At 38.4% G+C, this 72089-nt stretch overlaps 1 protein-coding gene across 1 annotated transcript; it reads left to right on the forward strand.

The window, feature by feature from the left end:
- Nucleotides 1-14104: 14104 nt before the first annotated feature.
- Nucleotides 14105-51026, forward strand: IYD (iodotyrosine deiodinase). Its single transcript, XM_072643692.1, has 5 exons — nucleotides 14105-14458; nucleotides 38465-38656; nucleotides 41746-41905; nucleotides 44922-45078; nucleotides 47541-51026. Exons 1-5 carry the CDS (start codon nucleotides 14284-14286, stop codon nucleotides 47721-47723), a joined length of 867 nt encoding a protein of 288 aa, XP_072499793.1. The 5' UTR covers nucleotides 14105-14283; the 3' UTR covers nucleotides 47724-51026.
- Nucleotides 51027-72089: the final 21063 nt, after the last annotated feature.

The raw sequence follows: 72089 nt of genomic DNA on the forward strand, positions 1-72089 counted from the left end.
CACATCCTGCATGATATCCTAGTTGCAGCCCTGAAATTGCTTTGTACACATTTGAATTTCTCTTTACATGTTCTCATCTCTCCCTTATCCCAGTAGAATATAAGCTCCTTGAGTGCAGGCATTGTTTTGTTTCAGTGTTTGTGACCTTTGTGTCTTGCCCAGTGCCTGGTGATAGTAAACATTTGATAAATACTTATTGAGAATTGGATTGAAGGTAGTTCAGAACACCAACTGAGAAGTTAGAGAAGGTATAGGGAAAGAAGTTTGTCAATGCAGAAAGGATAGGAAATAGGACCATCTTTTCCCTTGTCTTATGGAAGTATTTTCCAGTATCTAAGCAAATATAGGTTGATAATTTCCAAAATCATCACTTTTACCTATACAGGCTGGCCATGATGGTAATTTTAAAAAACCAACCCTGGGGTAGTTAGTGCAATCCTGTAAGATGGCAATGATGATGATGATGCTGACAGCTTATGTTACATACAATGCTTTCTAGCTAACAAAATATTTTACTCACAACAGTCCTATAAGGTAGGAGAGATAAATAATTATCCTTTCTTTTTGATTGATGAGAAAACTGAGGCTCAGAATTTAAGTGAATTGCCAAGTGCCACGCAACTACTAAATGCTAGGACTAGACTGATTCCCAGTCCAGTACCCCTAAACCTGTCTGCTTAATCAGATTAATCCTTGGATAGGTTTTCTTGATGTATTTTCACCTTTAAAGTGGAAAATCAGGATGAACTTAATTATATTCTTAAACTGCCCAAAAGGCAAAAGTAAACTTCTCCCTTTGACATGAAGAGAAAAGTTTCTGGCAGTCTGCCTATTAAATTACAAAATGGTAAAAACTCTCTGTCTTTTCTTGCAGAAATAACAATTAATCTTTGCTACAGTCCTCTCTGAGAAACTGTATTATTGTGTGAGCTGAGAAAAGCAGTGGAACATGAAACCTTGACACTGCAACTATAAGTAGCACCTCCTCTTCTAAGTAGTCTCCCTGTCCATGATTCTGCTTTTGAAAATTGATCTTTTCCTCATCTGTAATGGGATCCCATCTTTCCCCACATTTGCATGATTTCTGTGGTAAGGAAAGAGAGCCCCAAAGAAATATAAGCTAAATATCATATGCACTGTCAGAAAATAGATTGATTTAAGTAAGCTATGCCTTCCAGTCACTGGGGCCTCCGTGTCTCCTTGGGTGTTGAGTAACACTCTTCTTCTATCTTGGGACTGACCTGACTTCTACTTCATGTTGTTTCTTCTTTTAGCACAGCATAAGGGTAACAGGAGTCAATGTCCTTTTTAGACAGAGGGAAGAGTTTGGAGTGACTTCATTAAAACCTTGAATCTCTGAAGCTTATTAGTGAATGTTGTCCTATGTTACAATTTTAATCCCCATGACCATGAGGGTGAACCCTCATAGATTTTTCAGATCTAGACTTCTTGAGGTTACTCTCTTGAAAAGAGACAAATATTTTCCCTACTTTGAGTAGATATAAGTTTAAGGCATGTACAGTACTAGCAGAGTATAACCTTCCTATCCTTCTCCTGCTGTTTTCCCCAGTTTTTAACAATTTTCACATCCACTTTAAATGGGGTATGGTGGACAGAGCTCTGGTTTTGGGTCCAAAGGACCTTCCTAAATTCGAATCCTGACTCCAACACTTGTTCTGTGTGACCTTTAGCTAGTCACTTAACCTCAAAATGAAGAGTTTGGACTAAAGGGCTTCTGAGGTCCTTTTCTGCTCTATGTCTTTGATCCCATCTACCTCAGAATAAGTTGGAAACTTGATATGATGCAACAACTCTGAACATTTCTGATTTATAAAATTTCCCCTCAAATAAACAAAGCATGCTTTACCCCTTTCTAGTGAAAAATCAGAATAAAGATGAACTTAATTCATTTGGAACTATCTCAAGTAGATGAGATAAGCCAGTTCACCAGAGTCCAAAATGAAGGCCCCAGTTAGAGTAGAGATCTTCAAATTTTTTTATTTCTTTACCTCATTGGTAAAAAATATTTTTGAACATACTCACATGTGTACATTTATTTATTAATAAATTATATAAGGTAATACTGTACTAATCATTATGTTCATTATAAAACAAAAACATTAATTTTTAAAAGTTGAGATCACGAGGCAAGAAGATTTGATCTAGAGTTAATATACATTCATTGGAGTTTATTGGGCAGAGAAGTGACTTGATAACATTAGCACTTTAGAAAAATTGCTTTGTCAGCTCTGTGGAGAAAGGATTAGGGAGGGAAGAGACTTGAATGAGGACCTGATTTAGGGTGGTGGTTATGTGAAAAGGGAGGATGGAAAAAGTGGGAGAGATACTATGGAGATAGGAATGACAAGACTTGGCAAGTTATTGGATATGTGAGGCGAGGGAGAATGAGAAAGAGAGAAGATGGCAAGCTGAGTTCATGAATCAGATAACGGGTAGGGGGTGGCACCCTTGACAATAATGGAGTTTGGAAAATGGATAGGTTTGAGGGGAAAGGGGGGAAAGGAAAAGAATGTAATGAGGTCCTTGATGAAGATCACAACTCATACATTCCTACCCATCCTTAGTTACTCACTCTCCTAATAATGATGATGATGATGGTACGTAGATAGCATTTATACATCATTCTAAGGTTTGCAAAAATCTTTGCTAATATCTCATTTTATCCTCACAACAACTCTGTAAGATGTTTGCTATTATTAATCATCTCCATTTACAGATGAGGAAACTAAGGCTCGCGTAGATAAAGGGACTGCTTCAAGGTCACACAATTAGTGTCCAAGGCTAGATTTGAACTCAGGTCTTCCTGCCTCCCAAGTCCAACACTGCGCTACCTCGCTGCCAAAAATGAAAAGAGATGGGTGGAACCCTTACTTGTGAGTGACTGCCTCCTAATGCAGAGCCAGTCCTCTGAGAGACAAAGAGCAAGCATGCTGGTAGGCAGGCGAGGCATTTTCCATTGGTATCTGTGTAGTTTCTGGTATTAGGATTCCAGTAGGGTCAATGTTATAATTGTCCTGAGAGACCTACCTAAGGCTCAGGAAGAGAAAGGTTAGGTAGTTTCAGAGTGAGAGAGAGGAATGAGCAACCACTGGAGGAATAAGGGTAGCTATTGTGTTGGAGACTAACACCAGGATTGACTACTGCTAGATGAGTCACTGGTTGTGACTCATCTTCCTATCTTCCAATTAGCTGATTATAAAGCCTTTGGGGATAAGGTCACCATCTCTGAGGGCCCTGGCCCCACTTTGGAAACTATTCCTCTAAAGCATATTATTTATATTTCTTTCCAAACAGATGGATCATTGGCTCATCCAGTGGAGATCTGAGCCTCTTACTCTCTCAGAAATTTGGTGGCTCCATGGGATTCCTCCTGAAATAAAACACCCAAGACTTTCTGCAGTTGGGGCCAAGGATTGTGATTGTATTTTTTTCCCTTAGAAGAATTCCTAGTAAGTATTAGGTGCCCTTTAGAACGTGTGCCCATATTAGGATGGCTTTACTAGAAGAATGAATGGAATTGGTCTTGTTTGGGTGCAATTATGTCGTTAACTCTTCATTCTTGAAAAGGACCAATAATGTCATGTCTTGACTTGAATGTAATTGGACTTAAGTGAGGCTGGGCTGTGCCAAGTAGTCATCCTCACTCTCTCCCCCAGAGTCATCAAAGTCCAGTGGCAAGGCAAAAGTCAAGATGGCTGGCAATGGCCTGGGATGCAATGGATGACCTTGACCTTTAACTTGACTAGAGTCAGACTTGCATGACAGCATAGAGCAGAAGAAAGAGCATTGGATTTAGTCAGAGCATATGGGTCTTAATCTTGACTCTAATACTTACTAGCAGACTTTGGACAGTCACTTCTACCTCTTGAGTATCCTAATCTATATAATGAAAGGTTTGGACTAGGGCTCTCTATTGTCAGTTTTGTGTCTAAATTCTATGCTCCTATGATCTAGAACTGAGTCTCCCTCTAATTTTCTGTGTGACCTTGAGAAAATTACTTATCTCTGGGACTCTATTTTTTCATGTATAAAATAGAATGGTGATGGTAGTGATTTGGATTAAGAGGCTGTAGGTTGAATCTCAGCTCGGCCACTTATGACCTATGTAAGTTTAGTTTAGTCACTTCTTTCTTTTGGGCCTCAGTTTCATTAATTGCATAATGAAATTATTAGACTGGATGATCTTTGTGGTCCCTTCTAGCTGTCAAGCTGTTCCCATGAACAATTTTCTGTTCAAATCTTATTGCCAGCAGATGGCACTGTGAATCTTAAGGTAAAGGTATGACACAGAATATTTTCAAGGAAAGGCAATGAAAATAGGAATTTATTTCGTTGTTATCTTATTGCCAGTGAAATTATAAAAGGAGAATAGAGAAATGTCACTTTTAAATAGACACGAATGTAATTATGTGTGTGTTTGCTATCTCTAGTGTTTAGAACAGGTGTGGATATGAACCTATAGAAGGACACAGTGAATATCCCCTGGCTTCTTTCTTGGCAGAATCAATGGAACAGTAAAAGCCCATTTGTGGTGGATATATTTCTGCTTCCCTAAAGAAAATTGAGAAAGATATGAAAAAAACTGAAGATTGACAGAATTTTTCCCATTTTCTCTCTTATTTCAGATAACATATAATCATGCATTTTATATTGTAAGTGGATTGGTAAGCATGTATTTTCTAGCCCCACAGAAAGGAAAGTAGTGAGAACTAAGGAGCCAAAATGACTTCACTAAAAATAAATTATGCTAAATTTTCTATTTATCTTTTTTTTAAATCAGGTTACTAGATCTATAAACCAGGGAAACTGTGTAGGTACAACATGTCAGGATTTCAATAAGGTTTTTCACAGTCTTTCATGGCATTCTTAAGGACAAGATGGAGAAATGTGGGTTGGTTAATAGTATGATGAGATACGTTTAAAGATGATTGAATGATCATCATTTTTCTTATTTTACTACATTTATTCTTTAACTAAACTTAATATAACACTATTCAAAATTACATTTTATATTATTAATCTTCAAAGAATCATTACAATTTGATCCTTCCTCTTATATTGAAGTTTTACCCTGTAATTAACTTACCCTTGTCTGATCTCCTCGCCTTATTCTCTTATATTTTCTTTAGTCCGAATATCCTTTTTAGTTATATAGAGACAGAAACTTGATGTGATTTTAGTGTTATGGGGAGTTACCCAATAAAGAAATGCCTTCATCCAATGTAGGTCAGCATTTTCTCTAGAACTTAGTTTTAGATTGCCTAGAATGCTGATAAGTTAAGTGACTTTTCCAGAATCTCATGGCTAGTATGCATAAGAAGTGAGTTTTGGACTTAGGTCTTTCAGAGTTCTAAAGGTGACTATCCACTATTCCAAACTACCTCTCATTTTAGTTATATACCCCTTTTAATTCTTTTTCCACTCTTTCTTCTCTCTTTAAAAAGAGAGATGCAAATACACATAAAAGTCCTTACAAGAAACCATAAGCAGTGAAGAATGTACTTTAAGTACTTGTAGTAGGCCCTATATAATTGATGGCAACTAGGTGGCAAAGTGGATAGAGTGCCAGGCCTGGAGTCAGGCAGACCTGATTTCTAATCTGGTCGCAGACACCAGCTATGTGACCCTGGGCAAGTCACTTAACCCTATATGCCTCAGTTTCCTCATCTATAAAATGAGCTGCAGAAGGAAATGGCAAACCACTCCAGTATCTTTGCCATGAAAACCCCAAATGATGTCATGAAGAGAGTTGGATGTGGTTGATATGAATAAATAACGGCAACAAATATAATTGATATAATTCTTCACCATTAGTGAATCTTGCTTGCCATGGGACTGATGCAGTTTCTCCAGACTCATAATACCACCCTGTGGTCTGGATTATTCTTGGAAGAGACATTAACTTTGTATTGTTATCCAGACAACCCCCTGATATTCTGGTAACTTCTTTCTTCCATAGGAATACATCTGAATAAGTCACTCTCTTAATCAGTGACTTTAGTCCCTTGCTAGCGTTCCAGCTTTTGGGGCCTCACGTTTAATCCTCTTTCCCCAAGAACACAGGAATGTCCAAGGGCTCCCTTTTCTCTTGATAAAAAGCTGGATTCTAAAATGTTGAAACCTGGCGTTGCTAGTAAGACTGGCCCTGACTTGTAAGTCACTTTCATTCACTAGTCTATTGAATTCTAGGACTATGCTGCCTGGAAAACCTTCCTTTCCTTTGTTTGGAGACAAGGAATCTCTCTTCTTGGACCATAGGATTTGTCTCTCCATAAATGTCATGTCTAGGGATGAGGTGTTATGTTACTGTTTCTCTAAAGCTGGGATCAGGAGCTCCAGGTCACATAACTCTCCTCTTGAGTCATTAGCAGGAATCTAGCTGGTCTCCATTTGAAGGTCCACACAGACGCCCAACCACGTTTTACCACTATCTTCCTGAAATGTTGCACTGAAAATGTACCGTTCAAAGTGGCCTTCTAGGAGCCACATTAGGACTATACTGTCTTGACTGGTGAGCCCTTACTATGTCTGGTACCACCTGACCATGCTTTACTGCATTTTCCCTGCTACTTTGCCCGTTCCTGTTCTACCTTCTTTTCTGGGAACAGTAATCAAATCGACACTGTCATGGCTTCTGGGAAAAGGCACGTCAGTTGATTAGCCTATAGCTACATTCACCTTCCCTATGACTTCCAAGACCACACACCCTTCCCTGGCCCCATTCCCTTAAATGTATTGTCTTTATTAAAATGTAGGCTCTTTGAGATCTACTAGTGTCTTTCTTTTGTATTTGTATTCTTGTCCTGTTCCTCCCCCCATTCTTTATCCAGTGCTTGGTGTATGCTATGAACTTTAAAAAATAGTTTTTCATTCATTCATTCATTCATTCATTCATTCATTCATTCATTCATTTGGGTCTTTGGCCCTAGGTAACCATTAATGATTTCTATCTCTGTTGCTTTCTCATGATCTATTCAGACAAAATGGTAAAATATAAAAAGCCCAAATCCCCAGTGAAAACTTCCCTTTGCTAGGCCAGGTAAATGGTAGCCCATCCCACAATATCTGTTTCACATTAGTCTAACCAACCAAGTCATCCCAGTCAATGACCTTTAATCAGGAAATGTCCTTAGCACTCTCAATGAAATGCCAATGGGCATGTCCACACCATCCATTGAGAGATGTTTTCCAAGTCCCCTCATTACCCTATAAGCTCATCAGGTTCATCAGTGAGATCTGCAATTAATATCCTACATTTGGAGGACGGAAGTGAGCTGCAAAAAAGGTCTTGACAGAATAAAATAAAAACTAGAATTTAGCAAGTTGTAATTTAGTAGGGATAGCTATAAAATCCTGTCCCTGGGTTAAGTAATAGTTATATTGGAAATACAAGTTGAGGGAAAGAAGGAATAAGCATTTGCATAGTGCCTACTATGTGTCAAGTGCTATACTAAATGCTTTATAAATATTGTCACCTTTGATGAGAAAGTCAAACTCAATAATAGTTCATTGAAAAGAGATTTAGAAATTTTGGTTGACTATAAACACAATATGATTTAACAGTATGATGGCTTCTGAGAAGAAAGGTTATATCATCTTAGGCTACATTAAAAAAAATACGTTATAATGTAATGTTCAGAATGAGGGAGATAAGAATTCCCCTATAATTAGATCTTTGGTAATTAGATCACACTTAGAACAACGTGTTCAATCTTAGAAGGCAGAGTTTAGAAAGGCTATTAGCAAACTGAAAAGTCTTTAGAGGGGAAGAGAAGAGAACTGGCCTTTATATAGTGCCCATTATGTACCATGCACTGGGCTAACTTTAAAAAACCAAAAACAAATATTATCTCATTTGATCCTCACAACAATCCTGAGAGATATGTGCTATTATTATCCCCTTCTTATAGTTGAAGAAACTGAGGCAAACGGAGATTAAATGATCGGGATCACAGAGCTAAAAGCATCAGAAACCAGATTTTGACCTCAGGTCTTCTAGACTCTAGGCTTAGTGCTCTATCCATGGTGCCACCAGCTGCCTCAGTAGGTAGACTCTAGATACTGAAGAGCCTGTTTTCATTTTACGAGGAAAGGTTGAATGAAATAGGAATATTTGGTCCAAAGATGAGGTAACATGTTGGTTGTCTTGTGATATGGTGGTTCAAATGTCTGACTTGTTCATACTTGCTCAGGTGGCCAAAGTAGAGTAAGTGGATATAAGGTATAGGCAGGCAGCTTTAGCCTTAAGAAAGAAACTTTTAGTGATCTGATTTATCAACAGTGGAACAGGCAACTTTCATGATTACCAACCTCTGTTTCCTGGGAAGCATTTGAAGAAGGGCTGACTAACTTTTGCCGGGAATTTCAAAAAAGGGATTTCTGAATGATTAAGAAGCAAGCTTAAAGATCCTTTCCAAGTCCACAATTTGGTGACATCCAGATTCTCTGTTAATACTCCTCAATTTATTATATCAGTACTAAATTACAAAAATGCCTAAGAACTACTTCTGCTTTACTTTTCCTAGTCTCATCAATAGTTTGGTCTGATGACAATTCTTCAGAAAACATAACAATTATTCTTCATCATGGATTTTATTGTTTTAATTTTAAATTTAATTGTAATGAACAAAAATCTGTTTTCTTTCCATCCTATTTACTCCAATTGGGGAAAAAAGACAAAGAAACCCTTATAATAGACATTCATCATTAGGCAAAATGAGTTCCTACATTGTCAATTTTCTAAAAATATATGTACATATTCATAGATATATAAATATTTTATATGAAATATGTTTATATTACATTATGTATTTATAAATATTGATATAATGTATATTTATAAATATTTATATATGTATGTCCACACATTATATACAAGTATATACATATATTTTGTATGTTTATATGTGTAAGTGTATGCATATCTCATTCTTTTCTCTGAGCCATCACCTAGTCATTTGGGAAGTAGACAGCTAGTTTCTTCATTGCTTCTCTGAAATAATGGCTGGTCATAGCATTCATCAGAGTCTTAAGTCTTTCAAACTTAAAACAGAGACCTCATGAATGAAACATTTGTGCCCAGTTTTCTGACATTAATTCAAGTTCAGTTTTTAACCTGACAGAAAAATAAACATATATAAATGTATTCTGAGGAAAAATTTAATAAAAAAAAGATGTTGGTAAAGAAATACCAGGATTTGAAGGGCATTGGGATATTAATTTTAGATAACCCAGCCCTCAGGTAAGCCAGTTACCTGTGTTGAACATTTCACATTTTTATTCAGCAATATCTCATCTTCTGATCTAACTTAAACCCTTGGAGTTTTGCCTTTCTCCTAGAAGATGTCTATGTCTGCCAGTATTTGAAGAATCACATGCAGTCAGCTTGAGGTTTATTTGGTAAAATGACTAGATTAATTATTCATAAAAGAGGAGCATCATAATTCATTTAGCATATGAAGCAGGTGGAGTGATATCTACACGTACTCATCTGTAGCATGTATTATTAAAGAGAGCTTTAAAAAAAAGCCATTTTAGCAGGAAAATGCAGATCACTTTTCTTTGCCTCCAGAAATACTTTCTAACATTAATCCTTCCGAAGAAAGTATATAAAGGGTGAGTCAGTGCTCAATAGCAGGCCTGGTATAATAGTGCATATTTATAGTAGCACATGAGAATTAAAAGTATTAATAGTTGAGTGCTGAAAAAATAAAAACCTTTGACTGTTGGCCTATCAGATTTCCTGGCTACTAAGAGTCTCTATGAATAATTATGCCTTTGCTGCAGTGGGAATAAGGTTAGATTTGGAATCAGAAGATGAGTTTGGACCATACTTCTGCCACTTAGTATCTACATGACCTTGGGTAAGACTCTTTATCTCTCTCTCTCTCTCTCTCTCTCTCTCTCTCTCTCTCTCTCTCTCTCTCTCTCTCTTTCTCTTTTTCATCTGTAAAAAGGAGGGGATTTGATTAGGTGGTCTTTTAGATTTTCTTGTGCTCAATTCACTGACCCTTGACTTTGGATCACCTAATTAGTAATAGAAGTATCTATCTGTCAGTCTATCTATCTATGCAGAGAGGAGAGAGAGAGAGAGAGAGAGAGAGAGAGAGAGAGAGAGAGAGAGAGAGAGAGAGAGAGAGGTGGAAAGGACCTTAGGCGCTGTCTAACCCAGTCCTTTCATTTTATAGATGAGTGACTTGGTCAATTGCCATGAAGCACTAAATCTACCAGGAAAATTCCTTGCACACTGTGATTGTTGCTGTGTACAAAGTTCTCCTGGTTCTGCTCCTTTCACTCAACATCAGTTCATATAAGGTAGGATATATTCTTAAGAGGAAAAATAGCACTACAAAGTTACATGTGATAAGTATTAGCTATTTGTTGTTCAGTCATTTTTCAGTCATGTCCGACTTTTGATGACCCCATTTGGGGTTTTCATAGCAAAGATACTGGAGTGGTTTGCCATTTCCTTCTCCAGCTCATTTTACAGATGAGGAAACTAAGGCAGCCAGGGTTAAGTGGCTTACCCAGGGTCACATAGCTAGTAAGTGTCTGAGGCCAGATTTGAACTCAGGAATATGAGTCTTCCTGACTGAAGGTCCAGCAGTGTATCCATTGTGACACTTACCTGCCCAGTACTAAATATACAGACAAGAAAATTGGAAGGAGCATGAACTAGTTATGTAAAGGTAATTGTAAGGAATATAAGACATAAAAGGACAATGAACCACAATAAAAAATGCCTTCATATGTATGTATGTTTTACAAAGTTCTCTTCATAAGACTCCTGTAAGATAAATAGAGCAAGCATTGTCCCCATTTAAAAGATGAAAGCAGCCAAAGATCAGACAACTTAAATAACTTGCCCACACAGCTACTAAATGATTGACCTGTGCAATTTATTGGTAAATATCTGTAATCAGGGGCTCAAAAACCATTTAAATTAGACTCTCTCATTGGTGGAGACAGATTACTCAGTGTTCCCCAACCCTGGATAAGAGATTGGGAGAAGAGAGATCTTAGTCTTTTAACTGACAGCTTTAAGAAAGAACACACCAGATTCTACATTCTCTTCAGGTAAAGCTTCCTAGAGGGATGAAATGCCTCTGAAAAGACGGTAACATGTAGAGAAGCCAGCACCTCAGTCATGTTCTTAATGCCAGTTTACCATGCTAGATAGAGACTTTGGAAATTTTCCCTTGGGTGGAATCTGGGACTTACTCACTTGGTTGAGCTGGGATATCTAGCTCTTAGCAGGAGAGGTCATTCTATATATTGTCTGATATTTTCTCATCTGCATAATTTCCTTGATTTCTGTTTGCCATCAATTTGGATAAATGGGTTTATTTACTATTTATTGGGTGTGGTTTTTGTATAAATGGCATTTGGTGGAAACTGAGTCAAATCTTGGGACATTCCTTTTGCATGAGGAAAAACAATCAAGAATGCAGTTTGAATCTAAAAACTATTTCTTCTAGCCTAACAATATTTAGGGGAAGGCAGATATAATTCTATCCTAATAACACTCTCTGAGGAAGTAGAGTGGCCAGTCTAATGGCTCCAATCTCCTGCTCCCCTCCTAGAAGAAACTAAAATCTCCCTTGAAGAAGGGTGGGCAAAGGACACTGTAGGGATATCTATCCATGCCTCCCTTCTAGTCACATCTAGACAGACCCATGTGAACACACATAACTAGGGATGTGCTGGTAATTGTTTAATAACTGATTCTCTTTTTTTAAAAAGCAAGAAAAACATATTTTAAAGTTTAATCTGCATTATCATTTATCACTTTCTTTTATCTAGTCAATCATGCCTAACTTCCAAATTAAGAGGAACTTTGAATGGATTTGGCCTATAGCTCAACTTTTTCATAGTATTATGTTCCTTTTCAAAACATGACACATCAATTGAATAATCACTTTCTCTTTTTTTATGGTCACCAAACCACTGAATTAGATAGCATTTTGGGGGAGCTCCACAGTTAAAGGACAAGGTCAACCTAAAAAATTCCCATTTCTCATGGTTCAGTAGAGCGAAGTCAACCTCACTTAATGAATCACATCCAAACTCCAATGTACCTTATCCAAAAATTCCCCTCAAAGTTTGATTTAAGGGTTCTCTACTTAAGAGCTTCATGCTCCATGGGACATGTTGTCAGGAATGGAAAATCACACGTAATCAAAAACTTCATCCTCAGGCAAAAGATAATAAAATTAAAAACCTGTGTGTAGTCTAAATCCCTTACATGAGTAAGGACTCAGTTAGACTTTTATCGTTCAGATCTCTTCCCTTGCTTATAACATGTTATCTAGTGCCTCCCTCAAACTATGGCATTATTCTTAAGTGAGGGAAATGCTTGTCATCTTACACTAAAATTCTAGAATTGTAATAGGTTACAATATTTTATGTATTGAGATAAAACACTCAAATACATTATGTAGGAAGATTCACGAGAGTTGTTTTGGTCTTCCATTGTCAAATAAGAAATAAGACATATGACTGATTAAGTCAAAGTGAAGGAAATACTATTGAGATCTGGGAAAGTCAATGTGTTGGAATTCACGGAACCTCAGAATTAGGTGGGACATCTGAGGTCATCTAGTCCAAACTCCACCTCTAATAGGAATCTAATTTATAACATTTCCACAATAATTAACCATTAAGTCTTTACTTTGGAGTCTTACCTTCTTATCCTGAAAATGTCAAAAGATCCAGAATAGAACCCCTTAATGATGTTGTCAGGAGTGGCATAGAATGAGATGGATTTTAAGCTGCACTATTAAAGAAAGTACCTTCAGTGACAGTCCAGTCTAATCAAAATATTGGATGGACTTGGTAGAACCCTAAGGAAGAGAACTCCTCTTCCTATACAAGTCACTTACCATCTTTGAGCCTTAGTTTCCTTATCTGTATGAAGAGAGAACAAGACGATTTTATGGTTCTTTGATTTCTACAGCTGGCTCTGCTATTAACCAAGCTACTTGTCTCCAGTGGCAAATTCCAGACAAAGTGGACAACTCACTGTGTTGCTTTATACATCTCATGCTTTGCTACTTCCATAACTTTGCTCAAGCTGGTTTTTTAATGCTTAAATTATCTCCATTTTCCTCTACCTATTGATTTCCTAGCCTTCATTTAAATCCCCCCCTCCTAATATCACCTTCTTCAGGAAGCTTTCCCCATTCCCCTTCCACTGATGATCTTTCTCCACCTTAATCTATATAGCTCTTTACACTCTCTGATATATTCATCCCATATTATTTTGCATCATTATCATTTTTTGTATGTGTCATATATCTCTACAATAATATATGGGCAAAGAACCAACTCTTACGTAAGCTTTGGATTCTGGAGGACTGATAATGAAGCAGACTATCCCCCTTGACAGAAAGGTGCAAGGTGGAGAGTGAAACATACATTTTTAGTCCAAATCAATGAAGTAATTTCTTTTGCTTGACCATACATATTTGTTACAAGCATTTTGTTTTTGTTTTCATCTTTTTCTTTGTCAGTGAGGGGCTATGGGAGAGAGAGAAAATAAATTTTTGTTAATTAAAAAAGAAATTAAAAAAATAAATATTTGTTGAATTTATTGAATTTTCTATGACCTGCCCTTGCAGAAGTACTATTTAAAGGTGTTAGGCAACTAATTAATCTTACTATCTCGTTAACTTCTTTGCCGCACTGTGGTTTATCTGTGAAAACAAAATAAAAAAAATATCCTCTGGTGTCAATTACAGGAGGATGTATTTACTGTTTCCATGGGTTAGCTAAAGCTTTTTTTTTTTTTTATAAAAACAATTGAGCAAAACACAAAACCCCAGAGGGAAATGTATATGCTTATAAAGAAAATTAAATGTTTTCTTTTACTCCTGTCAAATTCCAATGCAGTAAAGTGCTTGCTCAGATCTTGGCAACGATATGCTGCCTGTTTGTGGCTGAGCTACAGCAAAGGTTTAAATATGACTAAGGATGTGTACACACACACACACACACACACACACATACACACACACACACACACACACACACACACACACATGCACACACACACTCACACCAGTGATCTTTGCCCTTAGGAGACAGACCTTGAAAGTGCTGAAACTTGTTACCCTCATTTGTGCATATTCTTGTCTGTGCTTTTTGCTTTTCTCCCTCTTTCTTCTCCCTCTTTTCCTCCCTCCCCTATTCTTAGCACTCCCATTTAAAGAGGGCATTGGAGGGAGGAGAATTGGTCATTGCTTTGTGGCAAGCTTCATAGTCATGTCTTTCTTCCTGACTTCAGTCTTGACAGCAGTTATCTTAGTCGTGATTGGCTGGATCTTTAAAAGTGAAGGCCCTAGCAAGAAAACAGACAAGGAATCTAAAACCAAGCCGGAGTACCAGCCATGGGTAGATGAAGACTTAAAAGACCACACAGAGGAGCACCAAACAGAAGGTAAAGAAAACAGGAATATAATTTAGCTTTACCATTTAGCAGCTTTAATCATTTTAATCTATGTTGATGATACAAATTAAGAGAAATTAATTAGTTTTACTGACTGTTCAAATGAATTTCAGGCAGTTGTGTGATTGGAGTCAGAGTACCTAGGTCTGAGTCCCGGCATTGTCATTTACTAATTGTTTGGCTATAACATGTTCAGTCATTTCAGTTGTGTCTGACTCTTTGTGACCCCATTTTTAGGATTTTCTTGGCAAAGACACTGGACTTGTTTGACGTTTCCTTGTGCAGCTTGTTTTACAAATGAAGAACTAAAGCAAACAGGGTTAAGTGAATTGCTTTGGATCACACAGCTAGCAAGTATCTGACACTAGATTTGAACTCAAGAAGATGAATATTCCTGACTGTAGGCCCAGCACTCTATCCACTGCACCACCCAGCTGCCCCCAACTTTGGGCAAGTCACCTGTAGAACAAGGAGGTTAGATTACATGATCTCTAAGGTTTCTTCCAGATCTACATCTAAATCTAAGATCATGTGTGGTCAGGATAGACCATGTGCATCAATAGGTTTGTTCTTCCTGTTAACAGATGGCTTTATTCCTGTTGGCTCTACTTCTCCTCTCCCTAATTGGCCTATAGTTGGGAAGGAGGTATAATTGAGAAGAAAGTATGATAAGTTCAAACTTGTTGAGTATGGAGTGGTAACCGTTCAATTTACAAACCTTTATTAAGCACCTGCTATGTGTCCAGCACTGTATAAGCATACAAATACATGTGTGAGACAGTCTTTTCACTCAAGGACCTTAAATTCTTCTAGATGGATGCAGTATGGCTTCAAGTGAGTTAAAAGAACATATTACAGAATTACTATAAAGTGGCTTTAGAAAGTAGAGAATATTAAGGACTAGAGAACGGGGGGGGGGGGGGGGGAGGGGGTCAGAAACAACTTCTTGAAGGAACTGAGCCTTAAAGGGGACTAGGTCTTTCAGGAAGGGGTGAAAAGAAACAGTGACAAGGTATGGAGGAAGGAAATGAGATATTGTGTACATGGAGCAGCAAATGGATAAGTTTAACCAAAAGGTAAAGTCCATTAGTGGGGCGGCTAGATAGTGTAGTGGATAGAGTGCTGGGCCTGGAGTCCAGAAAACTCATCTTCTTGAGTTCAAATCTGGCCTCAGACACTTACTAGATGTGTAATCCTGGGCAAGTTACTTAACCTTGTTTGCCTCAGTTTCTTCATCTGTAAAATGAATTGGATAAGGAATTGGCAAAATGCTCCAGTATCTTTGCCAAGAAAACCCCAAACGGAGTCATGAAGAGACAGAAGTGACTAAAACCAAACAGACTAAACAATCAAAGTAAGTAAGTAGGAGTAATGGCCTGGGAAGGTAGACAAGAGTCAGATTGAGAAGGACTTCAAATGCCAAACAGAAGAGTTTATATTTTATCCAGGAGACAATAGGAAAACATTGGAAAAGGGGAATGACATGATCTGCTCTGAGTTTTAGTAATGTCATTTTGTAGGGGATGGAGAGAGAAGAGACTAGCTGTAGGGTATACAATTAGGATGCATTGGAGAAAGATAATCAGGGTCTGAACTAGGGTGGTGTCTGTATAAATGGAGAGGATGTAGAGGCATGAGTGAGGATCAAGAGTAAAGCTGGGTAACTGGAAGTATCAGATATCTAAGTGTATACGCTATAAAAGTAGTCGAAACTTTGGATCAGGGAACCAGGTGAGAGAATGGGACCAGAGATGATGATGAGTTGAGAGCCATCTCCTTGGAGATGGCAGTTGAAACCATAAGAGTGGAAAAAGGGAGAGGATTAAAGATAAAGCTTTGGGAGCTACCCAAGTTAAGGGACCAGAAGAGGAAAATGAGTCAGTTTTCTCAAAAGTCCCTGTCCTTAGCTCTCCTTTCTCCTATCCGTGTGCTCTGGCAATCTGGTCCATGTCCATGATTTCATGGTCTTTTGCATTAAATCTATATATCTTCCTCCTTTGTTGTTCTTTTATTTCAGTTGTGCCCAACTCTTTGTAACCCCATTTGGATTTTCTTGGTAAAGATACTGAAGTAATTTGTCATTTCCTTTTTTAGCTCATTTTACAGATGAGAAAACTTGAGGCAAACAGGGTTATAGTAACCTGCCCAGAGTCACAGAGCTATTAAGTATGAGGCCAGATTTGAATTCACAGAGATGAATCTTCTTGACTCCAAACCAGGCACTCTATCCACTGATACCACCTAGCTGCCCTCTTCCTTTTATCTTTCTCTGAATTTCTGTCCCACATTCAAAAATGATCATTGGTTATTTGCATGTTGGTATCCTATTAGCATTTCAAACTCAGCACCTCTAAAACTGAACTCACTTTGTCCAACAAACCTCTGTCTCCTCCAAGCTCTCCAGTTTCTCTTGGAGGTCCAGATCACTTGGACTCAGAATCTCAGTCGTCTTTGACTCTTATCTCTCCATATACAACCAAGTGCCAAATCCTATTGTTCCTAACGCTACAATTTCTCCATATCTCTCCACCCCTTCCCACCCTTACTGTCAATCATCTTAATTTAAGTCTTTATCACTTCTTGCTTATTTATCAACACTCTTCTCTTCTCCTTCAGTCTCTTCCCTCCCCAATCCACTCTTAACACAGCTGCCAAACTTAGCTCTTACCTGGAGGCCTCTTTGAGGTATGTAGGTATTTGGCAGATCCTACCCAGCAGGAAAGACTTTGAATACAAGTTCAGTGAAGCACTCTGAATCTTTTTTCCAAAAATTACTCCAGCTAAGTTCAGAAAAGCTCATCACCAGATTGGCTGTAGGATGATGACTTTTTGATTGCAGCAACTCTCAATGACAGTCTATTAAATGGTAGAAGCATGGTGATATTGATTCTTGACAGGAGTACACAAATCAGTGCAATCACAGATTCTTTATGTAGTGAAGCCTAAATAGAGATCAGATCTGACCATGTCACTTATCTTTCCAAAAACCTTCAGTGGCTCCCTATTGTCTTGAGAACAAAATATAAACTATTTTTTCCTTGCGTTTATGATGTCATACACTTTGACTCAACAACACTGTGTACGTTTCAGTTTGTTCCAGTAAATTGGACTAGTTCCCTGTTCTCTTCCTTAATTATCCTTCTACAATCTGGCTCCAATCTACTTTTCCAGTCTGATTTCACACCACTCATCTTCATGCACTTTATGGTGCAGATAAGCTTGTGTTCTCACTCTTCCTTATCCATTACACTCCATCTTCTGTCTTTGTGCCTTTGCACAAGCTCTCCTTCACGCCTGGGATTCATTGCCTCCTCATCACTGCCTCTTGGAATACCTAGCTTCCTTCCCAGTGCAGTCTAAATAGCACCTCGTAAATGAAGTCTTTTTCCTCCTAAAAAAATGTATGTTGTATCTTATACCACATGAACTCAATACTATCTTCACCATACTAGTCATCCTCCTTTGAATACTTTCCAGCTTATGAAGTTCCTTCCTAAGATTTGGCACCAAGGGCTGAGCCCAATACTTCAGATGTGGCCCAAGGTATAGGGCAGCAGGATCACCAGCTCTCTTACGCTGGGCATTATGATTCTCTTAACAGAGCCCAAAATTACGTCTGTTTCTTTGGTTGAAATCTTACAAAACTGGTCAATTGTATCAAAAACTGAAAAGTGGTTAAAGGTAACAAAAGATAAGAAAAGCTCATTGAATTTACAAACATTTCTTTTGTGGGATGGCAGAAGAAACAGTAAAGTAGGAGTGCCAGAGAGGTAGAGAGATTTACTTTGGGGATTAAGAATGAAACGGCAGGAAAAATTAGTGCTTCCTTCAGTGTCTATTAGTTTTCTTCTTGACACTTTTTTTCTGGCTCTTTACACTTTCAACTATTTTTGTAGAACATCTTTGTCTCCCCTCTCTGACTATCTCTGTCATTGACTCTTTCTGTCTCTTTCTCTGACTTTGTCAGTGTCTGTCTCCTCTTGTCTTTGTCTCTGTCATTCTGTTTCTATCTCTTTCTAATTCTGTCTTTCTTTGTCTCTGTCTGATTCTGTCCCTGTTTCTATGTTTCTGTCTCTGTGTCTGTCTTTTTCTGTCTGTCTGTCTGTCTCTCTCTCCCACCTTCCCTCTCTCCCACCCTCCCTCTTTTTCTCCCGCTCTCCACATGCCCCACCTCTCTCATCACCTGACAGTCTAAACTGAATAGTTTCAACAGCCAAAGGCATGTTTGTTTTGAAAGTCAGAAGTTTCACAATTCCCCTTCACAGAGTTCTCATTGTTTACATGGGAGTGAATAATTTCTACCTCCCACCCCCCACCCCCATAACTATTCCAGTCTTTACTGAAGTGATCATTAGGCTTTCAAGCCCACTCCTCCACCATTCAACTCCCTTTTATGTTGTTTACAGGAGATCTTTTGACAGTTGAAAACTGAGTTAGGAACCAGAAAATTTTCCATGAGGACCAAATAATCATAAAGTTAATTTAAAAATTACTTTTTTTGAGTTACCAAATAGCTGGTGGGGTGGGAAAACTATCATTTGACCATTTAGGATAGCTAGCTTACATGGGTATAATTTTTACGAAGTACTTTCATACACATTATCTCATTTGATCCTTACTACTCAAGGACAAATATTATCATTCTTATTTTACAGAAAAGGAATTTCAGGTTTTGAGAGATTTAGTGATTTGCCCAGGGTCATGTATGTGATAAGTGGGAGAACCAGAACTTGAAATCAATGTCTTTGTAATCTTAGTTCATTGATCTTTCCACTAAGTCACACTGCCTCTCATTTATAGCTTCCCAATGCTTGTAATTACATCCTTCTAATAAGGATGTAATGAAGTGGAAACCTCTAGTCCTCAGGGCCATGAATGATCAGATAGTCACTGATTCCTATATAACTAACCTTTGTTTAAGAGAAGGTAGTTAGAACAGGGTTTGAGAGCAGAGTTACTATAGCTCACCTGAATATTCTCTGGCACCTTTATGCCCTGGACATAAAGGCAATATTGGATAACCTAGAGTTCACGGGCAACTTTACATTTACAGGACATATCAATACTAGATGATTTTCTACCCTATACCAATGCTGATTTTATCATGATGAAGACTGACTTAGAATAAATAGATAGATGGGTGTGTTTCCAAAGTCCAGTGCTACACATAAAGACAAATATCTCTGTGGGTTGATTCAGGATAAAGGAGGCAGCTTTAAGGACTTCCTGTCACAAAAAATATTTTTACCATTGGTCTAGAAAACTCAATATCCTTCCCCCCAAATCCTCCGCACCTCCTAACTTTCTATTACTATCGAGAGCACTACCATCTTCCCAGTCACCCAGGATCATAATGTAGGTGCCATCTGCAGCTCCTCACTTTTTGTAATACCACATATACTGTTGGTTGCCAAGTCTTTTTGATTTTACCTTTGCAAAATCTCTCTAATATGTCTCCTCCTCTTCTCTGATACTGCCACCACCCTGGTTCAGGCCCTGATCACTCCCAGCTGGACTGTTGCATGACCTTGCAGTGGGTCTCTCCGCTTCAAGTCACTCCTCAGTGCAGTCAGCCTTCCTTTCAGCCAACAAAGTGATTTACCTAATGTATAAGTATGACTGTATTACCCCCCTTCCTCACTCCTCCACCATTCAACTCCCTTTTAGCTTAAAGATCTTGTATAAAATCCTCTGTTTGACTTTTAAAGCTCTTTATAATCTGGCTCCTTCCTACCTCTCTAGTATTCCTATACATTACTCTCTTTCATGTACTCTTTGATACAATGATATAGGTCTCCTTCTGTTCTTTAAATGCAACATCCCATCTCTAGATTGTGCATTTTCACTTGCTATTTCACATGCCTGGATTTGTTTTTCTTCTCATCTCTATCTCCTTGCTTCCTTCAAGTTCTAGCTGAGATCCTGTCTTCTGCCAGAAGACTGTTCCTCATCCCTCCGAGTGCTATGGTCTTCCCTCTAAGGTTATTTCTAATTTATCCTGTATATAGCTTGTTGGCACATGGTACTTTGCTTGTCTTCCCCCTTTAGACTGTGAGCTCCTTGAGAGCAGACACTGGCTTTTTTTTTTTTTTTTTGGTCTTTCTTTGTATCCCCACTGTTAGCATAGGGTCTGGCACATAGTAGGTGCTTAATAATTTTTTTTTTTACTTATTTGACTATATCTGTCAGTACATACACACACATATGCATTTATACATACATATCTATATGTATCTATATATCTCTATATATCTCTATATCTATATCTATATCTATATCAATATATATATATATATATATATATATATATATACATGGGGAAATATGAGATAGTGTATAGAAAGCAATTTAGGAATGCCTAGATTCAAGTCCCAACTCAGACATATCCTGGCTATGTGATCCTGAGTAAGTTACTTAACCTTTTAGTGTTCTGGAAAATTTTCTAAGATTAAAAGTTGTTAAGAAGGTGCCAACCTGCATTGATATAGGATGTTCCTTACTGGGAGCTGCTTATACCAATGAGATTATAAGTCTCAGAAAAAAAATTTCATATACCTGTACCTATACCTCTATCTATCTATCTACCTATCTATCTATCTGTCTGTCTGTCTGTCTGTCTGTCTATTTATCTGTTCCTGTATCAATGTATGTAAGTAGATAGATACATAGATATACATACATATACACACATATGTATATATACATACACATACAAACATATGTGTGTACATCTGTATGTGTGTGTATATATACACATACAAACATATGTGTGTACATCTGTATGTGTGTGTATATATACATATATATACATATATATATATATATATATATATCCTCAACATAATTCCATATTGACACATCATTATGTTTCATCATGGTATGGAGGTGATCTTGTGTAGATCTTACTCTAATCCAGCAGACTCTACCATGATAGAAAGTCTTGAATATAGTCCTACTCTCTAAAGCTAAGTAGTAACGCAAAACAGTACATACAAAGACACTCAGAAGCAATATGTTGGAGACTTGATTATCAATTCTTTGCTTATGGCAAGCTGTGAAACAAAGAAAAACACAACATGGCCCTGAGTCCTGTATATGCTCCTGCTCCCACAGTGATCCTGTCAGGGTGGTTAAAACTAGCAGTAACAAGGGTACTAAGATTCATGTAGTTTAAAGACATCTATAATTATTACCTTACATGTTGGCACTTAAAGTATGAGATCCTTGACCAGTGACCAACAAGTTAGCTTACAGTTGGAGGAACTGAATCTTATCTATATTGATATTCTTAAATCAAAACAGAAGGATATTGCAGCTAAATGGAAAGATGGTTCACAGGCTGTCTTTGGAAAAGCAAATAAAGGAGTTGTGAGTGTTAGTTTTCCTGTGCATACAAAGGGGATAAGAAATATCACATCATAGGGCTCTTAGTCATTTTATATTCATTGCTTACAAAGAACATCCACAATGAGACCACCATGAAATAACTGCAGCTTATGCACCAGCATCTGTTGTGGAAAATGGGGCAGGGATGTAGAAATTCTGGAATGACTAGAAGAGGCCTCTAAATTGAAATAAGATGCACTTTTAAACTTAGCTTCTTCATCATGGGCAAAGCAAAGGATATTGAAAAAATATATTAGGAAACATAGTTTATGAGTAAGAAACGAGAGGCCAAAGACTTCCACAATGTATACACACACACACACATACATATACATGTACGTATATATATACACACACACACATATGTACATGTAGATAGATTATATTTTATTCATTTCATTATAGATTATATATTATTCATGATTATATATTAACATATTTTCCTTAAAAAGAAGGTCAGACAGAGGTCCTGATATGGTGAGCATTAAATATCTTCATAAAAGTGAAATTAGTCAACAGGAATGATATTTTACTGATGCAGGAGTTATTTCCACTTCAGCTATCTGTGAAAAGTCAGAGTGGTGATTAACTTTAGGAAAGGTCAAAATCAATAGCAAAGTGGAAGAAAGAAAAAAAAATTTAAAATATTGAAAACAAATAAGCCAACTCCTACTTGACCTATTTGGACAATAGTTTGAATAATAGGAAATGGATAAAAGATAAGATATTTTCATAGATTCCAGCTCTGGTCCTGCCTGGTTCTGAGTGCCAGAATTGAGGAAGAACATTGACAGAATAGAGATTTTTCCACAGGTAAACAGGATGATGAAAGTCCATGAGTCCTTGCCATATGGGTATAGGTAGAAAGAACTGAGGGTGTTTCAGCCTAGAGAAGTGAAGCATCAGGGAAGGATATGAAAGCCATATTCAGATATTTGAAGGACTGTCAGTGGTACTTGACTTGTTGCTTATTTGTTGTTGATTATTTTGCCCTAGTGGATAAAACCAAGAGCAGCGTTTAGGTTTGATTTAGGGATTTAGGTTTGATGTCAGGGAAATCTGCCTAGCAAAGCTCTCTCAAAGTAAAATGGACTGTCTTAGGATTCCTTTTATTGGACATATTGAAGCAAAGTTTTGATCTGTTGGGTGTGGTATAGTGGGGTTTCTTTTTTCCCCAGAAGTTTTTGGATTTTACAACGTCTCTCATATGTATCCCTTTCTCTCTAATCACATAGTCATCACCCTGATGCAGGCTCTCATTACCTTTTGTCTGGACTATTTCAATAGCCTTCTGGATGGTCTCCTTGCCTCTAGCCTCTCCCCACTCCAGTGTATCTTCTACTCAGCTGCCCAAGTTAACTTCCTAAACTAACTGAATATGTCACCTCCCACCTCCAAACTCAAACTCCACCAGCTCCCTATTACCTCTAGCATCAAATATAAGATGGCCTTTTTAGCCTTTAGAATCCTCCACAATATGTCCTATTCCTGTCTTTCCAATTTTCTTTTACTCTACTTCCCTCCATGTGCTTTATGATCCAGGCAACACTTACCAACACTCCGTCTCCTGAGTCTGTATCATGGTTATGCTCCATACCTGGAATGCTCTCTATCACCTCTCTCCTATTGGCTTCTTTGGTTTCATTCCTACATTCTAAATGTGAATTTATTCCAAACCTCAGTCCTGGGCCCCCTTTTCTTCTCTCTCTATGCTTTTTCCTTTCAGATACAGTTCTGGTGGGCTCTGTTGTCATCTCTATTTGGACAACTCCCAGATGTATATATTTAACCCTACTCTCTTGCCTGAGCTCCACTTATCTATCACCAATTGCCTATTGGGCATTTCTTATTGGGTGTCTCATAGGCATCTCAAACATGACATGTCTCAAACAGTACTCATTATCTTTCCCTCAAAACTCATTTTTACTCCAAAATTTCCTGTTCCAATAGAAGGAACCATCTTCAGTCTATTAATTCAGATTCTTGCCCTCAGAAGGATTTTTAACTCTTCACTTTCTCTCAACCCATGTATCCAATCAGTTGCCAAGTCTTATTGATTCTATCTCCCCAATGTTCTTTGGATCTTTTCTCCAGTCACATAGTCATTATCTCTATTTAATATTCTCATTAATTCTCACCTGGACTATTGTATTGGTATCTAATTGGTGTCCCTGATTCTGGCCTCCAATGCATCTTCCACACAGTTGCCAAATCGATATTCTTAAAGCACAGGCCTGATGATTTTCCACTTTGTCCCAAAAGCTCTAGTGGATTTCTATTTGTTTCTAAAACCGAATACAAACTCTCGGTTTCCCATTTAAAGGCATTCACAATATGGCTCCAGCCTCCTCTCTCTAAACCATCCTTCAAACAAGGTGCCGAAATGATGTACCTGAAGTAAATTTCTGACCAGGTAAGCTCCAGTGGCTCCCTCCTGATCATGGGGTCAAATGCCATTTCCTCTCCTTGGCCTTTAAAGTCCTTTACAGCTCAATTAAAATCATTCTTGTCCATCCTTACTATGCATTATTCTCCTTTACATACTCTTGAATCCAACCAAACTGGACTTTTTGTGCTGCTCCTCAATGTATCATTTTCTCTCTCCCCCTTTGTCCTTGTACTGTCTCTCATGCTTGGATGTACCCTATCATCTCTTAGACTCCTTAGTATCTTTCAAAGCTCAGTTCAGATGCTACCCCCTAAATGAGTCTTTCCTGTTTCCCTTAGTGCTTTGGTCTCCAAATTACTTTGTATTTATTTTGCATAAAATTATTTTTACATTTGTATATTGTCTATTACCCTTGAGGACAGGAACAGTTTTGTTTTTTCCTTGTGTTGCCAGAACCCTGCACAATGCCTGGCGTATAGCAAAATGCTTAATAAATACTTGTTGCCTAATTTCTCTTGGTCCATATAACTATTTTACCATCACTACAAAATCTTTTTGAGAATAATCCAAATATGTATTAAGGGAATATTTTATGGTAAAGTTTTGAAGAAGGAAACAGATAGGTTTTTCCAAATGACTGCAGCAGAGTAGGCATACAATTGTCTGTATTTGTGTGTTTGTGAATACAAAATTCCACTGTGCTAATTTGTTGACTAGGGGAAAAAAATTGATCCATTAGAACAAAGCATTTTCTTAAATAATTTCTTCCAATAATGTTTCCTGTGTGTATGTGAAAATCATATGATTCCTTGAAAGTTGTAGCAACAGGAATAATTTTGTTAGAGGACTCTATTAATATAAAATAAGCCATAAAACAGGGGGAGATAATTTTGCCAGAGATATTTCTCACTGCCACCAAAGATGTTCAGCTCAGAGTCCAAATGGAAGAAGGAATTTCCTGTGGGTGATAGAGTTCCCAAGATTAGATAACAAGGTCCTCCAGATTTTCCTCTTTATGGCACTGTACTGATTGCATTAGGCCCCAGAACACTGTAGAGCCTCCTAGGTGATATCCAAAATTTTCCCAAAGAAGTTGCTCTAACTGTACATTCAGGGAAAAAAAATAAAGAAAATGAAGAATTCCTGTTGCCCAGACTATAATATACTGTTGGGTGGTCAACCCATAGAAATGATCCATCAGTGCATATGTGTTGGACAGATACTATGAATAGACAATAAGCTCAGCTTGGAGTTGAACAGGGTTGACTTACTTTTTGGAATCTGCACCAGGCTTTTAATGATCCCAATCTTCTTGAAACAAAGGATGATTTTTCTAACATGAATATTATTCCAGTGATGATATATGGTTATGAATCATAAAATACCACAATCTCCAAAGAATTAAAATTGCAGGTCGCTCAGAGGTCAATGGAGAAGTGCACTGTGAATGCATTGCATTCTGAAACTTATTGCCAATGAGAAATTATGCAGGAGAGATGTGTAAAGGATGTCATCAGAGAGATAATTAAATGGAAAAGGAAGTGGGCCAGTCTTGTGGTGAGAATGAGGGATAACTATTGGACAGACTGAGTATTCCACTAGTATCTATGACATTTCAAGAGATCTGGAGTAAGGCTTTCAGGAAGTTGGATGGATCCCCTGTGGAATGTTTACAGGAAGGCATGGACAGGATGAAAGGTGTGGAGAGGTTGTGGTCTATACCATTAAAGGAAGTAAGCATGTCCTTGAAGTCACTGTTCCATGGACAGTTATACAACTTGTGCCAAGGAAAGCTCTTGCTAGATGCCACCTATGTTACCCGATAGGGGTAACATTTAAACCATTGCCATCCATTTGATCTATAGATCAAATAGCCCAATAAGTTTTATCAGATTAGCTAGCTGGTTCCCTAGGTGTAGGACAATGGAAAAGTAAATTTGTAAAGAAGGTAAGAAGTTCAGCAGAGTCATTGTAGAATTGAAGGATTTAAAGAGACATGAGGAATCCTTTAGCCCAAACTTTATGAAGCATAAAACATGGAATCCTACCTAGGAATAAAAGGCATGAATAGGGTGCCAGAGTAGAGGGTCCTTACTACCTATGTGACTTTGGTACTATGATTCCTCATCTATAAAATGACGGGTAGATCTAGATAGCTTCTAAGGTCCCACATAACTCTATGATTCTATGTTTTTCTTTAAGTTAATCTTTTAGGCAGAGACAAGATGATGAAGTAGAAAGATGCATATACTCTAGCACTTCCCCCACAGCCCACAAAATACCTGTAAAAAATGACTCTCAACAAATTCTAGAGCAGCAGAAGCCACAGAACAACAGAGTGAAAGAGGTTTCCAGGAAAAGGTAACCTGGAAGGCCAGCAGGAAAGATCTATCTCATGGGACACTAAGTGGAGTGGAGCCCAGCCCTTACTGTGTGGCACTGGGTGGAACAAGACCTGAACAGACCTCCAGGGCAGAATTCCCAGCAGAGAGGGTCCCAGATCCCTCAACCTACAAACAACAAAGAAAGCTCCAAAGGTCAGTGTGAGAGGACTTTCCCAGTTGGGAGAGAGGGGAATGGGGTTCCCCCAGCACTGGAATCAGGCAGCAGCAGCAGCAGCAACAATGGGAGGCAGGTGGCTATGCAGAAGCAGCCTGGGTCCGTTGTCCAGGCAGCTCAGCTTAAAGCCTCTGGCATAATTGAGCAACTGATCTGAACTTCCAGCCATCAGTAGCAGCCCCACCCTTACCCAAAACCCTTGGGGGAGTTGAGCAGCTGATCTGAATCTCAGCCTTGAGCATGGTACTGGGGAGAGGAGGAGCAATAGGATCCTCCTCTTGACAAAGGATTCATAAGTCAAGTAAGTGGCTGGGAAAATGCCCAAAAAAGGGAAAAAAAATAAGACCATAGAAGGTTACTTTCTTGGTGAACAAGTGTCTCTTTCCATCCTTTCCAATGAGGAAGAACAAGGCGTACTGTCAGAGAAAGTCAAGGCCTCTGCCTCCAGTACTTCCAAAATGAATATGAAATGGGCTCAGGCTATAGAAGAGCTTGAAAAGTGTGTCAGCAGCCTGCTAAAGGAGAACCAAAAAAATACTGAGGAAAATAACACCTTTAAAAAGAGGCTAACTGAATTAGAAAAAGAGGTCCAAAAAGCCAATGAGGAGAAGAATGCTTTCAAAAGCAGAATTAGCCAAATGGAAAAGAAGGTTCAAAAGCTCACTGAACAAAATAGTTCTTTAAAAGAGAGAATCGAGTTCAGGGCAGCTAATGACTATTAGATAAACCAAGAAGTTAGAAAACAAAACCAAAAGTTTGAAAAAATAGAAGATAATGTGAAACATCTCATTGAAAAAACAACTGACCTGGAAAATAGATACAGGAGAGACAATTTAAAAATTATGGGACTACCTGAAAGCCATGGTCAAAAAAGAACCTAGACATTCTCTTCCATGAAATTATCAAGGAAAACTGCCCTGATATTCTAGAACCAGAGGGGAAAATAAATATTGAAAGAATCTACAGAACACCTCCTGAAAGAGACCTGAAAAGAGAAACTTCTAGGAATATTGTGGCCAAATTTCAGAGTTCCCAGGTCAGGGAGAAAGTATTGAAAGCAGCTAGAAAGAAACAATTCGAGTATTGTGGAAATACAATCAGGATAACACAGGATCTGACAGCTTCTACATTAAAGGATTGAAGGGCTTGGAATAGGATATTCCAGAAGTCAAAGGAACTAGGATTAAAACCAAGAATTACCTACCCAGCAAAACTGAGTATAATACTTCAATGGAATAAATGGTCTTTCAATGATATAGAGGACTTTCAAGCATTCATGATGAAAAGACCAGAACTGAATAGAAAATTTGACTTTCAAACACAAGATTCAAGAGAAGCATAACAGGTAAACAGGAAAGAGAAATCATAAAAGACTTTCTAAAGCTGAACTGTTGACATTCCTACATGGAAGGATGATATTTGTAACTCTTGGGACTTTTCTCAGTATTTGGGTAGTTGGAGAGATCATACACACACACACACACACACACACACACACACACACACAGAGTACAGGTTGAGTTGAATCAGAAGAGATGATATCCATAAAAAAAAATAAAATAAAAATTAAGGGGTGAGGGAGGAAAATACTAGGAGGAGAAAGGGAGAAATGGAATGGGGCAGGGTGTAACTCATAAAAGAGATAAGAAAAATCTTGTTCAATGGAGGAGAAAAGGGAGAAGGTGAGAGTTGATATATGGCTTAAGAAAATAACATGCTCACTAAATTTGGTATGAAAATCTATCTTACACTACAGGAAAGCAGGGGAGAAGGGGATAAGCGGGGTGTGAGAGGGATGATAGAAGGGAGGGCAAATGGGAGAAGGGAGTAACTAGGGGTAAACACTTTTGGAAAGGGACAAGGTCAAATGACAGAGTAAAAAAAAAGAGGGGGAACAGGCTAGATAGAGGACAATATAGTTAGTCTTACACAGCATGACTATTATGGAAGTCTTTTGCAAAACGACACACTTATAGCCTGTATTGAATTGCTTGCTTTCTCAGTGGGGATGGGTGGGGAGGGAGAGAAGTTGGAATTCAAAGTATTAGAAATTAATGTTGAGAATTATTAGTTCATATAACCGGGAAATAAGAAACACAGGTAATGGGTCATAGAAATTTATCTTGCCCTATAGGAAAAGAGAGAAGATGGGAATAAGGGAAGGGTAGGGTGTGATAGAAGGGAGGGTACATTGAGGGAAAGGATAATGGGAATGCAAGGTATTAGGGGGTGGGGGAGGGGAGAGATGGGGAGAAAAATTGGAACTCAAAATTTTGTGGAAATGAATGTCGAAATCTAAAAATAAATAAATAAATACAATTTTAAGGTTGGGCACAAGCTACTGACTGATTAAAGAAAAGGAAGCAGTTCAAAAAGACATTTGGCTTACAATAAAAACTCCTCCTGCCTGAGAAAATTTAATCTTTCCTCACAGTTTATCAGTTAAATTAATGTTAAGCCCTTTGTTTTTCTCAGATGAGAAGATGGCTTGAGAAAGCTAGGAACAACATGGCCTAGGAAGAGTGGGTTGAAAGAGGATAGAAGAGTTCCTTCTTCAAACAGGATTGTCCTCTTCCCCTCTGTTTTCATTTGCTTAAAATGGCACAATTAGTGTGACAAAGGGAGCCACCTAGGGAAAGCTGGAAACAAACTCCTGACAAGAATATGGGGCATAGCATTGTAGGGAATCAGTGGAAAATGAGTGAGCTATGAAGCCAGATCCTCAGCTATGTGGTGACTTTGAGGCTGTTTGCCCACAGAATTTGCTGTCCTATGCAAGCGGCAGCATGTAATCATTTCTCTTGGTGGTTAGCCCAGAACTGAAAAAGATAAGGGTTGAGGGAAGGGGATGATCAGAGGATCTTAGAACTTAAAACTGATAGAGACTTTAAAAATTCATTTTATCTGGATGAGAAAACTGAGCCCCTGAGATGTTATGAGTAAATTGAGGTTCAGAAAAGATAATTATAGCTCATGTCTTATGGTGCTTTAAGGCTTAAGTAGCATTTTCCTCCTAACAGACCTGTGGGGTAGCAGTGCAAGTGTTATTGTCCTTATTTCATAGATGAGAAAATAACAAGCAATTACCATTAGTTATACAGGAAGAAAGTATCATGGCCATGATTGGAAGTTAGGTTACCTAGATACAAGTCTCATGCTTTTTTCACTAAAAAAAGATTTTGAAGCCAATCATCCTCATGTGTAGCCTGTGTGTTTATATGCATGATGGGGGGGAGGAGAGGTTGCCTCTTTTTCTACCTGTTACTAGCTCATTTTCCTTTAGTTTCATCCCAGATTCAAGGCATTCAAGAGATATGTTTTGCTGTTTCCTTATAAATTACTAAAATTTCAACACCTCTCTTTTAATTAGCACTAGGCTTCCAGCCCAGTCTATTAAATACTACTTATGTAATAAAATAGAGATGTCCCTTTTCCCATAAGCTTTTGTTCATCTCTCTCTCTCTCTCTCTCTCTCTCTCTCTCTCTCTCTCTCTCTCTCGCCTTCTAGGTGTAAATAAGCATCAAAGCTATAGGTATACTATTTATTAATACTGCAATCAATAATAAAAGAAGGACATTTACAATAAGCTACATGGGGTTATTTAAGTATAGCCTAAATCATCTTTAACTTTGACTGTAACTACTGACTTCTCAATTCTGGAAGCACAGCTCCACCATTTAGTTTTCTCAGGATGCTACTTAAAATCTTTTCTCAAGAATTTATTTCATGTTGCTTTGCAAGATAAGATTTTAACTTCATTCTCTTAGGAAATTACTTTTTTCTTTTTTCTCTGTCCCAAATTTCTTCCATACAATAATTATGAGGCTCACAGACTCCTCAAAGAAGGATAGGTACACTTCAACCCCACTGGCTCTTTAAGATGTAGTTGTGCCATCTATAGTCTCTGCAGAAGAAGCTGTTGAAGTTGGTGTTACATATTACCTCAAAGTCTTAACAGGATTTCAACACGCAGAAAAGACGGGGGGGGACATTCAAGGTATAGTGAAATAATGTGAACAAAGTTATGGAGGATGAAGTGGAGTACATATTCCAAAGTGAGGGAATAATCTAGTTTGGCTGCAATGTAGAGTATTCAACCAACAGTTACTCAACGCTTTCTATAGACACTGCATTCTAGTAAGTACTAAGAGAGATAGGTTTGACACCCTGCTTGAAAGGAGGTAGGGTACTTTCTTCTATGCAAGGCCTTTCCTGTTTCCAGCCAATGAGTACTTCCTCCTTCTTCAAGTGGTCTCAGTTTACTTTTCTATGTACATGTTATATCCCCGTAGAATGCAACCTCTTTGAGTGAAGATTCACTTTTAGGGCTGTAACCCTGCAACCCAGGCACAGCACCTTATAAAAAGTAAGCATTTAATGTTTGTTGAATTGCTGCACTGAAGGCTTTTACAATCTAATGGGACTGCATACGATATACACATACATAACTTTGGTAGAAAAGAGTAGATGAGGGAAGGTTAGGTGATATAAGGATAGAAAAGTTGTCTGAGCCTAGAACGTAGCAGTCTTTGAATGCCAAGTGGAGGAGTTTGGCCCTGATGGATCAGCTGTGGGGAAACATTTAGGCTTCAGAATAATAAAGTATAGTTCTCCCACAAGCAGAATAGTAGCCTTGGAGACAAAAGATCAAGGATCTGAGCTTCTGTTTCTCTAGTAGGCTTACTAAGTGACCCTGACTGAGTAAAAAATGTTCTCAGTGTCTGTGCAAATAAGGGAGGGGGAGGAGAACTCAAGGTGCCATCTAACAGTATGAAATACTTTTTGAGCCTCTGGTGAAGGAGGTACAGAGAATAAAGAAAAATGAGGAGGGAGAAAAGAGGCTCAGCAATTTATCTTAGAACTTGACTGCAGAATGAGGCAAAGAAATGAGTATGAACCTCAAGTGTGTGTTGTGTGTAGTCAGCAAGTATTGCATTTCATGAACGGTGTGTGTAGATACATGTATATATATATGTATGTGTATGTATGCATATTTGTATATATGTGCACAGGGCACTAGAAGGGGCAGGGTTTTATTCATTTTTGAGCAATATCATCCTGAATATGACAGAACTCATCTGATCCAAGCAGGAAAATGCTAGGGAATACCAGGTGCTATTGCCTCAGTTTCCTCATTTATAAAATGAGCTGGAGAAGGAAATGACAAACCACTTTGGTATCTTTGCCAAGAAAATCCCAAATGGATATGACTAAAATGACTGAACAACAACAGATGGACTTTAGGTGAAGCAATTTGGTGAAGTTGAACTATTTTTTTTTGCCCGAGGACCCAGTTTTAGATCCTGCCTTTGATGCTTGTTATATGTATGACCTTGGGAAAGTCACTTAATTTCCTTAGACCTCAGCTTTCTTCTCCGTAAATTGAAGGGAGTTGTATTAGCTGGTTTCTGAAGTCTTTTCTGGCTCTGGATCTATGCTCTTCTCTTTGAAGGGAGGAAGATTGTCCCTTTGTCATAGGTGATGGCTGCTATGAAGGAGATGGGGGTGGAGTAATACTTTACTACTCCAGGAGTACAAGGAGGCCTTCCTTTAGACATTTACAGTAGTATCAGTCTTTGGAGTAGAACTGGGGAGTGGTCAAAGGCCAAAAACTGAGAAAAATATCTTCCTCAGAATAGTTTAATTCTGCCTAATGATCAGGTTGGTTTATTTCATGTCAATGGAACCTTGGGTCCTTGAATTATTGAAGTAGAAGCATTTGAGTAGGTGTGAGTGACCACCAGCGGCTCCTGGATACAGAGAATTTAGGATCCCTTGGAATTACAAACTTGATGAGAAGACACTTACTCTTTATATTAAAAGCATATTGCTATGCTCGCATATGCAGTACCAGTATGACACTTAGGAAAAAAAGAGGCATGATTACACACAATTACTTTGGAGTGACTAGTCTTTGCTGCCTTAATGATTTTCCCCACCCCCATCCCCAATGGTATAACTGATGGGATTTGAAGAGATTTTGGGTTTACCTTTCTTTCCTCCCTGAATAGAGATGTGCTTTGTTGTTCTCAGGAGCCCCATAATATCGCATCTTTTCCCCCTGCCCTGCAGTTCTTGTCTGGGTATTGTCTTCTTTGCCCCAGTTGCGTTGCTATTTTCAACCTGAACACCATTCTCTAGGTGGCATTGATGAGTCCCTAGGCAATGTGGTAGGTAGGCAGACTCCAAAAGAGCAGTTGCTACCCAATGTGTTATTGCAGCAAGGAGTAATGCATAGAAAAAGGATTGGTCTCAGAACCAGAGACTATGGTTTATTTCCTTCCTTGGAAACTTAACTAGCCATGTTGGTAAGTAGCTTAACCCCCATGAGCCTTGTTCCCTCATCTGTAAAATAGGGATATTATTTTATATTTACATTGCATTTTAAGACTTGCAAACCATTTTTGTTGCAGCAAACCTCCAAGGCAGTCATACAAATTTTATTGATTCTGGTTTTAGAGTAAAGAAACGGAGGTTCTAAGGGTGGTTGCTTTCCCCTTTGCCTCCTGAGCTGCCCTTCCTCTTCACTTCTACCTCACCTAAAATTTCACTTTCTGTTGGTGGCCTTGCCACGTTCTCCCATTGAGGGTTACCTCTGAAATTACCTGACATTTACACAGTATATATCTTGTGTGCACAATCATAGCATGTCATCTCCACCATGAGAGCTCTTTGAGGTCAGGGACCGTGTTTTTTGTTTTGTTTTGTTTTTACTTTCTTTGTGTCTTTACTGCTTAGAACAGTGACTGGCACATAGCAAAAGCTTCATCATTGCTTCCTGATTGATAAAGCCGTTTGCCTTTAATCACAGCTCATAAGCATCCCAGCTGTGATTTGAATCCAGGTCTCTTGACTTCTAGCCCAGCATTGTAGCTGTTATATCAGGCTGCGTCTTGTCAAGGAAATGAACTTAGGTTGATATCAAGTTTATGAACTCTAAAATGCCATATAAATGTGAGCTGTCACTTCAGCGGAAGGCTCAAATTTGTCAGTCATCAGTGTCTATAAATCCACTCTCTGTCTTTACTCTCTCCTTGGGGAATATCTTAGTAAGGTATGAGTCCTAATACTACAAGCTTCTGGTACTACCTTGTTCTAGTCATGCAAAAAAGCACATGGGACAGTGTTAGATTTAGAGTCAGAGAACCTGGGTTCAAATTCTGACTGCTGCTTGATACTTATATGTTGTTGTTCAGTCATGTCTGATTCTTTGGGACTCTTGGACCATAATGTCCTTGGGTTTTGTTTTGGTTTTTTTGGCAAAGATTCTGGAGTGGTTTGCTATTTCCTTCTTTGGAGGATTAAGGCAAACAGAGGTTAAGTGACTTGCCCAAGCTCACACAGCTGGATCTGAACTTAGGTCTTTCTGATTCCAGGTTCAGCACTCTATCCCCTGAACCATCTAGCTGCCTCTTTACTACTAGTATAACCCTGGGTAAATTGCTTAACCTTTTTGGGACTCAGCTTCCTTATCTGTAAAATGGAGGAGTTGGCTTAGAGAGCCTCTAAAATTACTTCCAGGTCCATCTTTATGGGTCTATGACTAGATGACTATAAGTAATTCAATAGTCTCTGCACTGTTAGACAATACTTAGATTCCCCCAAGTCACACTATCAAAGTAAATCTTATAATAATTGCCCAAACCACCCTTTCCCACAGAGCTGGAGATTTGAATATCAGCTAATTACTAACAACTATTTGGTCTGAATCCCAAAGAGAGCAAAGAAAAAGGAAAAGGACCTATTTATGTACAAAGGTCTTTTACTGGTGGAAATTGAGGGGATGCCGGTCAGTTGGGGAATACCTGTACAAGACTGTGGTACGTGGAACATGAGAAGCAGGGTGATTTTAGAAAAAGGAACTGGGAAGAATTACATGAATTGATACAAAGCTAAGTGAGTAAAACAGAACATTGTACACAGTAACAGCAATATTATATGATGATCTACTGTGAATGACTTAGCTATTCTTGGCAATACAATATGATCCATGACTTATCTGAAGGACTTGTGATGAAAAATGCTATCCACACCCAGAAAAAGAACTATGGAATTTGAATTCTTTTTCTCTTTCTTTTTTTCCTTCTTTCCTTTCTGTCATCTGTGCTTATTTTTACAATATGGCTAATATAGAAATATGTTTTGCATGACCTCACATGTATAATTGAGATCAAATTGCTTGACTTCTCAAGGAGGAGAGATGAATGGGAGGGAGAGAATTTGGAATTCAGAATTAAAAACAATTAAAATTTCTTTTTACATTTGAGAAATATTTAATGAAATAAAAATATATTGGGGAAAAAACTAACTATTAATTCCTCAATCATTTCCTCCCCTCTACTCTCTCTCATGAATGAGTACCAGGGCACTAACCTTGATCTGCTCACCAGATACAGGTTCCCTGCTCCTTTACCCCAATGCCTAGTCCTGACTGACCCATATAAGAAGCCTGTAAAACCCACTCACTGTATTTGACCAGTTTGGTATGCTTGATTCCACCAGGGATCCCAGTGGACCTGACCTGTGTTCATCTTTCCTTACTGGCCCTTCTTATTTTGAGTATTTTCTCTCATTCACATTGATTTTCTTTACTTTCTGCAGATTCTGTCTTGTATTCTATGTTTCCTTATACTATACTCTAGAGTCCCAAACCTCGCTCAGACTGCATCAAGACAATGGCATCTAAGGTTCCTTTTACCTCAAATCCAGAATCCAACACCAAATTTTTAGGTTTTCATATGAAGTCATATGTGCTGTCTGCCTATTTTAGTTAGGTGTATGATTTCCTTACACTGTACAAATATTCTCCACATTATATAGATATGTATATTTCAAACTCACTTAAGAAAGTGTTTGGTGGGTTTGTTAACATATCTCTTGTCACATACATTTGATTTTCAGATAGTCTTTCAACCTTGAAAAACTAAGGAAGGCCTCTGGTGTTGCTTTTCCTGGATATTGAAAATCTATTTACACAGTTGACAAGGGTCAGGGTTTATCCATTTCCAGTGTCTATTATTCACCCAGTGTTGGCTCAAAATTAGTAGCTGGAAAGGGGATAGGTTCTCTTTACCACTCCCCTATCATACCTATCCATATACCCTTGTAACTTAGCAACTCTGTCTTTAAATTGAAATTGAAGGGTCCATGCCAAGGCTTCCATTGGTACCCAAATGTAAAGTAAGTGTTTTCTTTTTCTTATAAATTAGTAGAGTAGAAACTAAGAAAGGAAAAGCTATATACATTGTATATTCCATAGAGGAATCTTTAAAATGGAGCATTTGTAGCTATAGAACATACAATGTACCTCCAAAACAAGAAATAATTTAAGATTTTTTTCCTTTTTTGTCCTGCTGCATGATAATTGGCTAATGTTTAATGCATAAAATAAGTCATTAGTCTTTTTTTCACATTAAATCTCTCTTCTGAAATTATTAGATGTCCATGTGAGTCCAACTAATCCAACCTCATTTACCTACAACTCTTTTGAATTATTATGCTTATCACTATATGGATTACTTTTAGAAACAGGACTGTTTTTAAATTGATTTTGCAATAAAAATCGGGAGAGCTAGGAAAACAAAGTAGTCACCCATATGTAAAGGATTAAAGTCCCATCCCATCTGAACTTTGCTTATTAGAAGTTGTATTATATTTTTAAAATACTTACAATCGCCAACCTGCCAGTATTTGATAGGCTTAGCTTCCATTTTTATCACAGAAGGTAATTAATTGCTTCATGGACATGTGGCTGACTTTGTTTTCAGCTTTGCTTTGTTTTATTTGTTTGTTTTACCAAAATTAAGTCTCATCAACTCTTTTAGAAGATTTTTTTTTGTCTAGTACTACATATTTGAATTTCTATTTTCACTCCCTTGGTCAAAATTTTAGAGATTCCCTTTCATTTCTTTATAGTTAAAACCACCTACTGCTTTGGCACAGGAGAAGGGTTTGGTGGCAAAGGATTGGCATAAGGCACAGATGGCATATTTATCAGATTTTCAGATGACACAAAACTGGGAGGGATAGTTAACACACTGGCTCTAAATTGGAGTCAGAAACTAAACAGTCTTTGGCAGGCTATAACATTTAGCTAAACCCAGTGAGATGAATTTCAATAGAGATAAATGGAGTTTTATACTTGGGGGACCAAGTATCAATTTCTCAGAGATAAGGTAGAGGAAGAATGGTTAAGGCAGCAATGTTAATAATATCTGGGCATTCAAGTGGACTTTGAGCTCAGTATGGGTCAACAGTGAAATATTAGTGGGCTGTATAGAGAGTCATAACTTCTAGGTATAAAAAAGCTCTAATTTCTCTGTACTCTCCTCTGGTCAGACCACATCTGGAGTTGTGGACACCACAGTTAAAATCAATAATTCAGTTGATAAACATTATTTAAGTACCTACCATGTGCTAGGTACTGTGCTAAATGCTAGGGATATAAAGGACAAAAGATAGTATCTGCCCTCAGGGAACCCACAATTTAATGTAAGAGTCAGCATACAAACAGCTATGTTCAAACAAGCTACTGACAGGATAAATTGGAAATAGGCAACAGAGGGAAGGCATTAGAATTAAAGAGGAGTTGGGAAAGGCTTTCTGTAGAAGGTGGGCTTTTAGCTGGAACTTGAAAGAAGCCAGCACATCCTGGGCCATCTCCAGTCATCCTGATGAATATCTGGTCACTGGATCCAGATGGCTCAGGAGGAGAAAGTGAGGCTGGTGACCTTGCACAGTCCTCCCTCACTCAAAACAAAGTCAAGTGCAAGTCATGTCCTCATTTCTCTGATGCCATGGTCTTCTTCAAAAATGGACGAACACAACAACAAAGAAGCCAGGAGGCAGAGATGAGAAGGGAGATATTCCAGGCATGGGGGACAGCAAAAGTAATAAAAACAGTTTTAAAAGAAAGATAACAAGAAAAAGAGACACACAGATAAAAAAACAACAAAGAAAGAGAGAGAGAGAGAGAGAAAGAGAGAGAGACAGAGATTTGGAGAGAGGTAGAGAGAGACGGAGAGAGAGGAGGAGAGAGACAGAGAGACAGATAGAGAGAAATAGAGAGAGAGACAAAGAGAGAACAGAGGAAGACCACTAGGATGGTGAAGAGACTTGAGTTCTTATTATATGATTGGTTGAAAGAATTCTAAATTTTAGCCTGGATAAGAGGAGACTCAGGTGGATCATGATAACAGGTCCTTTGACAACAAATCCAATATCCTTTATTCTGCATAATTTGAAGGGAAAGAGAATATCCTAGCAATTAGGAAGCCTCAGTGGAGGCTTATTGTAGAGGGTAACACTTGAATTGAGCCTTGAAGAAAGTCTCTAAGAAAAATAACTGAGAGAATACATTCTAGGCATGCAGAACAACAGTTCATGCAAAAAAAAAAAAGTAAAAAAAAAAACCCTCCAAAACGAGAATCAGGAGATGGAATGACAAGTCCAGGTAACAGCACTTAGGCCAGCATGTGAGCTAGGGAAAGTCATTTAACTTTTCCCAGCTTCAGTTTTCTCATCTGTGAAATGGGAATAATAATGTTTGCCTTTTTCCCTTTGTGAGGATAAAATGAGATCCTATAGGCCAACCAACTCCATAAGCTGTAAGATATTATATAAATGTAATTCTCATTACAGTTGTCATTGCCTTTATTTGCAGATGTGGATAAGTTCCATGAATCAGAAGAAAACGTTGAACATATCCCATTCTCCTGCCCACGCTTTTCTGAGCATGAAATGATTAAGAGGTCCCAGGAATTTTATGAGCTTCTCAATCAGAGGCGGTCTGTCAGGTTCATAAGTGATGAGCCTGTCCCAAGGCAGGTTATTGACAATGTCATCAAAACAGCAGGTATGAGACTATGCAGCTGGATCTCTTGAGGCTGTCAGCCTCATGACTGATATGATTTATTGGAGAACTTGTGATTTTCAAACTTGGCTTGTAAAGCATAGCGCTCCTTCTTTGTCTGCACACATCCTTATCTGCCATTGATGGACCATTTCTGAAATTCTGTGTCTTCTATTGTTAAAGACTTGACTATCTCTAAAGAAGTGACAAACATCTTGCACATGGCTTGAGTACAGATGGAGCAACAACTCATAGACTTCTGACAAATTCAAAGTATCCTAGCCAACAAGTACTTATTTTAAAAAATTCCGAAAGACCCAGAGACACAGGAAGTCATTTTTTCCTCTTTTCTCCTCTTGGAACTAATGTTATCCAGCTACATGCCATGATTCTCTATTATAAATTCTGATTGGCTAGCATGCCCATGTGAATGAACAAATGATAATTAAAAAAAAAACAAGCAAATTAGTTTTTGGTATAAATGAGTCTGTCCAAAGAAGAAAAAGATTTGAGAGTTACAGAAAGAGGGAGGATTACTAATAAAGTCCTTTTTTTGATTTTTTTTCATCTGATGGTTTTTTGCTCCTATATAAATCACATTCTACTTCATTTTGAGAGATTAATTTAGTCTCTGCCTGAATTCATTGTCTCTCTAAAAAGGAAACAAATAGGAAAGAATAAATTTAGTTTCATTTAAAATGGACATTACTTTGTGTGAAGTCAGAGTCAGAATCCTTCAATATAATTATGTAGTGGCTCAAAGTATTTGCCGGATGACCACACACATCTGGTGTAATTTCCAAACCTTAGTGAGGGTACACAAATGCTTTACCTTAGCTGTATGGCAGGCTTCTGGGCCTGCCAGTCAAATGTTTGGGTTAAATTAATTTAAATTCAAAAAGGAGTATTAAGTACCTACTATGTGCAAGGCAAAAGATGAAATAGTATAAAACCTGTTCTTGATTGTCTTTCAGTATAAAAGTTATAAAACACATTCACAGAGGTTTTTGTACTTTCAAAATATTTTGTCTTACATCATCTCATTGATATTTATGGTATTTTTCTGAGACAGATAGTGTCAACGCTGTCATGCTCATTTTATAGCTAAGGAAACTGAGACTCAGAGACTTATCTGAGGTCACATAGGAAGTAGCAGACCCAGGAAGTTAAACACTCATTTTATGACTTGAAGTGTGCTTTCCTCCACAGTATGAAAAATATCTTTGAAATCACAGATGTTGAATTTCTCTTTGCTACAGATACAGTTTTCTTTCAAATTTGAGAGAAATTGGGCCTGGTTGAAATAAAAATAAAAATAGTTTTCATCTTATGTTTGGGAAAAGAAAAAAAGTAGAGTGAAGAGTTTTAGAAACAAAGGGAATTCAAAGCTGGGATGGCCTGACATACATGGTGTTTGAATGGCTTCTCATATGCATTTTCAAAGTAAACTCTTGCCTAAGCTAAGCGGTCTTACCTTGAATAAAACTACCTGTCTGCTATCCGAGTGTGGTATTCTGAAAATATATGATGCGGGTTCTTAACAGGAATCTCTCCCCATTCTTCAGTGTTTATTCATTCAGCAAATACTTATTAACTCTTGGAACAGGGGGAGATGGGAACACTCCTGAAGTCTTCTGGCCTGATCTTAATTCTTCAGAGTGACTGTAGAACTCGCAAGCTGGCTAAGGTCATGAACCAGTGACCTATCAGAGCCTATCAATGCTAGATACTAAGGAACTGCAGACAATAACCTGCTGCATCTCACACACAAGTACAGAGCACTAACACCTATTTAATCTTTCCTGTGTTGATGTCATCTCCCTAACTAGATTGTATCTCCCTCAAGGAAGGGGCCATATACCAGTGTTTTGCACAGAGGAGGAAATCTATAAAGATTTATTGAGCTACTGACCTGCTTTTCATGTGCTTCAGTGTCTTAGAGGCACAATTATTTTTACTCTGCCTTTGAATTTATGCCTTTCTGGTGAACTTCATAACTTTATCATTTTTTTTGCTAGCTGTCAAAATGAAAAGACTTTTTGGAGCTTGATAATATCAACAAATCAGGCATCCTTGCCCCAAATAATTAGAAAGGTGGCATTGCAATCTCCAGAAGCATTGATATTAGTTCCAACTGTTTATCATCGAGGCACTTAAAATGAGGTTGATTTTAGAAATTCAGAACACAAGGGGAACCTTTTATGAACTGATAGAGAGTGAAGTGAGCAGAAGCAGTAAAATGAAATACACAATGAATTCAATAATGTTAAGTGAAAGGAACTCCCAAAAGGAGACAAACTTGTGTCATTAAAATGGCAAATTAGCTCCAGAGAAGAGATGAGGATTTGCAACTCCCTCTATGCATTTAAAAGATGAGAAACTGAGAGCATGGAATGTCAATATATTCCATCAGATGGCTGGGTTTGACTTAATGTGTTTTCTTTGTTACAAGGGAAAGTTCATATGGGTGTGGAAGTGAGGAGAAAGATATCTAAAAATGACCGTGATGCAAAGGCATCAATAAAAAAAAATAAAGCATCAAATTTTAAACATGAAGTTAAAGAAAAGGGTGCTGAGTAAAATGAACTGAAGGAGCAGGGAAAGGTATAAATTTGTCCTGTCACTTTGTATTTCAGATCATAGTGCTTGATTTGGATGTTCAGAACATGATTTTATTACCCTTTTCCCTGTCTGATGGTCTAATGCTTAGGATTTGGCACTTTCACTGCCTCAGATCAGACACAATTCCTGCTCAGGGAGGTATATTTTGGGGCAGTTAGGTGGTGAAATGGATAGAGTGCTGGTACGGAAGTGAGGAAGACTCATCTTCTCAAGTTCAAATCTGGCCTCAGATAGTTGCTGGCTATGTGACCCTGGGCAAGTCACTTAACCCTGTTTGCCTCAGTTTCCTCATCTGTAAAATGAGCTGGAGAAGGAAGTGGCAAACCATTCCATTATCTTTGCAAAAAACTCCAAATGGAGTCATGAAGAGTTGGACACAACAGCAATGACTGAACGACAAAACTCTCTAATCTTCCTTTACATTCCTCTTCTGGGGTTTAATTTATTTATTTTAATTTACTGGTTCAAAGGGACAGCACCAAGTGGGGCACACACAGAGCCTTGGTCCTTTGTGGTTGTCCAAGATGAGGAAGTGAAACACAAGATTCGAGTGATCATTGAAGATGAAGAGGAAATCAATTACAAGAAAAGAATGGGAGACAGATGGGTTAATGACCTAAAGAAACTAAGGTAAGAAATCCGATGGAATCAACATTTGGTTTTTAAAACTTAAGATGATGGTAACCACAGGGTTCCTGAAGATACTGGGTGAGTTTAGTCTTACTTTATAAAAACAGTTTGAGTCTGATTCTAGAAAGAATCATGACATCAAAGGAACTCTCTGTCTCTCTCCTTCTGTCTGACTCTTTCTGTCCATTTCTGTCTGTCTCTGTTTCTCTCTCTGTCTTTATTGCTCTGTTTGTCTTTCAAATGTATTACTGAAAATTTAACATGAACCAAGCTTAACATTGACTGCTATGGAAGGTAGAGTGAGAAAATGCAACTCCTTCCCCCCCTTTATTTTTTTGCAGTGGTTGGTTGGTGTCCATGGATATGGAACATCGTATATACTGTACACTTGGCTGATGTGTTGGTTAGTGTTGCTAAATTATCTCTTTCCTTTCTCCCTCCCTTCCTTCTTCCCTCCCTCAACTCTCCAATCTTGCTCCTTTCCTTCCTCCCTTTCTCCCTTCTCCATCACTCTTTTCCTTCTTTCCTTCCTTTTTTCCTTCCCTCCTTTCTTCCTTTTCCTCTTTTCTTCCTTCTTTCCTTCCTTCATTCATTCTTCCCTCCCTTCTGTCTTCTTTCCGTTCTTTCTTCCCTCTGTTCTTTTCCTCCCTTCCTTCTTTTCTTCCTTTCTTTTTTTGTAACAAAGGATAATTCATTAAATAGGGGAGAAAGGAGAGATATTAAAAATAAAGATGATAAAAATAAAAAAATTAAAAGTTTGGGGAAAACAACATTACATATCAATATAAAGAATTAAATACTAAATAACTTTAATTTAAATTAATTATTTAATTTAATTAATAATTATATTTTATATAATATCTAATTAATAATAATACTTTAATTTATTTAAATTAATTTTAGCATATAAAGTGTTATTGCTTTGCAGTCACTCCCTCTAGGTCCCCCTCAGGATTCTTTGGTTTGTTCATTTTTATTTTTTCCTTGTCATTGGTGGTAATTAGTGTGTGCTCTTGTTCTGTGGTTCAGGAAGGGAATTAGGGAATTTTCCCTGTTCTGTCTTTGAACTGATGATATGATTCAGGGCAATTAAACTTCTCTTTTCTTTGGAACTGGAGCAGAAGTAGGTGAAGCACTTAACAGTGTATGGCAGGAGAATTCTTTGCTTTGTTCTTCTGTACAGAGGTCCTTAAACATTGACCTCATATGAGAACTTACTATGATTCCTACCCATTTACAAGCAGGCTTCCTCCACTAATGAGCCCATATGCACTCCTACCCATAGATGTAAATGAATTACCTCTCCCCAAACAGAAAGTAGAAATAAGAACAAGAAACAAGTATTTGAAGCACTGGAACCTTCTCCCTTTTTCCATGCTTAGAAACAAAGCACTTCTGGCCTTTCCTCCCTCAGCTTTCCTAGGACTGCAGAAGCCAGAGCCTGGGCCCATGTTGACTCAATTGGGTCTGCTTGTCCTTTATTCTCTAAAGACATCGAAACACTCTCTAAAAATATAAGATTTATAAAATTGTATTGTGTTATGACATTCTGAAATGAATCAGTGATCTTGCTAATAATGAACATTATTATTGGCCTATTTTTGTGAGAAATATGCTGAAAATCAAGGGTAATATTTCTTCTAGTCCCAGTGGAGACATTTGCTATCCTGGCTAGGTTTAACATAGATTCAGAAGAGAAAACCTCCTATTTTCTCCCACGTTTTGTACCTTTTGAGTTACTGAATTGAATGCACCAATATGGTTTTTAACATAAGTTTTTGAGGCCCACAAACTTCCTAAAGGCAGAGATCCCACATCCAGTCTCTTTTCTAGCCTTATTTTCTTCCCATTTCTCCCTTTCACACACTCTGTGTTCTAGTCAATTTGGGCTATGAGTTGATCTCCTAATTTTCTATGTTATGTCTCTGAGCATTCAAGGGGACTCTTCTCCATTTCTGAAACATCATCTCTCACCTCTGCCTTCTTGGTCTAGGAAGTAACCATTGTACCTCTGCAGCTAGGTGGGGCAGGGGATAGGCTATTGGACCTGGAGTCAGGAAGGCCCATGTTAAAATCGAGCATCATACACTTACTAACTGTGTGATCCTAGGCAAGTCGCTTAATTTCTTTTATCTCAGTTTCCTTCAGTACAAAATAGGTATAATAACAGTACCTACTTCTCAGGGTTGTTGTAAGGATCAAAAAGTAATATTTGCAAAGCATTTAGTACAGTAGGCAGTTAGGTGGCAGATAGAGGGTCAGGCTTGATGTCAGGAAGGCTCATCTTGCTGAGTTCAAATCTGGTCTCAGACACTTCATAGCTGTGTGACTCTGGGAAAGTCACTTAACCCTGTTTGCCTCAGTTTTCTCATCTGTAAAATGTGCTGGAGAAGGAAATGGTAAACCACTTTGATAAGAAAACACCCCAAATGGGGTCACAAAGAGTTGAACATGACTAAAAAATGACTGAACGACACCCATAATGCATTAATTAAGTTTGGTCTTAACTAAGTCTTGCTTGCCTCTTGCTTATTACTGATTATTATTAATTACAATTTTTATTAACAAAATGGGATTAGGAATGAAGGTCTCTGGCTGAGATTAGTAGGTAAACATCTTTGGAGGAGGTGCTTTTGGAGCTAGATCATGAAGGATGGATAAGATTTTGATAGGCAGAGACTGTATAATATTCTCCAATAGAAAATCCTCAAATGCACTGTGATCACACTGAACAATTTTCCTTTGAACAATTTGCTGTATTATCAATGTTAGGCAGAAGTAAGAGAACGTAAAGAGTGGTGGTAGTTACCAAAGAAGGAGGTATCTGAGAAACAGAGTTTTTATATCATTATAATAGAAAAAATAGAAAAACAGTAATCTAGGGCCTTTATTATTTTTATTCTTTTGTACCTTAACAGACAAAACAAAAAGTAAATTTATTTCTAAAATTTGAATTGAGTGACTTTTTGAGGAAAATAAAAGAATTTTAAAAAATTACTTTTCCCCTTTATTTTAGAACCAACTGGATCAAAGAATACCTGGACACAGCCCCTTTTCTGATTCTCATTTTCAAAAAGATCTATGGCATAACTTCCAGTGGAAGAAAAAAGACTCATTACTACAATGAGATCAGTGTTTCCATTGCTTGTGGCATCCTCCTTGCAGCCTTACAGGTGTGTTACTAACCCAGCAGGCCAAAAAAAGAGGAGAGATGGTATTTGGTGGTGGAAAAGAGGAGATCTTCTGGGGATACGATTGAAGGTTTCACTTAAAAATTCCTACTGAACTTTGAGCTCTATGGAGATTTGGAAGTGTTTTATTCATTAAAAAAAGAATCCTTTCTTTGCATTTCTAAGCCAGATAGCTCAAATAGAAAATATATTCAGAAAAATTGTTTTAGTGAGTGTCATGACCCAAAAGCATAGCTGGAAATTTTTGGTAGGAAGTCATTTTCAGATTAGCTACTGAATCAGAGAAATTGTAGCATTTTGTGTCTGTCAACGAACATTTATTAGGGACTTACTACGTACCAGGCATTGTCCTGAGCTGGAGACACAAAGAACGCAGTCCCTGTCCTCAGGGAGGACATTCTAATGGGGAAATGACATTCAAATGACTGGGTACATACAAACTAAATTCAGAGTAAACTAGTGGTAGTCTCAGGAACGAGACTCACTAGTATTAAGATGGAACCAAACAAATCCGTTCAACCTCTCTGGTAGACACAATTGAAGAACTTTGGTGTTTTAATTGACGTTCCTCCTTCCCCTCATATCTGGATTCATCATTGCCGCTGGATCAGACTAAATGATTGGATAGATCTCTGTGAGAGATCACAGTAAAGGGGTTCTGCAAGAGATTGTAGCTGGAGAAATTAGTTAGAGTTACATTGCAATTAGGACTTTAGATTGGTGAGTTATGTTTTTTGTTTTTTAAATAATATGCATGTAGAACTTGGGTCATTCTTGGAACCAAATGGATCAAAAATCTAGCCGAGACTTTCTCACTATGGTATTTTGTCATGGCAGCCCATCTACTTCTTCATCTTGCCCCAGTATTTCCTCTAATGATACCATCATCAAAGCTTTCAAACTGGCTGGCCTCAAAGAAGACATATAAGAATGGACCTTCCTCCACTCTTTTAGGAGGAGGACTATGGGTGTGAAACACTGCATTGACATTGATTGCATTAATGCCAAACTTGGATGACATGCTGGTTAGTTTTGCTGAACTGATTTTCGAATCCTCTTTTATTCTTTGTTATAGGCTTAAGGTGGCTCTCTAGGAGGACAGGAAGGACATATGTTGGGAAATGTAGATATATAGAAATAAAAATACATTGATAAAATTTTCCTTTATTACATTTCAAGCTGGGATGGACCTTGGAGGTCATCTAATCCAGCCCTTCCATTTTAAAGTTGAGGAAACTGAAGCCCAGAGAATTACATACCTTCTTAGTGTCATCTGGGTAATCGATCTCAGAGCTGGAATTCAACTCCTAATCTAGGACTCTTCCTGATACACCATGATAATATGAGAAAAACTTGTGTGTTTTATTCTTTTCAAAAAAGTTCCAAATTAGCCATTTCCATGTGTTCTAACATAGCTTTGCACCTCACATGTGACTCTAATAGAGCAATAAAAGAATTATTCTGCTTCCTTGGACCACAGATAGACCTTCAATCATCAGTCCTTACAGAGACCAATGAAGGCCATAACAGCTCAAGCCTTAATAGATCTTCTGTTGAGCTAGAGTTGCATTAGAATCCAGCAACCACAGATACTTTCTTCCTCTCCCCATTTCATTTTGCTGTTGAATTTGCTGCCCTCTAGCTTTCGACAAGTCACATTATGAACGATCCTATTCTCACCCTTTTCTACACATGACAACCAGGCTTTATGAGGGAAGGAAGGAGGAAAAAATGGTTCCAGACAGCCCCCACCTGGACAAACTGTGTCTTGACTGCCTATAGAGCCGCACAGAACAATAGCCTCTCAGTGACTCCATAGGTCATTGGACTTAAGCATTTTTAGGTGGCCTTGAAGGTCTGTTTGATCCTGTTGGATATGTCATTATGACCAGATAATTTCAGACAAACATGAGTTTTAGCCATATGGCATTGTCATCATTTCTTTCATCTGCATTGGACTTCCCAAACATCCATCCCTGGAAAATTATACCTTTCTTTTTCTTAGACAAACAATCAAATAAAACCAGCTTTTCCATTCCTACAAAGTATAAATTGGGAACAGCTGGGTTCAAATACCACCTCAGACAGTTATTACTGTGTAATCCTAGGGACAAATCATTTAATCTCTTTGCACTTCAGTTTCCTCATTTGTAAAATGAAGGATTAGATTCATTGCCTTCCAAGGTCCCTTCCATCTCAAAAGTTATACATCTTTGAGCCTGTCATGTGTAGGAAGTGTGTAGCTGGGATCTGGGAATAGAGAAGGGGCTAATTACCTATGGTCACAGCAATCAACCTTAAATTTTTTTCCCCACAACTTCTGGGGAATGATAGACACTAGGTTAAAAAATTCAAGACTTGAAGAGCCTAAGTCAAGATTTGAAAGGATCCCAGAAGCAGAGGCTTTCACTGGTGATTTAAGTATGGGGCTTCTTTTCTTTTAGAACGCAGGCCTTGTGACTGTCACGACAACTCCTCTCAATTGTGGGCCTCGCCTGAGGATACTGCTGGACCGCCCTGCCAATGAAAAGCTGCTGATGCTCCTCCCTGTTGGCTATCCCAAGAAAGATGCCACAGTGCCCGACTTAAAACGAAAACCCCTGGAGGAGATTATGGTGGTTGTGTAGACTGGAAGTGTCTTCCTTGTCTCCCTGTCTTTCCTCTTCTTTCCTTCCTCCCTCTCCTCTAAGCTTAGCAGCCACTCACTGTAGATGTTAGGCCTCTGCAGTACTCCATTTCTCAGGGTGACAGCCACAAGGGACAATAAATGACTCTAACCTTCCCAGCACTTTGGATATGATGACTCCTGAGGCAATGGACAGCCTGATGAGGTGAACAGACAACATTGCATTTAAACAGCCAGTTGCTGTCACATTTCCCATCCCTGCTTCAGAATGGAATTCAAGGCTGTCTTAAGTTTCCCTGTTTATTTTATGAAATCATCAGCAGTTTTGTTGGCTAGGGAGAATACAAAGAATTACCAGATAATTCAATGAGTTTCTAGGAAATTTAGCTTGCAAACTGAAATAAATTCCGACTAGTCACATAGCCTTTCCCCTTAGATTCCCATAGCTTTTACTTAAGTAGGTCCTTTTCTTTTCTTTTTTTTTGTCACACACCATTCAGAGCTTTGCCATTATGAAATGGTACCTCTGGGATGCAGCTACTCTAGAGTCAGTAGCATTTTTCATCCATTCTTTTCTTTATGACTACAAGCAAAAATAGGACACATACTCAGTGAGGTAGAAATATCTATTTAACGAGTAACAATAGCTAAGAACTAACATTTATATAGCACTTAATATGTGCCGGGCACTGTACTAACTGATTTACAACTATTATCTCATTTGATCCTCACAACCTGGAAAGTAGGTGTTACTATTATTCCTGTTTTATACATGAAGAAACTGAAGTAAACAGGGATTAAATGACTTGCCCAGGGTCATACAACTAGTAAGTACCACAGGCCAGATGGGCTGGACACTGGACTTGTATGACTTCCAGTTCAGTTCGTTAACATTTCTTAATTGTCTGCTACATGCAAAAAAATAGTTCTAGGTGCTTAGAGAGATGTAAAGATAATAACACACGGTCTTCACTCCCAAGGAAGTTATATTTTAATAAAAAGAATGAGACTATAGGGTTTAGAACTGGAAAGGAATTTTTGTTGCTACTGTTCTGATCTGTCTGACTCTTTATGACCCCATTTGGGGTTTTCTTGGTGATAACACTGGAGCGGTTTGCCATTTCCTTCCTCTAGCTCATTTTACACATGAGGAAACTGAGGCAAACAGTGTTAAATGACTGCTTAGGATCACACAGCTAGTACATCTGAGACCAGATTTGAACTCAGGAAGTCTCATCTTCCTGACTCCAGGTCAGGTACTCTATCCACTGTGCTACAATAGCTGCCCAATCCATGGGGTACAATCAAGCAAATGTTGACGGTGGAGTCAGGGGGCCTTAGTTGAAATCTCACTTCTGGCACTCCTTTATATGTCCTTGGGCAAGTCACTTAACTTTTGTAGGCCTCAGTTTCCTTATTTGTAAAATAAAAGGGTTGGGTTAGATGACCTCTAAGGTCCTTTCTAGCTCTAAATCTGTGATCTTAAGGCTGAGTCTGAGCACCCTTACAATCCAAGACTTCTGTGTAGAAGTTTAGGGAAGAAAAGGAAGAATATTGGCAGGAAGGATTAAAGAAGCACCCAAAAGAAACTCTAGAGTGAGTGCTGAGGAGTTTGGCTTTGGGGACTTTCTAGAGACTCAAGAGTGGGAGGATAGTCTGAGGAAGAAATACAGTACAAGAGCCAAGTGATTTCACTGCATGAGTGGGATGTGGGATGTAAAGAAGGAGAATTGTACAAAATCCATTTCAGCAATGCCTGTCCTTTTTGAGGATGGCCTCAGAAAATTGCCCTTGCAGAAATGGAGGATCTTAGGAATCTCTTTAAAGAAATGGATGGTATTATTATGGAGTCACATAGTCACTATGGCTTATACATTATGGTAGAATAGGAGAAAATTGGGCAGATCCTAATACGTGGGAACAATTGAACTCCAAATAAGAAAATCAAAGTAAATCAGTTCTCCATAGCAAGAATATGAGATTCTGAACAGCCATTGGTTTTCATTGTTGGACTTGCACAGAGAGTGCTGTGAGTTCTCCAAGTCAGAAGAAGGTAAGGAAAAGAAGAGCCTCCTCTATCCACTGGAATTCTACCAAATTCATCTCCTACTCAAGGGATTTGTATGGCCACTGCCACTTTTAAGCATCTCATGGGAAGCATGTGGAAGTGTTGGCATATCAGTATGATCTCCTTGCATTTAGGAAGGCATTGGGAGAATCTGAGGAAAGGTTCCTACTGGCACTGTATTTGACCATCTAGAAATGGTTACCAGACCTAATGCTGTTATTTGACATGCATCACCTCTGTAGAGACCCTCCAGTACAGGGATTTGCTCTGGTTGTAGCAACTACCTCTAGGTAGTATTGATCTCCTGGGATTCTCCTTACTCTACAAGCCTAGTTTGTTGAGTATAGGTTACAACACTGGCATCTCTTGCCCATCAAATCATGTTCCACAATGTCAACCTTCTCCAGCTTCAGTCACCTTCAGCCCTCTCTCTGTTGCCAGTAAAATAGTTATGTTGCTGAGCTCAGACTCTCTCCTCTCATCCCTTTTCTTCTTGAACCTGTTTGGTACCTTGTGATGGAACTTTCTGTCTAGGAAAAAGTATCACATGGTTTTGTCATCCTCAGCCTTCCTCTAATCAAAAGTAGCTTCTTGGCCTCAGCCATGAGGTAAGACAAGAGTCAGCCATTAGGACGATGACCTATGTATATCCCCCTAATAATAATAAGCAATTTACCATCGCCAGTTATCAGTAAGTGAGGCAAATGGAACCAGAACAAAGATAAGATGCTGGCAGAATAGTCTGCCCAAGTCATGTTGTTCACAATCATCTGTGCTATCATCAGGCATCACAGCGTAGTGAAAGAGATACTGGACTTTGAGTTAGGAAAACTAGGCTGGCATTCCACTTTTGAAATATGTTGGCTGGGTGACTACAAGCAATCTACTTGACCTCTTTGAAGTCAGAGAGACCTCTCTGAACCTTAGTTTCCTCATTTGTAAAAGGAGGATAACATTGGTAGTTTTTATCTCACAGGGTGGTTGACAGGAGCAAATATGATGATGTATCTAGGGCTTTACAAACCTCCCAGCTGCCATCTTCTGTGTTTATTTACTTGCAGATTAAAAGAAGAATTTGATACGATAGAGTAAAATGCAAATTTAAAAGTTCTTCAACAAAATATCTTGTGCTTGTGTTACGATCGTATAAGATTCCTTGGTAGAGACAACAATAGAAATAATTGTGTTGATGATTATCAGACTGTCAATAATCAATAAATCTTTATTGAGGGCCTATCATGTGCCAAGTACTTTGTTTGGTCCTATACAACACAGAAATAGTCCCTATCCCCAACACACTTATATTCTAACGTGTGAGGCATAAAACATGGATTCCAAACCTAGTCTTCCACAAAAGTACTTACCATTGTCATAGAGAAGATCCAGTTTGAAGTCCAGATATAAGATGTATTCTCCATAGGTGGGGAGGGCCTCAGGATGTAACTGTTTGCAAGTAACACTGTACGGTGCCTCAAACCTCATTAACAGACTCCATAACAACTCAAAAAATTTCAGCCTAACAATTCTCAAGTGTAAAAACTAAGACAATGAAGAATCCCTACTGTGCAGACTATTTGAAGGTAAATGGCCAACCCATCAAATCATTCATCAGTATGCATACTTCATGTTGTTCAATCATTTTTTTAGTCATATCTGACTCTTTGTGACCCCATTTGGGGTTTTCAGGACAAAGATACTGGAGTGGTTTGCCATTTCCTTCTCCAGTTCATTTTACAGATGAGGAAACTAAGGAAAACAGGGTTAAGTGACTGCTCACACAACTAGTAAGTATTTGAGACCATGTTTGAACTCAGGAAGATGAGTCTCCCTGCCTCCAGGTCCAACACCCTGTCCGTTGTACCACCTAGCTGCCTCATGCATACAAAAACTGTAAGTGAGCAAGGAGCTTGAACTAGAAGTGAATAAGAAAGGAGAAGGCTGGATTGCACTTGAGAAACTGCGTGGATCCCAAGGTGCTTCAGAAAACAAAACTTCACATTTTTAATACCAGTATTTTCCTGGCTGCAAATCATGAAATATCACTATCTCCAATGAATCAAAATTGTGGGTCACCCAAAGGACAATAGAAAGAGGTATGGTGGGCATAAATAGACTAGAACATATTCCCAGTGATGATTTGTGTGCAAGAAGTAGCATAAAGATGCCGGCTAAGAAATATATGATTGGAAAAAGGAAATTGACCTGGCATGGACTGAGAGCTAGGGTTGGCAGACAGTCCAAGCACTGTGTGGGTAACCAAGAAATGGTAATGGGCCTGGAAGACCGCCAGCTTCTCTAACATTTTGTGCACTTAGAAAAATTACAAACATATACACATATTATATATATATATATTCTTTATATGTGTATGTATATATGCACACATGGATTCTATACATGTATGTATATGTGTGTGTGTGTATCTGAAGTTACAAGAGTTGTACATAGTAAGAAGGCATAGGTGGGATGTGATTCGTATCCTTGGAGGGAACATGAGCCCCAGGCAGCTCACAGATCCATTGATATTAACAGTATTGTATTTACAGTCTTTTATTACAAAAATACACTAGATGAGATTCTATCTTGTTTCAATAATTTTAATAGGAACCTAACCACCGTATAAAGCACTTCTATATAATTAAGTACTCAATAATTCTTAAGTTGAATTATCATAGAATTTAGAGCTAGAAAGTTCTTGGAGATCTTGGAGCCTGGCGCTGTCATTGTACAAAGAAAGAAACTGAGACCTGGGGTAGTTAAGAGATTGACTCAAAATCATACAGTAAACACCATGTGATTCAAGCCCAGGTTTTTAACTGACCCTTATGAACTTCCTCTTGAATAAAATGGAATAGAAAATGTTCCTTGAATTGCAAACAATTGGCTTTTAGACTTTTGGGATAGGATATTTTACTAGCTGAAACATCATATAAATGGTAGGAAAACATGAAAAAACCCTTCCTGCTTCTCCATCATTTTCCATGTTCTCAAAGTTGTCATTTGTTAAATTAAAAGGTTTAGAATAGAACTGGTGAGTGGACGTATCCAGGTGCTTGTAGTGTTTCTGGGACTTTTATGGCAGCTTATGGGAAGCTCAAGACCCAGTATGTGTACACCCAAACAAGATATTGTGAAATAACCAGCAATCCCCCTCCCCCACCCTGCCCTTCAGATGTCCTTGTTCTAGGCCACTTCAAAGGCTCTGTGGGTCACAGTTTGGGAATGTGTCCCAGATTGTTCTTCACTTCAAAATGTGTTATCATTGGCTAGCAGGGCGGGGAGGGAGGGCGGGAGGCTGGGATCATAGATGTAGATTTGCACAGGAGGAGGAGGAAGGGACTAATCATTTATTAAGTGTCAGCTATATACCAAGCACAGGATGTTCAAAAATGTTATCTCATTTGATCCTCATAGCAACCACGAGAGGCAGATACCATTGTTATTCCCGTTTCACAGCTGGGCAAAGTGAAGTAGACAGAGGTTAATTGACTTGCCCAGGGTCACCCAGCTAGTAAATGTCCAAAACCAGATTTGAACTCAGGTCTTCCTAATTCTTTGCCCAACATTCTGTCCATTGCACTAGTGAATTAACCAGGACATCGGAGATCATCTAGTCCTAAAGTACCTATGAAACAAGTGGAAACAAATGTTATCTCTTAAGTCAGAGATCTTGCATTTAAATGCTCACAAGGGCTGGGCTTCGTTAGTCCCTCATTATATGGACAAAAATGTTTCTTCAAGTGATGGAGTAATGTTTTTCTTTTAAATTTATTTTATTTTCAAACTAGGGAGCAAAACAAGCATTTCCATAATACAGTGCAATAAAAATGATGTTGTACATGAAACTACAAATCCACATGTATAACTTGCTGTTTCCTCCAAATATACAACAAAGTTATCATATAAATATTTCCCCCTTTTTTGTTCCCTCCTCCTCCTTTGTCCTAAAGATAGCAATCACTAGACACAAATAGGTATGTATATGTAAAATTACTCTTTACATACTTCTATTTCTCAGTTCTTTCTCTGGATGCAGATAGCATCTCTCTTTCCATGTCCTTTATTTTTAATTTATGTGTTTATAATAGTCAAAATGACTTTGTCTCAAAGTCGTTCTTAAAACAATATTTCTGTACTGTATACAATTTTCTCTTGATTCTGGTTACTTCCAGTAATGGAAAATGTTGACTGGCAACATTTCACTTAAGTGTCTGGGAGCTGAAGAGCCTATGACCAAATTCGTTGGATTTAGAAAGTCTTAAATTGAGCTCAGAAGCATCCGAGATTATGAAACAGGTCTGCTTATAGTTGGGAAACATCACACATGGTGGAGGACTGAGTACTGGGCTAGGAGTGAGGAACCCTGGTTTCCAATCTCAATTTGGTCCCTACTTAGTTTAGAGATGCTAGACAAGTCATTTTCTTTTTCTGAGTCTCAGTTTCCTCATCTATCAATTAAAGAAATTATACTAGATGGTCTCTAAAATCCCTTCCAGAGCATTTTCTCTGACTCTCACTCATGCCTAAAACACTCCCTTCTACACTCCAACCACTGACATCCTTTGCTTCCTTTAAGTCTCAACTAAAATCTCACCTTCTACAGGAAGCCTTCCCAAACCCCTCTTAATTTCAGTGCCTTCCCTCTGTTAATTCCAATTTATCCTGAAAATAGTTTGCTTTGTACATATTTGATTAAATCTTGTCTCCACCATTAGATGGTGAACTCCTTGAAGGCAGGGACTCTTTTGTCTCTTTTTGTATCTCCAATGCTTGGCACAGTGCCTGGCATATATTAGGCATTTCGATTTATTGATTGATTAATTGATTGATTGATTCCACTTCTAGATTTATGACCCAATTATCATAGATCTCTTCATCACTGAAGAGAATGATTAAATAGGAGAGATGGACTAGGCTATATTCCACATTCCTTTCAGAGCATGAAGCTTGGAGTCAACAGATTTGAAATCAAATTGTAGTTTACTACTGGTATAAGATTTTAAAAGTCTATTAATCTCTCCTGGCATCTGTTATGTCATCTGTAAAATTAGAGAATTAGCCCAGATGTTTTCTAAGGTTCCTTCCATCTCTGGAACTATGATCCTATGATATTCTATGAACTCTTCAGAGGTCAGAAGAACAGAGGTTCCTCTCATTGACAGAGCCGTCTGTGTATTACTACATAAGTGAGGCAGGGGGAGCTCTGACAATAAATATAAACAAGATTATTCCCAAGGCTCAAAGGACAGTCCTTCTGTGTAACTTGGTAAATTCCCAATAGTTCTTGCCCCCTTGGGCATGTGTCAGACTTATTGCTGTAGCTAATTCATGATCTGGGCAGATCCTGACAGTCCCCAGGCAGCACCTATGCCAGGTAAACTGCAGGGAAGTCCTCTCCTCTTCTCTGTAGCCTCAAGCTCCAATTAACTTACTTTCATGTCTTACTCTCTGGAGTCTAAAAAACTTACTCACTGTGTTTAAAAAACACAGCTGTTAAGCTGATGCCTTTGAGGTTAGAGATAGTCTGGGGCCTTGAAGATATATCCTCATGCAGTTTCAATGCCTTGAAAACAAGGGAAACAATTGAGTAGTTTCATAACTGAAGGGAATAATTAATTTAAAAATCTGGAAACAATTTGTGTTGAAATGCAAGAGCTCCATTGAAGTGTGTGGATGATAGGGAGAAAGGGAAAAAAAATTAGTTAGGAGTGCATAATTGGGACTGAATGTGGCAAAGAAAATTAGTCATACTAAATCTACTTTTAAAAATCTTTTCAGAAATCTGTATTCCCCATGACTAGCATTTAATAAATTCTCTCAACTTGGAATGCACCTTGGAAATGGGGCTTATGACTATCTTTCTTGGGAAGTTTTCTTCTTTTAATCGTTGCTGTTGTGTTTGCCCTCATTCTGCCCTCAGGAAGGTGATGTCATGATTTACACATGTATTGGATTTAAGTGAGGGAGGGCTGTACAAAGTCACCAGCCTCACTCTCTTCTCTGAAGCCATCTGGGTTCAGTGGAGAGATATAGATCAGGCTGGAGATGGCCCTGGATGCCATGGGAGGGCTTGACCTTTTTTCTTTTAATTGTGGAAATTATCAAATAATCAATAAACATCAGAAACCAAATCTGAACCCTGGTTCTTTGACTGCAGAGAAAAGTTCTTTCCGGGGGGGGCGGAGCCAAGATGGCGGAGTGAAAGCAACGACTCACCTAAGCTCCTGGAAAAACTCCTTTGGATATTTCTGGGGGGAGAGTCTGACCAGACTTTGGAGGTGTAGAATCCAGTGGGAGACGGACTTTGACAGATTCGGAGCCCAGGCTGGACTGGAAGGTCCACGGGAGGGATCTGTTCCGCGGGGGTAAGACCCCGGCGCACAGCGCAGCGCGGTCGGCGCGGCAGGGCGGAGGCGACCCGAGGGGCCCGAGAGTGGCGGGCGAGACCAGCGGAGCAGGAGATAAGCCAGGCCGAACCAACGATATCAGCGCAACAGCCTTTGAAATCTTCAGCCTAAAGACGGGACTTCAGTGGGTCACTACTTGAACATCCAGAAGCTGGGATGCCGGAGTGATCAGTAAGTGCTCTCCCCTCCCCCCCGATGACCGTGAGGGAACCATAAAATTCTTCCCCAGATTGATCCTGGATCAGTGGGAGCAGCAGAAAGGGGCGAGTGGTCTCGTAACACCAGAGGCTGGAGAGGTGGCAAAGGGGGATTCTTCCTACCGTGGTGGAGGCTATCTGGAGGGACAGACTACCCAGGGCAGAGAAAAATTCCCACTGAGACCCAAGCAAGCCTCAGCCCGGGAGACGAGCCCCAGGAGGGGCGGGAACACGCATTAGCCTCTAGGCGTGCCCCAGCCCTCCAGGGGAAAAGGGAAGACAATAGGGAAGCTGGGATCACCATCCCCCCCGGACCTTGCCTTTGCCTCAGGCCAGCTGAGGAGATAGCCTGAGACCAGACCACACCTCCCACACACCTATCAAGCTAAACCCAGGGTTGATCTGGGAAACAACAACAACAACAACAAAAAAAGCCTGCTTTTAGCCTAGACAAACATCAACTCAACTTAAAAGATCTGTATCTTCTGACTGAAAGAACCAAAAGCTACAACACTCAGCCAACATCATGAATCGGAAAAAGCAGACGAAAAGTGAAAAAACCATAGAATCTTTCTATGGGGATAAGGACCAAAACACAAACACCAAAGAGGTCAGAGCTGAGACTGTACTTCCATCTGAAACCTCAGATGGGACTATGAATTTCTCGCAAGCACAACTAGATTACCTGGAATGTCTGAAGAAGGATATAAAAGAAAAACTGGCCAATGATTTTAAAACCATAAAAAAAGAATTCACTGATGAGAACATCAATCTGAAAAAGAAAATTGAAGAAATGGAAAAGGAAGTTCAAAAATTAACTGGAGAGAATAATTCCCTAAAAGGAAGAGTTAATCAAACGGAAAAGGAAACTCAAAACCTAATAGGGAAAATTGATCAGATGGAAAAGGAAACCCAAAACCTAACTGGGAAAATTGGTCGAATGGAAAAAGAAGTACAAAAATTAAATGGAGAAAATAGCTCCTTAAAGGGAAAAATTGGCCAGATGGAAAAGGAGATGCGAAAGCTAACTGAAGAAAACAATACGATCAAGATTAGAATTGGGCAAGTAGAAACTAATGACTCAATGAGGCAACAAGAGTCAGTCAAACAAAATCTAAAGAATGAAAAGATGGAAGAAAATCTAAAATATTTAATTGGAAAAACAACTGACCTGGAAAATAGATCCAGGAGAGAAAATCTAAGAATTATTGGCCTGCCAGAAACCCATGATGAAGAAAAGAGTCTGGACAATATCTTCCAGGAAATCATCAAGGAAAACTGCCCAGAAGTACTAGACTCAGAGGGCAAAATAGTCATCGAAAGAATCCACCGTTCCCCACTGGAAAGGGATCCCAAACTCAAAACCCCAAGAAATATAGTTGCCAAATTCCAGAGCTATCAAGTGAAGGAGAAAATACTACAAGCAGCCAGAAAGAAACAATTTAAATATCAAGGTCACACAGTCAGGATCACACAGGACCTTGCAGCTTCTACATTAAAAGATCGAAAGAATTGGAACCCAATATTCCGTAAGGCAAAGGAGTTGGGACTCCAACCGAGGATCAACTACCCAGCAAAGTTCAGCATAACATTTCAGGCAAGGAGAAAGTCATTCAACGAAATAAGGGATTTCCAGAGCTTCCTGACCAAAACACCAGAACTCAATAGACAATTTGATCTTCAAATGCAGGTCTCCAGAGAATCATAAAAAGGTAAACAGAGGGGAAAAACAAAAACAAAAACTTGCAACTCAATTAGGGCAATCTGTTTACCTCCCTGTAAGGGAAGATGCTACCTGTTAATCTTGAGAACTGTGCAGCTATTATGATAAAAGGGATATATGTAGAGGGAACGGGCATAAAGTAAATGATGTCATGGCAAAAATATGATTTAAGTATGAGAAGGGAATGTAATAGGAGGTGTGGAAAGGGGGAAGCAGAAAATGGCAAATTATATCACAGGAAGAAGTACAAAACCATAGTAGAGGGAAGGAGGGGAGGGAGATGAGCATTGTTTGAGAGGTACTCTCATCTGATTTGTTCAAAGGAGGGAACAATAACCTTAAGCAGATAATCCTAACTAGCTCTATAGGTAGTAGGAGGGGAAGGGGGAAGAAAGGGGAGGGTGGCTAAAAGGGAGGAAAGAAGCAATAAGAGTAAAGGGGACTAAAAGGGAGGGGGGCTAAAAGAAGGAGGGGAAGGCTGCAGGAGGAGGGGGAGAAAAGTGAATACTATTGAGGAGGGGAAGGGAGACGAGAGAGTTAAAAGCACAAATGGTGGGAAAGAGGGTGGAGGGAAATACACAGATTGTAATCATAACTGTGAATGTGAATGGGATGAACTCTCCCATAAAACGGAGACGGATAGCAGAATGGATTAAAAGCCATAATCCAACAATATGCTGCTTACAAGAAACACATTTGAAACGGGGGGATACACATAGGATAAAGGTCAAAGGATGGAGCAGAATATATTGTGCTTCAGCTCATGTAAGAAAGGCAGGAGTAGCAATCCTAATCTCAGACAAAGCAAAAGCAGAAATAGATCTAATCAAAAGGGATAAGGATGGAAACTATATCCTACTAAAAGGCACCATAGACAATGAAGCAATATCATTACTAAACATGTATGCTCCAAGTGGTATAGCATCCAGATTCTTAGAGGAGAGGTTGGGGGAGTTGAAGGAAGAAATTGATAGCAAAACTATACTAGTGGGGGACCTCAACCTCCCCCTCTCTGAACTAGATAAATCCAACCTTAAAATAAACAAGAAAGAGGTTAAGGAGGTAAATAAAACTCTGGATAAGGTAGATATGATAGATCTTTGGAGAAAATTAAATGGGAATAGAAAGGAATATACCTTTTTCTCAGCGGTACATGGAACATTTACAAAAATTGACCATGTACTAGGACATAAAAATCTCACAATCCAGTGCAGAAAGGTAGAGATAATCAATGCATCCTTTTCAGATCATAATGCATTAAAAATTACATGTAATAAAAGGCCATGGAAAGAGAAAACAAAAATCAATTGGAAACTAAATAATCTAATTCTAAAGAAGGATTGGGTTAAAGAAGAAATCATAGAAACAATCAACAACTTCATTCAAGAGAATGACAATAGTGAGACAACGTACCAAAACTTATGGGACACTGCAAAAGCAGTTATTAGGGGAAGTTTTATATCTCTGAATGCTTACATAAATAAAATAGAGAAAGAGGAGATCAATGACTTAGGCTTGCAGTTGAAAAAGCTAGAAAAAGAACAAATTGAAAATCCCCAAGTAAATACCAAATTAGAAATACTGAAAACCAAAGGAGAGATTAATAAAATTGAAATAAAGAAAACTATTGAATTAATAAATAAAACCAATAGTTGGTTTTATGAAAAAACTAATAAAATTGATAAACCTTTGGTTAATCTGATCAAAAAAAAGAAAGAAGAAAACCAAATTACTAACATTAAAAATGAAAGGGGTGAACTCACCTCCAATGAGGAGGAAATTAAAACAATAATTAGAAACTACTTTGCCCAACTTTATGCCCACAAATTCGATAATCTAAACGAGATGGATGAATATTTTAAAAAATACAAATTGCCCAGATTAACAGAAGAGGAATTTGAATACTTAAACAACCCCATCTCAGAAAAAGAAATTGAACAAGCCATCAATGAACTCCCTAGGAAAAAATCTCCAGGGCCAGATGGATTCACAAGTGAATTCTATCAAACATTTAAAGAACAGTTAATTCCAATACTACATACACTATTCTTGAAAATTGGGGAAGAAGGAGTCCTCCCAAATTCTTTCTATGATACAAATATGGTTTTGATACCCAAACCAGGAAGAGACAAAACAGAGAAAGAAAATTATAGACCAATTTCCCTAATGAATATAGATGCAAAAATTTTAAATAAGATTTTAGCAAAACGAATACAGCATCTAATCACGAGATTAATACATTATGATCAGGTAGGATTCATACCAGGACTACAGGGCTGGTTCAATATTAGGAAAACTATTAGCATTATCGACCACATCAACAACAAAGCTAACAAAAACCACATGATTATCTCAATAGATGCAGAAAAAGCTTTTGACAAAATACAACATCCATTCCTACTAAAAACATTGGAGAACGTAGGAATAAAGGGAACTTTCCATAAAATAATAAGCAGTATCTATCTAAAACCTTCAGCAAGCATTATATGCAATGGGGATAAGCTAGATGCATTCCCAATAAGATCAGGGGTGAAACAAGGTTGTCCATTATCACCACTATTATTCAATGTGGTACTAGAAATGTTAGCTGTAGCAATTAGACAAGATAAAGATATTCAAGGAATTAGAATAGCCAAAGAAGAAACTAAGTTATCACTCTTTGCAGATGATATGATGATTTACCTAGAGAATCCCAGAGATTCAAGTAAAAAATTACTTGAATTAATAAACAACTTTGGCAAAGTTGCAGGGTACAAAATAAACCCACACAAATCCTCTGCATTCCTATATATTAGCAACAAAGTTCAACAGCAAGAGATAGAAAGAGAAATCCCATTTAAAGTTAGGGTAGACAGTATAAAATACTTAGGAGTCTACCTGCCAAAACAAACCCAGGGACTATATGAACACAATTACAAGACACTTTTTGCACAAATAAAGTCAGATTTAAGTAAGTGGAAAAACATTAGTTGCTCATGGGTAGGCCGTGCTAATATAATAAAAATGACAATTCTACCCAAATTAATATACTTATTTAGTGCCATACCAATTAAACTATCAGACAATTACTTTCTAGAGCTGGATAAAATAATATCAAAATTCATTTGGAAAAACAAAAGGTCCAGAATATCAAAGGGACTAATGAAAAGAAATGCTTGGGAAGGTGGCCTAGCGCTACCAGACCTTAAACTGTACTATAAAGCAGCAATTATCAAAACCACTTGGTATTGGCTAAGAAACAGAGAGGTAGACAAGTGGAATAGACTTGGCACTCAAGATGCAGTAGGCAAGGAATATAGCAACCTTCTGTTTGATAAACCCAAGGACCCCAGCTTCTGGGATAAGAACTCATTGTTTGACAAAAATTGCTGGGAAAACTGGATAACAGTGTGGCGGAAATTAGGCATAGACCCATACCTGACACCGTACACAAGAATAAAGTCCAAATGGGTACATGATTTAGGTATAAAGATTGATACCATGAATAAACTGGAGAAGCAAGGAATAGTGTATTTATCAGATCTATGGAGAAGGGAAGAATTCTTTACTAAAGAAGAGATAGAATGCATTATGAAATGCAAAATGGATAACTTTGAGTACATTAAACTGAGAAGTTTTTGCACAACCAAACCCAATGCAACCAAAATCCGGAGGGATGTAGTAAATTGGGAAAAAATTTTTACAGCTAAGCTCGGGGATAAAGGCCTCATTTCTAGAATATATAGAGAACTGACCCAAATGTATAATCATACAAGTCATTCCCCAATTGATAAATGGTCAAAGGATATGAACAGGCAATTTTCAGAGGAAGAAATTAAAGCTATCTATAATCATATGAAAAAATGCTCTAAATCACTATTGGTTAGAGAGATGCAAATCAAAACAACTCTGAGGTACCACATCACACCTATAAGATTGGCAAACATGACAGAACAAGAAAATGATAAATGCTGGAGAGGATGTGGGAGAGTTGGAACACTAATTCATTGTTGGTGGAGCTGTGAGCGCATCCAACCATTCTGGAGAGCAATTTGGAACTATGCCCAAAGGGCTACAAAAATGTGCATACCCTTTGACCCAGCAATATCGCTACTAGGACTATATCCCCAAGAGATCATAAAAATGGGAAAGGGTCCCACATGTACAAAAATATTTATAGCAGCACTCTATGTAGTTGCCAAAAACTGGAAGTCAAGGGGATGTCCATCAATTGGGGAATGGCTGAATAAATTATGGTATATGAATGTAATGGAGTACTATTGTGCCATAAGAAATGATGAACAAGAAGACTTCAGAGAGGCCTGGAAGGACTTATATGACCTGATGCTGAGTGAAAGGAGCAGAACCAGGAGAACTTTATGCACAGCAACAACCACAGTGTGTGAGAGTTTTTTCTGGTAGACTTAGATTTTTGTAATAACACAAGAACTTCTGAAAAAAAAAAAAAATCCCAATGGTGGACCTCAAGGCAAAAAGTCTTCCACACTCAGAGAGAGAAATATGGAAGTCACTCACATAATATAGCAGATCATGTTTGTGTATGTGTATCTGTTTGTGTATCATGTTCTGATTTGTTATACGGATTCTTTCATTTATCTTAGTCTGACTACACAGCATGACAATAGTGAAAATATACTCAATAGGAAAGTTTATGTAGAATCTATACAGAATTGTATGCAGTCGTGGGGAGGGAGGGAGGTAGTGGGGGGTGGGTGGGGAGGGATAAAATCGCAATTGTATGGCAGTGATTGTTAAACATTAAAAAAAATAAAAAAATTAAAAAAATAAAAAAAAAATAAAAAAAAAAAAAAAAAAAAAAAAAAAGAAAAGTTCTTTCCACTGTACAATACAAGTGACTCTTGAGAGTCACCTATGAAGCCAGGAGATCAGTTTAAATGATGCTTCTCACACTATGTGACCTTAGGAAAGTCACTTAGCTCCTTGGTGTCCCAGGGAGGCCTAGCGCCTCTAGTGTAAGGGCTTGTTGGGACCTCGTCAGGGCTGCTCACCCTGGTGTCCACTTGTTGCCCAACTCGCATTGTGACTCTGAGGAACTATGGCATGGACAGTGTCCACACTCTCCCACCACCGGAAACAAGGGTCATTCCATTGGGTTGGTAGCCATCTCAATGATTCTCAGACTTTTTGATCCCAGTACCTCTTTTACAGTCTTAAAAATTATTGAGGATTCCCAATGAGATTTTGCTTATGTGGGTTATATTTATTGAAATTAACCATATTAGAAATTAAATCATCTTAGTATTATTATGAAAAATAGTTTTGACCTTGTAGACTCCCTACAAGGGTTTCACAGACTCCCAGAGGTCCCTGGACCATAATTTGAGGACTGATTCATCTGATGGGATTTTATTATGATCTTGCCTAATAATATGGAAAATTAATATATAGGCCTACCCTAACTTTAAGTAAACCTGATACATAGTTAAACCAGGATAGTTATTAACTTTGCAGCGGGACTTGCCAACAGAATCCTCTTAATCAGTGGCTTCCAACCTTTTAAAATATTGGAACCTATTTTTAAATAGAAAAGCATCTTATAGGCCTCCCCTTTGATAGTAGCAATTTTTGTAGTATATATTAATTAAGAATATGTTATGACTACATGACAATGGTTAGTGTTTACAAGGATTTGGAGATCCCTCGTAAACCACATTTCTGTTCCCCAACTCCTTGGTCCCTTGGCTTGTAACTAGTGCTCCAAAAATAGCCTCTAAACAATTACATGTAAAATGTGATAACAATTATTGGTCTCACAGAAGTCATCCTCTGATGCCTCATCATGGCCCAGGGGTGACCCTGGAGTTTTAAATGCTATGCCTGGCAGGGCCTACCAAACTGGAATGGCTTCAATTACGGACCAGGGATGGACTATGTACTACGTTTAAGGACCAGCCTGACTAGATTCTGAGACTCACAATCAGGTTGACTAGCACCTTGTGAATTTTCCTATCCATTGCTGTTCCTGAAGATCAGTTGTTAATGGATTTGTGAACTGTATCAGTGGAAAGAGTGACTATACCATAAAACCACAGATCTTTGAAGATTTACAAAAAAATTATAACTTTGAATGACTTAAGAACCCTGATCAATACAAATCAATACAATTAAAACAATGCAAAACAATCAATATAAATACATTTCCAGAGGAACAAATGAAATGTGCTACCTAAGCCTTGACAGAAAGGTGCTGGACTCAGGGCATAGAATAAGACATGTATTTTGGACATATTTTTCTTTTTCCCAAGTGAAAAAGAAGGAAAGAAAATAGAGAATTGCAAAAATAAAATTTCATTTTAAAAAGTCATATAAAGTAGCTAACTTTAAAGACTACATTGATTATATGAAACAAGATACTGAGATTTGCCAGTGGCTCTGTGAACCAAGTTATATGCATATCACAAAGCACCTAGGCCTATCCATCCTGTGAGAAACATATCCTCCCATAAGTTCAGCACAGAGGGTCCACCCATCCTTGAATCCATTGGACCTTGAATGGATACAAGTGGAGCTCAAGGGCTGTCCATCAGTTGCGACCAGCCTATTTATTTCTTTGTTCATCTGTTTTTTCAATGACATAATTTGCTCTGGTACACCTGAATAGTTCCTTGTTGGTGTTATGTCTCACCCCTTCATGCCCATGTGCCTTAATGCTGCCCTTTGGGTGAGTCACATTTTTAGTTACTCAGAGATCATAACTCTCCCACCACCGGATAAAGCTCCTCAACAATACTTATAGAATATTAGTATTAAACAGGTGGGCTTTTTTTCCCAGGAGAAGCTGGGGTTCATCAAAGAAGCTTTGCTTATTTAACCTAGAGAAGAAGCATGCTAGCAGTATTCAAATATTTTAAAAACTGTCAAGTGGAAGAGGGAAGCAAGAGGTTCTTCCTGGGTTCAGAGAACCACATTACGAGCAATGAATGAAAGTTACTAAGTGGTAAATTCAGATTTACTGGAGGAGAAAACTTCCTAACAGAGCTATCCCCAAATGGAAGGGGTTGCCTTGGACAGTCATGGCTTTGACTTGAAGTCTTCAAACAAAGGCTTGATCATCATTCGTTAGGGATGTTGTATTCTTCAAGATGGTACCAGTTAGATTAGATAGTCTCTGTTGAGACCTTCACCTTTGAGGTTCCATGATAGGAACTGGAAGGAATCTGGACATCTTCTAGTCCAGAAGTTCTTAATTTTTTGGGAGCCGTGGATTCTTGGCAATCTGGTAAAGTCTATGGATCCCTTTTCAGAACAATGCTTTTAAAAAAAATCTATAATTGTTTGAAAGTCAAAATTTCAGTTATACGTTAGTGAAAATAAAGTTGTAATTTCTTTTTCCCATCTGAGGTTCTGTGGATCCCAAGTTAAGAATGCTTGATCTAGTCCAATGCCCTTATTTTATAGATGAAGACATTGATGCCTGAAGAGGTCACACAGATAGTAAGTAGCAAAACCAGTACTTGCACCTGGGTCCTCTAACTCCAAATCCAATGTTCTTTCAACTATACCAACCTGTAATTGTTGCTTCCTTAGCTCTTCCCTACTTCACTCGCGGGACTATAATGGAACTAATAATGGGATATTCTAAATTCACACAGGTAACTATAGAAATTATAAGTTTAATTTTCCTTTAAAAATGGAACAATGCATGCTACATCTGTGTGGAGATTTGAGAGGCACTCAAAGTCTCTCTCCCCTTACCAAAAATATTTCTCCTTGTTTCTTTAGGGTTAAGGTGGCCTTGAGAAACCCCAGAACGTAGTGGGAGGTCTCAATTAAAATGCAATTGTAAACTGGCAATGGTAGCACATTAAGCCCTTATTAGCCATTAACTCAAATATTTTCTTTTATTTAACAATTATTTATTTTCTTTCCTTCCTATCTCCCATTCCTCCACTGGAAAAAAAGAAAAAGAAAAAGGAAACCCATGTAATGAATATGCAGAGTCAAACAAACCAAAATACACAACGAAGTGAGTTGAATTAGAACAATTTAAACAATAATACCAATATTATAAAAATGAAAGATTTTGAAAGAGGAAAGAATTCTAATCAACACAGTGATCAGCCATGTCTCCAGAGGACCAATGATGCAGAAAGCCATTAACTTGTTAGCTCAAATTTGTTTATCAGACTCACTATCTAATCACTTACTGGGGCTTTGGGAGAATGAGATCCCAAACTGGCAAGTCTGGGGTAGGAAAGGAGGGAATATTTGGAAGTATCCAAGGCAATGGGTATTGCTCAAAAAAGCAAACTTGAGTGGAACAAAATAATTGAGACTCTGGAGGGGAGAGGGACAATGGAAAGAAATATGTTAAGGGGAGGAGAGACTACAAAAAGAGATCGAAGCATTCCAGAAGAAACACTTTGTTTAATAATTTGACCTAAATTCTAAGCATAGGGTTGTCTCAACAACTAGATATTGGAAATCATGAGTTAGGATACATCTTGAAATTACAACTTGTCAAAGCTTACTATCAGAATAGTGGCTCCCAGCCTGTGGACCATGGACCGGTAGAGGGCTGTGGAATTATTGCAAGGGTTCCCCAAATCCATATGCATTGTCACTTCATCATTATATGTTTTCCCAATCAACAAACACTAATAGGACAATTACCATCATGTGCTAGTTACATGAAAGGCTCTATCTCCTTGTCGTAAGGATCATTATATCTTCTCTTGCATTCTTCAGTGCTTTAGGGAGGGTCTAATAGCTGAATTTCTTGCATGGGAGTCACTTAACCCCTCCAGGTACCTGTTTTTCTATATGTAAAATAAGAGGGCTAGATTATATGATTCCTTCCAGCACTAAAGTTATTATCTTATCATTATTATATTAATCTCTCTTCCACCTTAACTATTAAGTAGTAACATTATCAATTTGTGCTTACACTAATGTCATCTTCCAATGCCTCATTGTCATATGAGCTGACTCAGGGTTTCCAAAGACTAACCAGTGTAGCATAAGCTCTGGCAGAACCTACCAAGCTAGAAAGGTCCAGGCCAATGGCCAATGGTATGTCTTTTGTCTGAGGTTCAATCTTCTAAACTTTGAAAAGCTAATCTGATGAAGACAGCTGTGGAGCTGTGGATAGAGTGATGGGCCTGGGGTCAAGAAGACTTGAATTTGTATCTGGTCTCAGATACTTATTATCTTTGTGACCCAGGGCAAATAATTTAATTTTCATCTGCTTCAGCTTTCTCATCTGTAACATGGGGATAATATAACATGTACCCCAAGAATTGTTGTGAGAATCAAATAATATTTGTAAAGCACTTGGTAAACCTTAAAGTGCTATAATGAGCTCTAGCTATTGTTATAATAATAATTCTAATTTTTCAGCTAAAGCAACTCTTAAACACTGTCTAATTACAGAAATTGGAATTTGCATCAGTGGGAGGAATGTATGGTAATAAAAATTACATATAGCATACCCCTACCCCCCAACAATGACTCTGAAAATACTCCTCCAAGTGATAACTCACAAACCCCAAGCAATGCCTTTCAAAAGACAAAAGATACACAGTTTAAAGCAAAGACATTTAGTGAAGTAGCATCTATTAACTCATCTCTCCAGGTTTCTTCTCCTCCTCCTTGTCAACCATCTTCCCACCCTAGAGAAATCTCTGTTTTGAGGTCCTACTCTTCTGTCTGGTAACCCCTTTAACGAAACAACTATTTCAGGTATGGCCCCAACCATGCTTCACCTCACCCAGAGCTCAACTCTCTGAATTTTTCTTCTTCTTGCAAATCACCTGGCCCCTGAGTGGCTACCGTTTCCACTTTCCCCCTTTCTAGTTCCCCTTTATGTTTTGCCTTCTCCAATTAAAATATCAACCTCTTGGGGTTTGTTTGTATTTGTATATCTAGCATTTAACACTGCATCTAATGAAAAGTAAGCACTTAATAAATGCTCTGTCTAGCATAATAATAAAACTTCATTTCACTCATAAACTTTGAGCTCACTCTTCTACGAATACACATGTACACTCATTGAGAAGAATAGTTCTGCACAAGGACTGCACGTTAGACATATGTACATGGGAAATATGTTTCATTAAGGGTACCCGCATAGAGGGTACATATAAAAAGAATATATGTGGCCAGAGAGCAAACATGAGGATTGGCTTATACCTTTAATGTTATGGAACTTTCAGTGTCTCCTGATGATACCTTGGTACTGCTGTCTTCTGGCTCAGCTCTCCACCAGTTGTCCTATCTCAGATACCTCCTGCTGTACATCACATCTCAGCTGCTTCACTGGCCCCTTTCAGGAACTGTGCTTGACTCCAGGTGGTTTTCCTCTATTCAGTTATTTTTAGGGTCACTTAATACCCATGAAGTCCACCATCCACTAAGGGTGCTGTCTAGTAAGCTTCTCCTTTAGTGGGAGGGCTTATAGTTTTTTCATCAATATTTATTATCTGCTGTGGGGGTGCTGTGGTTAGCAAGCCTCTCTACTATAGGACAGGACCACAGTTTTAGCTAGCTCTTTTAGCCTCCTTAGACCTCAACTATAGTCTTCAAAGGAAGGCCTGTTTTCAGGGCCTCCTGCTACTACCTTCATGCTGCACCTGGTGGAGAGAGTTGTTATTAACAAACTTCTCCCCTTCAGAGTAGGTTATAACTCTCTTCAGGCAAATCAATGTCTTTCCCAAGAAAACCCAACTCATGAAGAGTTGGACGTGACTGAAAAATGACTGAACTGACATATTCCTTTCCTCTCACCCTCTACTATATTGAAATATTGGGAAAAAATTTCTTGTAGCAAATATGTATAGTCAAGCAAAACTAATTTGCTCAATGGTTGTATATACATGTGTGTGTATATATAAAATTATATAATATGTGTATACACATATATACACATATTTGTGTGTATATGTCTGTGTGGATATGTGGGTGTGTATAACATTCTGTACCCCAAAACCATCACCTTTCTGTAATGGGTCAAAGGGTACTTAGTAACTTTTTGTGATTAATTCCAAAATGCTTTCCAAAACGGTTCAGCTCATTCACAAGTCCTCCAATGGTGCATCAACAGTCCTGCTTTCCCACAGCCCCTCCATATTTATCATTTGCTTTTTTGCCATCTCTAATACTCTGATTTTATTAGGTAGAATCTCAGAATTGATTTAATTTGCCTTTCAAGACAACATATTGTGGAAGAAAAGATCTGGATATGGTCTCAAAAGGCTTAAGGTCTAGTCCTAGCTTCACCACTTACTAGTCTCTTGACCTTGACCAAGCCACTCACCTTTCTATGCTCGGGGTTCCTAAAAACTTCTGCTCTTTGAATACTTCTTTGAATTTCTCTGTCCTCTATTTTATCTTCTGGCTTCAATTCAACTCTTGTCAAATTCATGATAAAAAAGTCATCTTAGATCTTGGTTCTTATTCCCCCTGACTGGGGCAGATATTCCCCGAATTCCCTTCCTCCATAGGTCTCCATTAGAATGTAAGCTCCTTGAGATGAGGGACTTTTGCCTCTTTTTGTATCTTCAGCACTTAGCATAGAGCCTGACATCTACTAGGTGCTTAATTAATGTTGATTGATTGATTGATATAATGACACTTTTACTATTTATCTCAAGGGCATTGCTGTGAAGAACACTTTATTTATCTCTACAATTGGGATAATAGTAGCACTTACCTCCTGGGGATGTTACGAGGGTCACAAGGACTAACACGTATAAAGTATGCAAAAGCTTTAAAGCACTATACACATATATATGTATAAGCTATCTTTATAGTTATTATATGATTTACTATAAAAAGTATGAGCTGTTATTAGACGAACATTGTTTTCATCACTGAACTGTATGAACTGCCCAGTCATGACTCACAACCATGATAGATTTCTGATAGAAAACTTCAGTATCAGTTCATCTTAGTTATCCAAAGAGGCCTTCTCATGATGGCCTGGATTCCCCTTGAATAGTTTTTATATGGAAGCCAATATCCTCCAAAGACCCTTAAGAACATGTTGAAATGGTTCTGATAGGCCAGGGGCTCAGATACAAAGGGTATTACTGCAGGATGCTGGGGGCAGGGAAGAAGAGGCCAGGAGGGATGAAGGCAGGGGCAAGGAAGGTAGAATGGGAGGAACGGCCTTCTGCTTTAGCAAAGGCAGTGCTGACAAAGCAGAAACTCAAGATGGGAGTTGAGGGGGAGGCCTCACAGCCAATGTTCAGTTTTTAACTTCAAAGGAAGAAAACAAGGATCATTTTTCCTCCTATTGTGTCTCTGATGGCAGACCCCAGAATTCACTTGGAGCTGGAGTGGGGACCCCTCAAATGTATTCACAGACTTAAAAATGTGACTCCTTCCAGGCCATGTTTATTCTGGCTGCTCTTTTGTACTGATTTGCATTTGGTTTCTATCCCAAACTATCCTGGATCCAGTATAGGATGAGAACTAGAGCAGGAGAGACAGAAGAGTAGGTGCCATGAATAGGAATAGAAAAGAGATGAAAAAGCAACTGAGTAAAACAGTTAAGATTTAACAGTAATTAGTGAATATATGTTTTTTAAAGTAGGGTTGAAGTGAGGGATGCAGAGAGGGGAAGAAAAGGAAAGGAAAAAGAGAAGATTCCTCAAGAGAAAGCTAAGAGAAGCTGGGGAGGTCCATTAATTCAGAGCCTGGAAAAATGCCTAGCCTGGAAGGTCATGCAAGGGCAAGGATCTGAGGTGAGGACCTCCCTTAAGAAGCTAAGCAGCTCTTAATCTCCCAGTTCTCTAAGGGCTACAAAACTCATTGTGTGAAGAAAATAGGGTGAGAGATAGCCTCAAGTCTGGATAAGGGAAGTTTTAAGAGGGGACATAGCTATGATCGGGGACAGAGGTCTCCCAACCAGACTGCATGAACACCATACTTTCGTGGCTCTGCTTCTAAAGACAGACACAGGACAACGGACCCTGGAGGCAGGTTCGTACAGAAGAAGATGTTCTAGCTTTGGAATCAGTTCAGATCTCATCTCTACTACTTAATACTGGTGTGATCTGGACCAAGTCACAATCTCTGTGGGTCTCAGTTTCCTCAACTTGCAAATGAAAGGTTTGGACTAACATATCTTGTAGTTTAAAAATCTCAGTCTTTGAGTTCATGTCTGGAAGATCTCACTGAAATCTTTTTTTGCCTCATCACTGCAGACCCCAATCCAAAATGAGATGCTGCAAGGTCTGATTTAATAACTAGAAAAGAATTCATGGTGGCCAGCTGCAGCTTGACACACATATAATTAAAAAGAGGTAACTGTTGGGGGCAGAATGAGACTGAATGACCCCTGTAGGTCATCTCTGGCACTTCAGTTTTATAATTGTCATTCTGGCCAAGAACTGAATTGACTAAGTCAAGCGTATGAAATACTTCTGTATGTGTTTTGGTTGGAAAAGACACAAGGGAGCTTTATTAAAGTCAAGTTCAACCTTTGCTCTTAAAAACAATAGACAGATTTCTCCCCACTCCTTCTTTGCAGAGATGGGAGACTATGGGTGTAGAACGTTGTAGATAATGTCAGACTTTTTAATATATACTGGCTAGTTTTACTGAACACCTTTTTCTTTACAGTCTTTAGTTAGGGAGAGGAGAGAGAAGTGAAACATTGGGAAATATAAACAAAAACATCAATAAAATTTAGTTTAAGAGAATATCAAGCAAATTTCGTGGATTTTTTTGTTCCATGAGAAGGTACTACATTGGCCAGGACTGTCACTAAGGAGCAATGGAAGTGAGGGACAGTGCAATATAGGAGAAAGCCCAGTAGACTTAAAATCAGAAGTTCAAGATCCTAAACTTGGTTTAGCTATTTGCTGTGTGATCTTGAACAAGTCACTTATGTTTTTGAACCTCATTTAAAAAATGAAGATGGAAATAATGCTTGTCTCCAGCATCATAACTGACTTTTCTTTTTACACCTAAAACAAACTTTACAAAACGTGATTGAAACATGCAG

This window comes from Notamacropus eugenii, chromosome 2, assembly GCF_028372415.1.
Source record: "Notamacropus eugenii isolate mMacEug1 chromosome 2, mMacEug1.pri_v2, whole genome shotgun sequence".
Taxonomy (NCBI): Eukaryota; Metazoa; Chordata; class Mammalia; order Diprotodontia; family Macropodidae; genus Notamacropus; species Notamacropus eugenii.

Excerpts from the sequence above, each read along its gene's own strand:
- IYD (XM_072643692.1), top strand. The coding sequence starts at position 14,284 with ATGTCTTTCTTCCTGACTTCAGTCTTGACAGCAGTTATCTTAGTCGTG. Across the intron at positions 14,459-38,464 it reads AGAGGAGCACCAAACAGAAG|ATGTGGATAAGTTCCATGAA; the intron begins GTAAAGAAAACA and ends CTTTATTTGCAG. Across the intron at positions 41,906-44,921 it reads AATGACCTAAAGAAACTAAG|AACCAACTGGATCAAAGAAT; the intron begins GTAAGAAATCCG and ends CCTTTATTTTAG.